The 72089-nt window shown below is 42.1% G+C and overlaps 4 protein-coding genes across 5 annotated transcripts; 2 read left to right on the plus strand and 2 right to left on the minus strand.

Moving 5' to 3' along the window:
• Positions 1 to 12211: 12211 nt before the first annotated feature.
• On the minus strand, positions 12212 to 48852 carry LOC135705433 (DNA-binding protein RFX7). 2 transcript variants are annotated; one of them, XM_065227175.1, is made up of 7 exons: positions 47627 to 48852; positions 28726 to 28835; positions 28524 to 28656; positions 28211 to 28409; positions 27889 to 28107; positions 18324 to 19442; positions 17196 to 17307 (listed from the first exon to the last, which is right to left on the minus strand). In XM_065227175.1, exons 1-7 carry the CDS (start codon positions 48163 to 48165, stop codon positions 17290 to 17292), a joined length of 2337 nt encoding a protein of 778 aa, XP_065083247.1. In that variant the 5' UTR covers positions 48166 to 48852; the 3' UTR covers positions 17196 to 17289. The 2 variants fall into 2 exon arrangements, with proteins under 2 accessions (XP_065083246.1, XP_065083247.1); XM_065227174.1 differs by having other exon boundaries at positions 12212 to 19442.
• Positions 48853 to 55306: 6454 nt separating this feature from the next.
• On the plus strand, positions 55307 to 56995 carry LOC135705462 (uncharacterized). The gene has a single exon (XM_065227210.1). It carries the CDS (start codon positions 55307 to 55309, stop codon positions 56993 to 56995), a length of 1689 nt encoding a protein of 562 aa, XP_065083282.1.
• An 11961-nt stretch (positions 56996 to 68956) lies between these two features.
• On the plus strand, positions 68957 to 70372 carry rho-7 (rhomboid family intramembrane serine protease rho-7). The gene is made up of 4 exons (XM_065227241.1): positions 68957 to 69102; positions 69159 to 69676; positions 69744 to 70066; positions 70123 to 70372. Exons 1-4 carry the CDS (start codon positions 69053 to 69055, stop codon positions 70312 to 70314), a joined length of 1083 nt encoding a protein of 360 aa, XP_065083313.1. The 5' UTR covers positions 68957 to 69052; the 3' UTR covers positions 70315 to 70372.
• Positions 70373 to 70467: 95 nt separating this feature from the next.
• Positions 70468 to 71713, minus strand: LOC135705493 (S-formylglutathione hydrolase). Its single transcript, XM_065227242.1, has 2 exons — positions 71581 to 71713; positions 70468 to 71508 (listed from the first exon to the last, which is right to left on the minus strand). Exon 2 carries the CDS (start codon positions 71498 to 71500, stop codon positions 70649 to 70651), a length of 852 nt encoding a protein of 283 aa, XP_065083314.1. The 5' UTR covers positions 71501 to 71508; positions 71581 to 71713; the 3' UTR covers positions 70468 to 70648.
• Positions 71714 to 72089: the final 376 nt, after the last annotated feature.

The following is a 72089-nucleotide window of genomic DNA, read 5'->3' on the forward strand; positions in this document are numbered from 1 at the left end:
ATGCATCAGTCTAAAGCTGCAGTGCAGCAAACATGGAGTTGCATTTGTAAGCGTGTATACTCTGGAAAATTTGAAGTGATATTGCAAGTCCGTCATCATCTTCTTTTTTCCTTTATTTAACGTCGGTCTCTGTTCCGCAATCTAGTGCCAATCACCGACGGACATCGATTGCCATCCATTGACGGCAATCGAATGTGCAGGAAGGCAGCTTCCACACCTGCGTAGGATATCGCACCCATTCACAACACACATGGGCCGGGACCAACGGCTTTACTTCCCTTCCGAAGGAAGACGAGATCAGAGATTTTTATACCTCAGAAAAATCCCACCGACCTCGGCTGGGATTGAACCCAGACCCATCGGGGTGTTAGAAAGCAGTCACGCTTACCACTATACCACCGGCGCCGGCTCATATAAATTTCATTGGACATATAAGATTGATGTAATTTAGTGATACAATTTCCAATTATGGGATCACATGAAAGTTATGTGAAATTCATATGGATATTTTCCAGTCGTTCTGTGATTTATTTTATAAGTGTACCAGTGGGCAAATTAACCCTCTGCTTTCCATGTTAGCACAGGTGATCCACAACTTTTCGGTTCGTTGCATGTTTGTCAATATACCATTAAATAGTCAGTACTTATTTAAGCATCTCAGAGTGTTCATTATTCTCGTCCACATGTATTCTTGAAGATTGAACTGAGTAAGAATTGAAAAACAATTGGCATACTATTGATATTAAACAAACACTTTCTTATGGATTCGATAATTTTAGGCTGTATGGAACATCTTTTGTTCTAGCACTTTTTTTTTCAAAAATACATTATTGCATCTCAAACAACGAAAAACCTTCTGGGAAGGTAAGGGTTCAACAAATAATCCAAATTACAACTGGAATTCATATCTGGAGAACATTGATGATACATTCTTGAATACTGAGCATGAGCATGATTGACCGCCCGTGGATGCTACTCTGCTGTTGCTAGATCAACTTCAATTTCACAGAGAACCAATAGATGATACTTGGGACTAGTATTCATCCTCAATGTCACCAGTTGGTGATCTCAAACTAGGCAAAACCAGCGCCGGCCGCGCCCGAATGCAGGTCAAGAAAGGAATTGGTAGGAATTCTTTGACGTGATACCCGCTATGTTGGAAGCCAAGAAATCTTCTGCACTTCCGCGAGAAATCACTGGGATGTTGGATAAAAGGGTTGAGATTGATAAATTCTTGAATACTGGAGTCAAAAAAAAAATAAGGGAAATAGCTTTAACCGTCTTTTTGACGTTTCGTATAAGTCTTTAGGAACCACCTTCAAAGTTCCATGTTTCTTGAATTTTGTTGTCCCCAAGTTTTCCTGACGTCCAGCCGTTATTTTATACCTTCTAGAAGAAAATGAAGGCGCAACCTTGAAACTTAAAATCGTTGAGCATCTGTGCAGCGGCTGTCTACGTTCGCTTCCAGCAAAAAGAAGAAAATTATCTGTTAGTATGTTGTTAAGTACATACAAGTGAATGCTGTAAAAATAGTATAATATTATCAATTTCATCTTGTGCAACCATTCAATCGACACATCTGATCCTGATACTGCGCCACCGATCAAGACAACCCCGTCGAAACACCCTCAGTCTCTCCTATCGCGTGCTGTACGTAAGTACCTATCTACTACAAAACAATCTGTAAATCTAAATCAACACGAGCGTGGCGAGTCGTTGAACTGTTGCCCCGATTCAAGGCCACCCATTTCTAATGCGAATGCGCGCACGCCTCTCGCGCCTTTTGATGGGAAATGCACCCTATTCAATTCACACCATGTGCATATGCACCTATATTTTCAAAAGCCGTCGGGCCGGCCGGCATGCATATACAATGCACACACAAGCCGGCTGACTGGCTCTACTTTGTGTCACACTGTGCACATGTTCTAGCACCCCACCACCAATAAATAGTGCCGGCATTTCTCGGAAAACTATATACAGTAATCGTTTAATTTATGCGGTGGGTGGTACCGTCCATCCGCCGCCCTTTCTCGGTAGTCCTTCAACGCATGACGCTGATTTTTAGTATGTGATTAGTTGTCGACCATTAAATAGTTATCTACAGAAAATCTGCCGAATTGGTTGAAGGACAGCCACCGCCTAAATGGAGGGATTACTGTACTGACTGGGAGATAGTGAGTAGGTTCCTTACGTCAACGAACAACCGCAACAGATAGAGGAGGCAAGATCCAGGGTACATCGGGTTCGGTCGCCTAAGCCTATATTGACTGCACGCGCTGGCGATAAAATTGCATTTTAGAAAAGAGCGAAAAAAAAAACTACTCGTAAATAAACCCTGCACAAAACGTAACGGCTGGCAAGCTTACTGCGTCGCTACAGGAGAGACAAGGGGCGATGAATCAATTAAACATGCTGTAAGAATGGCAAATTACCATTTGGAGCCACTTGATTAGATTCTCCTTAAGTATATAGGGGATAGTGGGGTAAGATAGCCATATTGGGAAATGTTATATTCTATTACAGATTTGCATGAAAACTATGCAGAATTTGCAATGTTTAGCGACATGAACAGATTCTGTAATGTGATCGCCGGAAGGTTTTTTAAATATTTTTTAATTTTTAAATGGCTTATTTTTTGAAAAAAGTTTTCCCAAATGCATTATTTTTGACGTCATCTCGTGAAGATTTTATAAAAAAAATATACATCCTGGAAAAACTTGCCTGTACGCTGAAGGGCATTGCAAGAACTGCTATTGCATTTGTTGTATGAAACATATGCAGAGAAATTTCATTTGCGTGTAGGGATCGGTTTACATAGTGAGTGATTTATGGTAGTAGAAGAAAATTCAAATCATCAAAAACGGTTACTTTTACATGGTGTATTTCCAATTTTCAACTCTATGATGCATCTGGTTGTTACGCCTTGCACCAAAGCTACGAATTATATTGATTTAATATGCAAAACGTACTGATTCTGCAGTATCTAGTCACGCCCGATTAATTTGAAATGAATCCGGACGAAGAATCAAGGCGGAACAACGAACAGAAAATTCCGAGGATGAATTTCCACGGCGTATCACCAGTATTGTCAGTTCAAAGGGTGGATGATCTGGGGGGTAACAACCAGCGTTGCCAGATATACCGATTTATCGGCATTTGTACCGATTTTCAAACTTGAAACCGATGTACAGATAAGGTTCCTCAGAAGTCCAATTTATACCGATTTTTTTAAATAATCAAAATGATTATTGCCTGCCCACGCTCAAATTTCAAATTTTTATCTTTTTGAATACCTATATAAAAATTTGTTGGGCCTTCATAATGCTCAAAAAATTATCTATCCAATCCAATAAGCCTGAAAACAATCTGACAACGCTGGTTACACCATGTATGAAATAATCAGGGCGTATGATGATTTCTTCTCAATTTCACGGCAAAAACACTTTTTTGTTTTGTTCTTAGTTACGCATTCAGGGCTGGTAGTGGGTTTCTGATACAATAGTAGTGACTTTAGTGACTAAAATAACGAAAATAGTGACATTTATTGATCGGATAAATAAGGATCAAATCGTTCGTAGATTACGATTGCCACTTCGAGAAATTTTATAAACTAACAAACCCTCCTTGAGCGTTTTTCATGCTTCAGAATAAAATAAATGGTAATTTCCATACATTTGTTCTCCAAAAATATGTGGTAAGGTACATCACGGGGTCCAATTATAACCTCTATTTCCTCACTCTGCACTATTTTATCTAGGATAAGTGGGCCAGTTTTTGGCCCAAGTAGTCCTCTAATTGGCTCTATCTTATATTTCACATATTTTTCATCCTTTACTAAATGTATTTCGATACAAAGTTACGACATATATTTTGTCATATATATACAGAAATAAAACCCTGAGCATATAATTCAAATTTGATTTAAGCCAATAAAGCCCGTTAGTTTGAATTGCTAAAATCGCAATTAAACGACACTTGTGTTGGGGTAATTTTAGCTAATCACGCTAACGTGGTGCTACGGTAGAACATTTTACATGCATCTAGGACATAGCATCTCGATCTTGAAAATAGATTCAAATATTCAGGAATACATTTTAAAGGTTTTGGGCCATTTTTCCATGCTGGGACTTAACAATTCGAAATCTCTAAGACATTTTTTTTTAGATATGGAATATCAACAGTTCTTGAAAATGTAAATGATTTTGGAAATTTGAAAACATTTTATGATCTTGGCATAGAATTGTTTTTTTTTTCAACCCAGGACTTGTATTATTTTTTAATCCAAATTACAAGTGCGGAAAAAATACAATAAAATTCAATGGACTTAGAAAGGAACTCAAGATTCTGCGATGAATATTTTCTTGATGTTTGGACAAATCTTTATGCTACCGAGCTTGAAAAAAGTCGAGAGATTGAACATTTTTCTACACCATTTTTCGACATCGTAAGCCCGGAAAACTTTCAAGATCACGAATTAAAAAAGCCAGGATGTTGCGTGAAGATTTTATAAATTATATATTATATAATTTAGACAAATTAAAAAAATCTAAATATTAGTGATTCTGTCAATTGGACAATTCCCTGTCCAATTTGGACAAATTGGACATCCCCGCCTGTTCGCAACTATTCCTGTCTGAATTTACACGCTAATTTTCAATTAATCTTTGTACCCCTAATTTGTTGATTTACTAACCTGTGATTTTACATGATTTTTTAAAGGCATTCTTTACTCGCAACTTGGTCGTAAAAAAGTGAGCTAAGAAATACATAGTGACGTTAGTGACTTTTTGTCGAAAAAACTGGCTTTTATAGACTAACTTGAAAATAGTGACCTAGCCACTACCTGCTACCAGCCCTGTGATGTTAGATTACACTCGTGGGAAATCGTGAAATAGGATTAATTTTTAGGTCATACAAATTCGGAAGCGGTTTTCTCGATATGGTGATTTTGGAAATCCGCCCTTTTCAAATGTTAGTCTAGTTTTAATAAATTATATTATGAAGATAAAAAAAAAATCTGATATTGAATGGGACAACATGAGCACCATCAATTTATAAGGGAAGCAATGCGTAAAATTCAGTCCGTTCACAAAAAATACAACGAAATTGATTAAGTTGGTTATGATACAAATCACAGTTAAGAGTTATTTATGATAAAAGTTAAATAATATAGGAACAAATTGTAGCCTCCAGTCGAATTTCATGAAACTTATTGAAAGATTGTATAATGTTAATGAACATTGAAAAACATTACAGGGACTTATATAGTGCTCTTTTTGTCCCATAGGACTAAACGTCTCATGCGCTTGAAAATTTTGACATTTTCTTTTAAATTTGTACAGAATTTAAACAAATTTGTATGATTGTTCTAGAAGCATAGGATTATAGGTCAACTATTGAAGCTTCTGTTGGATAAAAGAATTATTTTCTAGACAAAATTGTGGAATTTTATTTGAGTTTCATTAGGGTGACCATTAGACTGATGCAAAATTTGACATTTTCGCTACGCAGTGCACAAACGGCTTCCAATCGGGTCCTGATCAGCTTACCAAAATTTGAGCTCATTTGTTAAAAAAAACTGACTGGGAGCAAACCATTTGAAGTTTACTATGAGAAAACCAATCGTCGTCGTCGTCGCCGTTGGTACCGGGTTTAAATGGTTACAACAACTCGATCATAGATGGTATGATGTGATATGAGGGGCTCGGTGGCCTTAGATCGACCACTTTTGCTTACTGAGTAGAACATCATGAGTTTAATGTCAGGCCCCACCACATTCAAGGCTCGTTAATCGCTATTGCAATATAAGGAGCTCGTTTGCCTAGTGGCAGATGTTTTTGCATACCGAGCGCAGAAGACCGTGGGTTCAATCCCAATCTCTTTCGCGTTATAGGATCGTTAGGATATCAATTCAGTTTATCGTTTACCAAAACGAATCCTGTTGCAAGCCTTTTATCCAAAATCTCAGTGATTTCTCGTGGAAGTACTGAGGATTTCTAGGCTTCCAACATAGCGGATATCACGGCAAAGAATTCCTATCAATTGCTTTCTTGACCTGCGTTCGGGCGCGGCTGGCGCTGGTACTACCTAATTTGAGAACTTCAGTTTTTACACATTGAGGATGAATGCTAGTCCCAAGCATCATCTATTGGTTCTCTGTGTAATTACAGCTCATCTGGCAATAACAGATTAGCATCTGCGGGTGGTCAATCATGCTCATGCTCATGCTGATTACTATAGGAAAACCAAATGTTTTGTTCCGTGTCTTCTACCCTTTTTCCAAAATGCCTTGATAAGAAGTTCAATAGCTATTTTTATATTAAAGTTTCTCAGCTACAACTTGACATAAGGTCGTTTTTCTGTTAAACATCAAATTAAATTGTTATTAAATTATCAATTTTGCTGATTCTTCTGTCCGCGATGTAAAAATGAATATATTATCTAAAATCCAACCAAGGATTTTTCGGATATTCAAACTTTTCGAAAAATCGAACTTTTTTTTCGAACGCCGCCATTTTGGTAATTTTGTGAATTCCGAAAAAATCCTAAAATACTAAAATCAAAACACGATTTTTTTTCTTTTTTCCGATGTTTCAGTGCTGGCAACGCTATATCGCAAGCGACAAAAACATCGCCTGCATCTGTCTGGTTGCAGGGTTGCCAACAGCGGAACAGATTAATATTTTGGACTGAAATTTTTTGATAATAAAGCTGAAATGTTGCTTAATAACATGTAACCCGAAGTGATTGCATTTAGTTCTAAAAAAAATAACAAAAGATAACCTCTTTTTAGATACCAGACGAATCTAGAATCGCACTACCGTTCATATTCAACTCCTACTAGACATAGATATAAGTGAATTTTGTCAAAAACAATAAACAATTAAATATTGGCTCCGTAAAGGTAACGCGATTGAGACTTCCCAAAAAACGATCTAGATACCCTCTTTTTAGAGATCTCAACAGGTGTCCCCCCTTAAGCGATTGTAATCTTATTGCATGATTAAGGAGCTGTTTTGTGGGCAACCTGGACCCTACATATCGACCCATTAACTCATGAACCGGGGACCAACGGCTTGAGAAATGTTATGCCTCAGAACATCCCGGCGGCGCCGATTGAGATTGAACCCAGGTCTGCTGGGGTGAGAGGTATTAACACTTACCACTACACCACCGGTGCCACTAGAAGGACCGATTTGAAACCGTTTGTGTGCTGTGGAGCGAAAATTTCAAATCAACCATCTTGCCCCACTTTCCCCTGATCGGGGAAATCATGTCAAACACGTGAGCAAGTGCACTCGATACCTATCTGCAGATAGGGAACTACGCTTGTACAGACAGGGAAGAATTTCTATTATAAAAGCCCTGTTGTAGTACCCACGCTCAAGTGGATATATTAAATAATAATTGTAAATAGTGAACAAACATTGTTGGGTTGAGTTCACGGTGGAGACGTTCTATAACAAGCAACGCACAATGGACATCTTGTACGGCGACAATGTCAATCGCTCGACTTAACAAGTGTTATTTCAAGTAATTTAATGTATTTGGACCGTATCACTTATACACACTAACATATCAACGTCCAATCAATCATTGAATAGAACATATCAAGCTGAACATTGCATTAGGTCCTAAGTAACATTGACATATTCTCTTCATCGATTTTCTCTTTGTATTCCCACGGTCATGTAAAGCATTCTCAGGCATCTTCAGTACACAGATCGAAAAAAGAAGCTTTTATCTAGCATCGAATACGACAAACACAACCAGAAACGAAAGAGAAAGTCGACGAAGAGAATAGATCAATGTTAATTAGGACCTAGTGCATTGTTCAGCTCTAATCGACGGAAATTATGGGACATTTAGGATTTAGTCAACCGGATGTCGAGTGTGTACACATCTAAATTCTATTGTCGATAGGAAGACAGACATCCTCCACATCGCATTGGTTAGTAAACCCGTTTTCAATGGGCAATTGAAGTGTGCCATAAAAGTGTGGGCATTTTATTTGTTTAGTGTACACTACATTGTAGCGATAGGGCAAAATCTTCGGTGCGGGAAGCTCAAGCCAAACAATGGATTGGGTCCTATGTAACATTGATCGATTATCTTCATCGACTTTCTATTATTTCCTATAGCTATAATTTAAAGCGTGTTCTCAGGATAACTCCAAAGGAATACTGAGGAAGATTGAGAAAGGAACTTCAAGGGGATTTCGAGAAAAACATCAAAGGGATCGTATTCTGAGGATATTGAAAAAAAAAATTGGAGGAGAATCGAAAAGAAATTCGTAAGGGAAGTTTCAAAAACACCCAAACGAGGAATTCAAGTGATTTCTATCGACAATTCAAATAGATTTCTGAGGAGAGATTTGAGATTCTAAAACTTTGTTGAGAAGTGTTTCAAATAAATCGTATTCTCATAAAAGTTGCAGGAATTTGAGAAGGATTCCAAGGAAATGCTTTGGAGAGTTTCATCGGAATTTCAAAGAGAATTCCAAGGTAATTAAGAGGATAATTCCATTCCATTCATTTTCTATAAAACAATTTCCAATTTTAAATGATTCACAATTGGTTAATACTAAACCAAGGGCTTCAGATAGCCTAGTCAGTAAATGGCACGGTTTTACTAAGTCGGAACCGATTCCCGGTCCGGTCGGGTATCATTGTACTTGCCACACAATATACGAATTAATGCATTGGTTGACATAGAAAACCCTCAATTAGCAACTGTGGAAGTGAATTTAGAACACTTAGTTGAGAGCCAGCAAAATGCTTGTTACAGAAGCATTATAACCTAGAAGAAGAATAAGAAGTAATATTAAACCAATTAATCATATCGTCTGGTCATTTTCCACAGAGGTGGCGCTCTTCCGCTGGTAGGAAGCGATATAAATTCCCATATAGAATTTGAGAGAAGTGGGAATAATTCGCTTTCGGTGCATATTCAGGTCAAAAAAAGTGAACGACTACCTAAAGAAATTAGTCAGGGACTTTGTCGTTCAGTTTTTTTTTCACGGAAATTATTGTTAAACAAGCTACAATAAAATAAAAATTAGTTTTCCCCATACAGCTTTACCTGCTTTACTACCAGTCCCCAGAGAGCCAAAAAAATCAAATTTGAGAGAGAAAATTCGCTTTCACGACCTCAATTTCTCAACATGCCATGTATTTTGATAACACTCGATTTGTGATTTCCCTTTCACAGATTACAAAATAGAGTACCTGACACTACAAAACATGTCTGGTACCTCTATATATGCATTTAGATTAACATTCGAAGTCCCTCCTTTTTTACATAAGATTTTTTACAAAAGATACTTTATGCCCCGCCCCATTTTTAAACATCGGCGGGAAATTCTATGAGGGGTGAGCTATTTTGTGTGCAGAATGTGTAAAAAAGGAGGGACTTCGAATATTAATCTAAATGCATGTATAGAGGTACCAGACATGTTTTGCACTGCAGTGTCCTCTGTGAACAATTATAGGAACACAGATTGTGTGTAGCTTCCGATAGATGTCGCCGCAAATAACAGCAGTGACATCTGATGAAACATGAATGCAGAAGCTTGACAATTAATTGAAAAAGTAACACTACATGCAAAGACAAACAGACGTAACTCTTCTTCTCAATCGTCGCATATTCATTTAACGTTCAATTTTGGCCATCGGATCACTTTGAAGTTTCTATAAATCCTATCGAACGTGTATGCAACATTGTTTGAGATTTGGCAAGCAAGCTTTTTTGTCACGAATAGCTCGTGAGATGTCGTTAGTGAGTTCCGTGACGATATTTTTAAAGAACATTATTTAAGGAGTTACGTCGGTTTTTTCTATGCTGCTATCTAATTAAAAAAAAACATTCACAATAAAAACCCAAAATGCAGTCTATAATTTAAGTGATCGTATGTAACGTTTATTGATTTTTCCCTATTCTTTTCCCGGTATTGCCGGATTTCTTTTCAGATTCCTGGTTTGACCGGTTCGCTGGTCACCCTGAAATATGATAAAGATTCTATGCTTGGTGCTAAGAAAAACTATGGGATTTTAGAGGTTCAACAGTCGTTTAAAACCTTCTAAATAAACAAACAAACAGAACTTTGAGACTAAATAGTCCGATTTAGACCTGGGTTTAGGAACGATGGTAAGATCGCAGAAGAAAAACAAATAAGACCTAGCACATTACTAAATAGGCATAGGTGTATTTGAGTAGGAAAAATTATAAAGATCATGTTTTTTGAATCACCAAACCTTTTTCTAAATTGGAACCAGCTGACAATTCTCAATTCATCAAAACATTTCCGAATCCTGGTACATAAGATATATCAGATCTTGGACTTTTGATAAAATATTTAAAAATTCTAGTAGGGGGAATGGCTCTAATATTGGCCTATGGATTTAAGATTGGGCCAGTCGCGAAAAATCTGTCGTACCGTTCCAATGACGCGTTCATCTGGATAAAATTGATAAATATTTTATCCAGATGAACGCGTCATTGGAACGGTACTAATGGATATTTTTGGTCGCTATTGAAAATTTGGTCGATTGCTGAATTTATGTATGGGCCCAAATTAGGGGCATTTAGGCCGACATTACATCCATTTCTCCTATAAGATAAATTTTTAAGATCCTATATAACATAAGATTAAGTGGATTGAACCAATTCTCAAGATTCTGATGATTGAAAAACAAATTAGGATCCTGTACTAAGAAAGCTATTCAAGGTCTCTAATTTAGGTTTAAATTCGAAACACTGGATACAGAAAGAAAATGAAATTCAAGAATAAAGAAAAAAATATTCCCGAGCTTGGGAAGATTTCCAAGATTCTGAGTCTATAATATTCGATATTCATAGAAAAAAAAACAAAATTGTGGTACTCCCTGCAATTTTAGAGATCTCAGACTCAGACACATTTTCAGATTTGAATGCATAATTCATGAATCCGCTTCATTGGATATCTATCATGGAAATATTTGCCATATGCGTCACGTAGAATATTTTGGTCGTGGAACTTTACGAGATCCGGGTCGTTTGCTGCCATTTCGGAACCAAGTGAGTGCAGAGGTGACGCAGTTTGAATTCAAAATGTGTAAAGTCACCCCATTGGACATCGATTATGGCTGGATTTGGTTGGTTTGTTCCAGTTCGGTAGTTGCGATTAGATGCGTATGTTGAGTTTGGAAATTCGGAAAGGGTGTATGCGTGATCCAGTTTGACAAACATTGTTAACTGCTTTCGAGGACGTCACTTCATTTGAATAGCTTTTTGTTAAGTCGGTCGTGGTAAGTGTGGTAATGCAAGGGGCGCGGTGGCTATAGAGCAACCGTTTTTGCTTATTGAGCAGAAGATCATGGGTTAGAACCCAAGCCTCGATACATTACGCAGTTGATCTATCCCAGGCCTCTATGATTGAAAATCGTGAAAAATAGAACTCCGTGGAACGATTCGGAAAAGTAATACATATGTTTAGACAAAAGTGACGTACGCCGGTTCGAAAGACATTGTTAACTGCTTTCGGGGATATAATTTCATTTTAATAGTGGTGTTGAGTAAAGAGCCTGAATTTATAAAGAGACGACATCTTATCCATTTGACAGGTCTTCTGCTCGATTGGAATGACTTTTCGTATGACTTTGACAGATAGTCGATTGTTCCAATTTTGACATGTCGTCTCTTTATAAATTCAGGCTCTTTAGTGTTGAGTACTTGGCACTGATGAAGTCTGCAAGTAATAGACTAAATAAGCGTATATGTCAAAAGATAAGCAATAGTAATGGAATTTAAAGGAAATAAACCAACACACTCAAAGCTTTTCTTGTAACCGCGGGATTGGTAGTGCTGATGCGATATAATAGTAGTGACTTTAGTGACTAAAACTACAGAAATAGTGATCAAATGGTGACCTTTAAATAATAAATAAGTAACCAATAGTGACATTTATATGATGACTCCGAAATTCAAATAAGGTTTAATATTGGAATAAACTGTTTTTGTCATGAAACTTAAAACTACATTTCATCAATTCCTCCAATTATATCTAAACTCTCAACGGAATCTCCTATGAAGAGCACTTGAAGTGATTTGTATAATTTCCTTTTGATTGCGTTATACATGATGGCCAGCAAATGTTTTTATGTTACTGGTTGAGCGTTACATATATTTCTGCTTAGAATAATCTTGGACTTTTCCCCTGAGTTCTATGGGAAATTCAATCCGTATCCTCCTCAGAATTTCCATGGTATTTCCTCAGAATTTTCAAAACAAAAATCCATCCCAGAATACCCTTGAAGCTCTTCGAAGAATTCCTTTGAGATTGAACCCTCAAAAGCCGATTCCATTGGAATTCTTCTCGAAATTTCTTTCGAAATCTTTAGAGTTCTCTTGAAAGTTTCCTCAGAAATCATTCCAGAATTCTTTAATAACCATCCGCACGGATCAACTTTGGAGTTCGCGGGATTTACATGGAATTCTCATCGGAGCGCTCTTAAAAAATGTCAGAACTAGTTTGAATTCTTATTAGAATTGACCCTAGAATCCTCATCCAATCATCATAGAATTCTCTCAATTATATTGGAATTATTTTCAGAATTGTTTCGGAGCTGAATTTTGCACCTTTAATAATTTAAACAATAATCAAAAGCAACGCTCGTATGTGCCAGTTTCAGGGCTTGGTTTTTCACATCCGTTTACCTTAAACCAGGTTTAACTGTATGGGTAAACCTGGTTAAAGATTTGAGCGGACGTGAAGAAATCGACCCTCAGAGCACTCAATTTAACATGAGACTTTCGTAGTCTGTATTTTGCTATTCTTCTCTGAAACGTCTTGATGTCATTGCAAGACTTAATTTAAAATTGTCTTAAAGTGTCCTTTGATTTTTTTAAGTTCTTGATAATTTTTCAAAGACTTCTGAAAATCTAGAACAGACAAATACCCTTGAAAAGATTCCTAGGTTTAGAATTTTTTTTTTGGAGATGGGAGGTATATTTCCCCGATTTTTTATCGAAATTGAAGGCATTTCCCAGTATTTATCCTGGTGTTTCAAAGGTTCTTGAATTTTTGCAGTTCACTGGTCATCCTGGTTAAAATTGTTAATTTTTCAACAGATATGCATGTTTTGTCATAACTACTGTAGACTTCCTGAGTGCCAAGCAGGGCTGGAAAGCACCTCAGAGCGTTAGCAAAGCAAATTCGTGTATGGATCTCACAGCACTCGACAAAGAGTGTGTGGTTCTCCCATCTACTTCGCACACTCTTTTCCAACTAATCTGTGAGAAAGCGATCCACACAATGAGCGGTACACTCCGTGCGGCGCAGGGAGCGAATATAATACAACAAGCGCTAATGTCTTCTTTGAATTCTTTGCAGACTTTGCTTACCACGACTGCATACATAGGAGATGAAGAACGGCATAACGAAGAAGAATTTTGTATGTTTGCTGGGTTTCCCATTTGCAACCATACACTGAGTGGCGCTCTTTGCTCCGGAGCCGCGATGGCTACACATTGAGCTTTTGTTATTTCTGGGTATGTGTGTGTCTGTCTTCTCTTCTCTGCTGCTTTACACTTGCGCAGGGTGGAAGACAAGCAAACTTTGTGTTTGCTTGATTCTCACTCTGTTTATTTCAGAAAATCAGTACATTGCGCACATTGAGTTATCAGATGACAGTCCTGGTGCCAAGTGCTCAATATAAAAATGGTGTTGATATTTTTCCATTTCACTCTATTTTAGTTGGGAAAAAGTGACTTTAGAGACTATTTTTAGGGAAATAGCGAAGACAACAAATCAAGAAGATTGGCAACTCTTCCATTTTCGCATACGAACGCTATGAGATAGGTACAATCGCGTCAGCTGCCGCTCAATGGTAAATGCTTCGGACGAATTTGATAGCAAAGATTACATCCTCAGACGAAGGGTTTGTGTATTTGCTCATTTTTCTATGCGTCGCTTCCACCTTCACTCAAGCGCAGCGCGACTGTATCTGTCGCTTGGATTCTGGCAAAGTTGCCAGTCTTCTTGATTTGTTGTCTTCGGAAATAGTGACTTAAGTGACTTTTTTACTGACTGACTTCAAAATAGTGACAGTCACTAAAAAGTGACCTGCTACCAGCCCTGTAACCGGTAATGAACGATCGTCGGTCGTAGTTTGTTGTGATGTAAGGGGCACGGTGGCCTTAGAGCGACCGTTTTTGCTTACTCAAAACATCGTGGGATAGAACCCAAACATTCCAATGTGAATCCAGATCTAATTCTCCCTTCCCACTAACAAAAACGTCATGTTCGTGTCAACCGTGGAGATGCAGAGGTATACTCGGTCTCTAGTAACAACGGGTGTCGAAATAACAATCCTTTTCTTCCGTAAGGACGTGGCCGGCGCCGTTATTGACCTCAAAAATAAGGATTCACCGGATTTAACACACTGAGAATGGATTGCTAATCCAAAGCTCGATTCATATGGTTCGCTTAATCTGGTCAATCACAGAGTAGCAACTACTGAAATGTATGGACGTCAATGCTCAGACTTAGACACATTTCTAGATAGAGCTGAAATGAGGGCCTAACAGCTTTTGTAAACAATGACTTCTATCGATGGTTTCTAAAAATTCATGGCTCGCATACGCAAACCAATATCCTCATCGGGTAGGGAAAGACTTCCCCTATCCGATGGTTATGTTGGTCTGCGTAGGCGTGCCTTGAGTTCCTAGAAACCATCGATAGAAGTAATTGTTTACAAAAGCTGTTACGCCCTAATACCAGCTCTATCTAGATTTTCAGATGTCTGGACTGGAAAACAAATTAAGATCCTGGGGCTTGAGCAAACATTTCGATTCTGGGACCTAGAACAAACCTGAGATCTCGGACAGGTCCTGGATTTCGAGAACTGTTCACGATCCCATGATTGTACGCCATTTCGTAGAAACCCTTTTCGCGGAATCCCATTATGCAGAATCCTATTTGGCGGAATGAAATATTTCACGGAATGCTCTATTTCGCGGAAGTCCATTTTGCGGAATTCCGTGAAATGAATTTCATTTTGATAATTGATTTACTTTTTATACACGTTTTGCGTTGATGATGACGAGTACAGGAAACTCTAAAGAACTATCTTAACTCATATTTATAAGAAGGAAAATCCTCCTTGTATTATTAAACTCAGATTTCGCGTTGATCATTCGAATCCAAAAATTTAAAAGTTTCGCAAAGTTCTGAATATACCGAATATACAAAAAAGTTCTTTAGAGCTCTCATATTTAAAAACAGGAAAATTGTCCTAGATTTATAAAACTCAGATTTCGCATTAATCAGTTTTTCCCAAAACTCAGAATTACAGAAAAAAATAGAAAGAACTGCTCATGTTTAAAAGAAGGAAAATTGTCCTATATCGTCATTATGATCAAATCCGTGAAACGGTTCTTTCCGCGGAAATAACCGGGGAAGTGTCATCCGGGCCTACGGAATTCGGGATAAGCGTGGAGCGTTTTTTAAGTGATTTTTGTGAAAAATTTATCCCAAGCAATTACGCAAAACGCAGATGAATGGCGTATCTTTGCGGCGAAAAATCGAAATTTTGTGTCAAGGCTCTTTGAATTCATCAACGAAATTGCAACTAATTGAAGGGTGTGCTCAACTGCTTTTATTTAGAGTAATAGCCGATACATATCAAACTAGACTAGATGCACGCTTTAATCAACTAAATTGACGTAGTTAAATGAAATAAATGCACAAATATCCCAATGACGCAAGTTTTCCTACTACGTAAAGTAATAATATGCTTGCAGTAGGAAATGTCGTTCTGAACCCTTTTACCAACATTCCTCAGTAGTCATAAAATTACTTTTTATGTCCATTAATCAAGGTCTGACAGTTTAATTGATTAAGCCAAAAGGGCTCTTCATTTTTGGATTTGAATTGAATTTTAATAATTTAAATATTTCGTTTGACAACTAGTTTAAGTTAATCCCCCTGCGGGTTTGAATTGAAAAAAAATATTAGAACCTACCTAACAACTTACATTCCTCAAAGCAAAAAAACCCTCTACTATTATTTCTCTAATCCTAACACAAATTTCAAAAGAATAAACAATCTTCTATCCGTCAGCTAAAATTAGTTCTGCGAATCCCATTCAGTTAATCAATGTGACACACTATCCCCACCCACTCGTCGGGCCACCTTTGCGTCCATCGCACGAGATTTTATTCCGAAGCAAAACAAACACCGCTTCCGTTCACTGGTTTGCATTCGATAGCCATTCAACAGACGATGTAGATTTCTCGCGTCCCACGGGATGGCAAATAAGGCAAATAGAGCAACCGGCTGACGTCGATCGTAATCTTCATTGCGAGAGGCAACGATTTTTCAAGGTCAATGTCAACGACGACATCGTAGACTATATGCACTATTACTACTGCGACGACGACGACAACGACTACTACTGTTGTACGTCTTAGGTACTTCCAACGACCGGTACCTACATAGCAATCCCCGCACCACTGGCAGAGTCCTGCGGAAATACTCTAAACCTAAACCTAAACATTCAAGTCTGTTTGAAAATCGGTGCGACTGATTCCAAAATTTTTCCTTAAAGCAATATTGTTAAGAAATGCTTTTAAATAAATCACCCTGAGAGGCACCGCTAGATGGGAAACATGCAGACGGCACCACACACTGCAATCAAAACTGCAGCAGCACCCCAACTACTAACCGGTGAGGTGCGGGGGGATGCAACGAAGCGGGAGAGGAACGGTTGTATATAGAGAGTAACGGCACGTGGGGAATAAATTACTAATAAAGTAAGTGTTGTCTGTTTGTTATTGTTACATTGTGGCTACAATGTTGTTCTGCACTGACTGAATATAGCATATGGCCATATCGATACTCCTTTGTACACGCTGAGCGAGCGAGCGAGCGAGCGAGCGAGCGAATGAATGAATGGGTGAAAATGAGAGTGTGAGTGACTGGTCGATCGCCGGTCGATTGGTTGGCCTTTCTACAGATAGCGCAGTGTGTCGGTTCCGATGAGGGCATCGGTAAGGCTTTCGATTCCATCGGCCAAGATGGAGGACATTTCTGTTTCCGAGCCGGACGACGTTGGGACGGCGGATGCTGCAGTTCCGTTGGCAGTTCCCGCAGGGCCACCAGAAGCCACGCTGACATTGCCGCCACCACCACCACTACCACCACCACTACCAATAGCACCGGGGGCGTTGACGGTGGCGCCGGATTGATTGGAATAGAAGGGAGCCATTTTGTTGGTGCGATCGACCGAATTTCCATTGATCAGGTAGTCACGGGACGTTTCGGGGCTGTATTGGAAAAGTGATTCACGGTTATTGTTCAGTGAGATTGGAGTAGATGGAACCGATTTGGGGAGTTCGAACAAGGACTTGGAACTGGCACCGTTGGATGAACCGAACGATGGTCTGATATTTTGATGGTTATGATTGAAGGACATTTGATGTGGGAGTGGAGTTGATGGAACGGAACGTGAAAGGCTGTTGTAGGGAACAGAAGCTTTGGAGAACATATCTTCTTGGTCTAGCATGTCGGACATCATGGGTTCAGATTGCTCCAGTTTGATCGACTGCTGAATGTTGACCGAAGATGAAGGTTCGTTAAGCATATCAAGAATGTTGTTCGGGTCAGAAAAATCGTCACACTCTGAAGGTACTGGAGTTTGCGATACGGAAGTATAATTGGAATGATTGTACGCATCATAGTTAGCAATTAATGGTACGCTGCTAGACCGGGACTCTAGCGAACCGGGCATGTTTTGGTGCGGATGCATTTGGGAGGCAGGTCCGCAGATTGGTTGGAAGGAGGGGATCGAATTTGGACAGTTTAGTGCATTTGGATTCATCCCAAAGCGATAATTTTGCGCCAGCGATGGACTTGGAGGAGCGGAGGCAGATATTTCGTTCTTCACAAAGCTCGGACGCTGATGATACCCGGAAAGTGGCAACGACGGTTGATTTTGCTGCTGTAGGATATTTAAGGTTAGTCCATTGTTGGGAGCTTTGCTTTTGCGATGTATTGGTGTATTCCTAGGACTTACAAAAGGACTAGCATTGGGTGTGCTATTCTGATGGGACGACTTTGTCAACGGAACTCGTGGTGACTGGGGACCTGCCGAGATGGGAACAAAGTCATAGTTTTTACGACGTCCGTTGGGGCTTTGCAGAGGAGCTCCATTGTTTACAATCATATTTGCCGACCCATTCCCTACATTATTCAGACATCCTTCGAGTACCAATTTCATATTAGCATTCAAATTCTTCTTAGAATCAGTACTATTACACGTATTACTATCTAAACTACTTACAGTGCTGCCGTGATGGCGCTGGGAAAGCATTGCCAGCGAAGCAGAAGCCGATCCTGGTTGAAGATTCATCTGTTGTCCGACACCACTGCCATCGAATCCATCCAGCTGTCCACATACCTGGGGTTTATCCATCCCGCTCTGGTTCATATTCTGCTCCAGCATACTGCGCAGCTGTGATAGCTTGAAGTTGGTTTCATTATCTTCCAACATTCCGTAACCACCAGCTACGAGTGATGTTCCGGCACTCATACCAGGTCCCATTCCTCCTCCCGAAGAGCTTCCCCCACCTTCATCTGCACGATTTTCCTCCGGAAAATACTGCAGCAGCTCCTGGTCCTGATCCTGCGAGTTCTCTTCCTCGCAGTTCAGATAATCATCCAACGCGTTCTTATCCATGTTACAAATGCTAATGACCCGTTCCCTGGGAATGATGAAATCCTCCTTGCTGCTGCTAGTGACCAACTCTTGCGACTCAATCAGTATCAGATTGCCCATCTCATCGTAGCGCGGTGCGCTATTGTTCTGTGCCTCGATAGACCGTTGCTGATGCTGTTGGAGGAGTCGCAGTCGCTTCTGGCGGGCTAAATGCGCTATCGAGGCAGCTCGTTTCGCTGCGGCACTGGTTGTCCGCAGCGGGTTGGGAATCATCTGCTGCGATACTGCCGATTGACTTTGGGCGGCAGCCTTCAATTGCTGAGCATGGCGCACCTTTTTGCAGAGGATGTATTCCTCGGCTGGACTTCGCATCTGCCGACTAGCCGCAGCCACGGCCGCTGCTACGAGGGCATCGTTACTAGTATCACAGTTGAGATTTGTACTTGGGTGCTGCTTCATGGTCGAGGACGTGGACGTGGTGCTAGAATTGTTGTCATCCTCGTCCGCATAGTCCGGCCGTTCGTGTTTGATTACCTGCTGGAGGACGGCAGCCGTGGCAGCACCGAGGGCGGCAGCTGTATCGTCGGTTGCCTTTGTACTGAGGGTTTGCTGTGCGTTGGCTTCTCGGGAGGCAAAGGACGCAGAAGCTGGCACCACGGACGAGTTCGTATCGGCAACTTCGGAATCCATACTCGTCGAGAGGGTTTTCCTGCGCTTCCGTCGGCGTTTCTTGAGTGCGGCCGCCTGTGGATAGAGGGTATAGAGAAACGTGAATTAAATGGTGTGTGTGGTTGAATATGTGAGCTGTATTTGCCAGTCTTCTTGATTGGTTATGCTTTAGTGTCAAATACATTCCTGTTAATTATTATTTTAGTCAGGATTTTAAGACAATACACCGATCAAATTCTTTAAGATCTCTCTACTTGAATCTTCAATATCTCAACAACGACTTCGTCAAAAATTCAATATTTTTAGAAAATCAGCCTTAAACAAGGCTGGGAGTAAGTATTTAATATAAAAGTGGTGACTTTAGTGACTTCATAATTTCAAAAAACATCATTTATAGCAAAGTGAACCGAACCAACCTTTCTCGCAGGTATGTCACCCTTAATGGTTTCATTGATTGTTATCAGAAACAAGATGCTGATGCAACGATTGTGACTGCTTCCAAATGCCTGGGACGACAAAGTATCGGACTACATTGCAACACCTTCATAGGAATGTTCATAGGCTCTGCTACTGAACGCCTTCATCCAGCTTCTGTCGTCATAGAGGCGTGGATCCTTCTGGGAGGATTCGAGTTCAACTCCTCGCTCCTGATTCCCGAGCCGCCCAATGAAGAAGATAACGCTACAGCACTTAAAACTGCGCTAGTGGCAGCGAAACTCCATTATCGGATCGTCTAGGCCCTCTAGATTCCCATCACCAGTTCACATTTTTTTTTTGTTTGACTTGTGGTGTGCACTGCCAACACTGGACAACAGCGCGCACCTGGATACACCCCTGCATCAAAAGCGACCATGTTGATTTTAGTTAGTAAGTTTGGGACAAGGGAGAAATAAACACGTTGTAAAGTCACAAACGTTTTCGATTTATTCTATCGCGGAATTCTCCTTCCGGTCCCCACATTGGTGACCCCGACGTGATATCGCGACGCGGAAAACAACGAAAGCAGATCGCTATCGTCGCAGATTCGAAAATGACGGAGGAAAACGCTGCTGTTACCGCTGGAGTTGCAGTCAAACTTCCAGATTTCTGGAAGAATGATCCCGTGATGTGGTTCGCGCAGGCTGAAGCACAGTTTGCTCTGGCTAACGTGGTACGGGATCACACCAAGTTATATCATATCGTCGCGAAAATTGACCAGTCTGTCATATGCCATGTAGCGGACTTGGTCAGGACCCCGCCGGAGGAAAACAAATACGAAACCATCAGGCAGCGTTTGATTTCTCGATTCCAAGTGTCAGCGCAAGGAAGATTGGAGCGACTTTTGGGCGCTTGCGACCTCGGAGACATGCGTCCTACACATCTTCTGGCGAAAATGCAGGAACTTGCTGCGGACCTGAATGTTACGGATGATTTGCTGAAAATGCTGTTCCTCCAGCGGATACCACCGAGTGCCAAAGCCGTTCTCGCTATCAGTGATGGTACCATCGGGAAACTCGCCGAGATGGCAGACAAAATGCTTGAGTCTCCATCGTCACCGGTCGCCGCAGCCTCCACCAGCTCCTCCGGAACAGAAGCCGTCGCCGAACTTCAAAGCCAAATTGCGGCATTGACAGCAGAAATGCGTAACCTCAAATCGTCGAGAGGTACTTCCAGAAGTCGATCCACATCGAGATCAAGCCGAGTGACAGACGACAAAATATGCTGGTTCCACCGAAAGTTTAGGGGGCGTGCTGTGAAATGCCGTGAGCCCCGTAAGTACAATCCAAAAAACTAGAATCTCGTTCGCTCGAAACGGCGGGAGTGAACGCAGCCCCGTAAGGCCACCGTATTCTGTTTTACGATCGTTCATCCAACATTAGAATTCTTATCGATACCGGTTCGGATGTATCGATAATTCCAGCAACGAACAAGGACAGGAGCAAAGGTGCAGCACTGTTCGTTTTACACGCAGGGAATGGATCAAGAATTAAAGTGTACGATAAGCGATACGTCACAACAGATTCAGGACTACGTCGGCGCTTCACTTGGCCTTTCCTCGTGGCAGATGTGGGAGTCGCTATTATCGGTGCTGACTTTCTCGCAACGTTCGGCATATTGGTAGACCTGAAACACCGGCGCCTTATGGATGGTCTAACTAAGCTTTCGTCGACTGGAGGTTTGACTGATGCATCCGTTCACAGCGTTACAGTAGTTGCTGCAGATCATCCGTTCCGAGAACTTTTGTCAGAATCTAAGGAAGTCGCCATACCGACAGTGATAAAAACAGCAGTGCAACACGACGTTACTCATCACATACAGACGAAAGGGGCACCGGTAGCAAACAAGTGTCGTCGAATGGCTCCGGACAAGGTGAGTGCTGCCAAGAGAGAGTTTCAAGTTATAACCGATCTCGGCATTTGTCGTCCCTCCAGCAGTTGTTGGTCGAGCCCACTTCACTGCGTTCCGAAAAAGACCGGTGAATTGAGGTTTGTGGGAGATTATCATAAAAAAGAGCATATCATCAAATTCCTGTGGAGGAGGACGATATACCCAAGACTGCAGTAATAACCCCGTTCGGCCTCTATGAGTTTACTCGAATGCAGTTTGGGCTATGCAATGCTAGCTAAACATTCCAGAGGTTTTCAGGGTTCACAGGGTTTTCAGCTATATGGATTTTGTGGTGGTTTTTGTGGACGACATTTGTATCGCGTCACACACACCCGAAGAGCATTATAATCATGTTATAAACGTGACCAAAAGCTGTTTCACGCAGAGTAGTGTCAACTTTCTAGGATACGTGGTGAACAAGGATGGAATCCTTCCCTTGCCCGATAGAGTCAAGGCAGTTACAGACTTTCCAATCCCTTCCACCGTGAAAGAATTGAGACGATTCCTTACATTACTGAACTGTTACAAGAGGTTTGTCGCGCACCCGTCTGATCTACAAGCTGATCTTCGAAACCTAACTCCTGGAAATAAAACAGAACGATTGTCGGAAAATAGCTTGGACCGATAATGCCAGAAAAGCGTTCGATCATAGCATAGCATAGCATAGCATAAGCGATTGCACAAATCGTGGGGGGCTATATAATGGTCAACCAATACGTTTTGTAGAAAATATCGTGTGTTGCCGTGAAAAAACACTTGGGACTAGTGGTTTTTCCCACGCATTAAAATCTACAAATCAAGCATCGCATTATACACCTGGCCACATCCTTACAATCGCAAGGGATAGGACGGAAAATTAGTCCAACATCTACTTAAGAAGGTGCAGGGAACCCATACAGGGAACATTTGTGTTTGTAGGAAATTGAATATATTTAGGAATCTCTATTCGGCAATATAAAGAAAAGGTTATGTGAAAATGTTAACAAATTTAAATGAATACAAAAAGAAAGATCTCACCAAAATTATCTGCTATAAGCCTGTCTTTCCATGTTTTCGAAGCTGTTTCATGCATTATCCTTGCCAATACTCTCCAGCAACCGTTTTCTTTTCGCACCGAAGCATAGAGACCATTCATCACTCTTTCGCCTGCGCTACTGTATTGGAAGCAAACCGCAGGATTCACAGCAGAATGCGCAGACCTTTCAGTGTTTGGAGTACATCTGATCACCAACACCATCATAGAACGATTAGAAAACCCAACACCTCCGACGCAGGCATCGATCGCTTCACTATGCCACACATTTCTGGTCAGGGAGCACACGCAACAACAAGTATGCAGATAGCGACATCTCTTCTGATTCTTGCAAACACGATGAATCACGTTTCCTTCTCGATTCGAAAACTTCCCAGAAAGCGAGAAAACCACCACAATACACACGCATAACCGTCGGGGAGGCAGAGTGCCAGCGCTTATAAGCCAAATGCAACCGAAAACAATCAGCGAACGCACGCACAAAACAGAGAGCAAACTTAAAACAGAACCGTATCCGACGGGTTTCGAAACTCGAATCATAATGCCAGAAAAGCGTTCGATCAATGCAAAATCTCTCTAGCGAAAACTGCACGTTTGCATTACCCCGATTCCTCGAAACCGTTGAGTTTACTTATCGATGCATCAAATACTGCAGCAGGCGCTGTGCTACAGCAGTTCAACGGCAGCAACTGGGTTCCACTGGGCTTCTATTCGGAAAAGTTCTCGCCGGCTCAGGTGAAATATTCAACGTTTGGTCGAGAGCTGACAGCGATCGGGATCGGTTCGTATGGAAGAACATGAACAAGGACATTAAGTTACTCGTGCAGAACTGCCTACCATGCCAACGTTCCAAGATTCATCACCACACAGTAGCTCTTCACCAGAGTATTCCTCTGCCAAATAGCCGTTTTCGACATGTTCATGTGGATATTGTGAAACCGTTGCCACCATCAAATGGCAACCGCTATCTACTAACAATCATCGACCGTTTTTTTCGATGGCCTGAAGCCGTACCACTTCAAGACATGACTGCTGAGACTGTCGCTCGGGCTATGTGCGTTATCTGGATTTCTCGTTTCGGCGTACCAGAAACAGTCACCACGGATCAAGGAAGGCAATTCGAATCTGAGCTGTTTCGTGACTTGGCTAAAACGATGGGTTCCAAACACATCCGAACAACGGCATACCACCCACAACCAGATGGTTTGGTGGAGCGATTTCATCGAACCTTGAAATCTGCAATAATGGCTGTCGATTCGAAGCACTGGTGTGATCAATTACCGATGAAAATGCTGGGATTGCGTACGTCTTTCCGATCGGATTTTGATTGTTCAGTTGCGGAGTTGGTGTATGGTCAAACGTTGCGGATTCCCGGGGAGTTTCTAGAACGTTCAAGTCAGGATATCGATAGAACGGATTTCGCCAAGTAATTGCGAGACACGTTTAGCAAGTTGAAACCAGGATCGACGCAGTCAAGAGGCCTCTGGTGCAGCCGTATGAAGGATCATTTGCAGTAGTGAAGCGATATGAATGAGTATAAGTGAGAATCCATCACCAGATCAGAATACCAAAATTACACTATCAGGACATAGAGTCAGGGTCCTGGTGTAATTGGGGTTGGGAATATGTGATGTGCACTGGACAACAGCGCGCACCTGGATACACCCCTGCATCAAAAGCGACCATGTTGATTTTAGTTAGTAAGTTTGGGACAAGGGAGAAATAAACACGTAGTAAACTCACAAACGTTTTTGATTTATTCTATCGCGGAGTTCTCCTTCCGATCCCCACAGACTCAACCATGTATTCTGCAGGCAATCGTAGCCTATAACAGCTAGACAGCGTTGCCAGAATGTTTTAAAGCTTATCGGTATCAAAGGTTTTAAAAAATCGGTATTTATCGGTATTTACTATTTTAATTAATTTTATATTTTTGCGTTTCTGAAAGCGAAAGTTTTAATTTTTTGGAAGAAAACTCCGCAGAATGTTTGAATTAGCTTCTGGAGGAAGCTGAAAACAACATCCAGAGAAAGAAGAAAGAACCTCTCCTGGAGGAAATTTGAGGAAAGTTCTGAGAGAAGTCGGAACAACATCCGCGGAACTTCCAAGGCATGAGAAACTTCTGGCGAAAATTTAAAGAAACTTTCCGGAAAAAATCGGATTTCACATTCAAAGGAAGGAAGAAAAGTTTCGCAAATCAGAAGTAAATTCCAGAAATAGCCATTTCCAGGGGAAGCCAGAAGAAGCTCGGAAAAACCTTCCAATAGAAGTCAAAAACCAACTGGACAAAATTCCAGAACTAGACGAAAGCAATTTCTGGGAGAAGTTTAATTGAACTTCCTGGAGAAAACGGAAGAAACTTCCTGGACACGCTGACAGAAACTTGATAAGGTGGATTGGAAAAAAAAATCTGGAGGAAGTCGGAAGCCAGAGCGCTAACCGGATAGTTGAAAGAAACAAGGACATAATTCCGGAAGAAAGAGCTCTTGGGGGATGTTCTAATGATCCAGCAAATTTTCCAAATGGTCATAAAACATCCCTGAAGACCCCGCAATGCCCCTGAAGTTTTTGGAACATTTCTGAAATGTACTTAGGAATATTCCATATTTCCTCGGAATTCCTTAAAAGTTCTTGTAATTTTCCTTAAGTTAATAGGGCAGTTTTGAAGTACTCTGATCATCTTTGAAATACTTGGAACTTCCCTGATTATAATGAACTACCGGAATATCTCTAATCAACTTTGAAGGTCTCTAGAATTTCTTGAAGATTACGAAATGTCTTAGGCGCTCTCACAATTTTCTTGAATTTATGTAACATCAGCATTAAAGTTCTCTGATCTTCCCGATTTTTCTAATTTTTAAAAGACACTGCCATTAATAAGCACGGAACTTCCCATAACATTTTCTCAAAATGTGCTAATGTTCATGTAACTTCCATTATGTTTCTTAAATTTGCATGAGTACCTCGGAACATTGCTGAAGTTTTCGGAAATTGCCTGAGTTTCTCAAAACTCCTTTAAAATTTCAGCGATTCTCTTGTAATTTATTGATCTGTCCTGATGTTCTCGGAGCTTCCTAAACTTCTCTCAATTCTCCTGAAACTAATGGAACTCTCCTGAAAACCATTAAATTTTCCAGAAGTTCTTTGCGTTGCGTTGCGTTGCGTGTTTAACGGAGCAATTCGTAGATTGCATACTGGCAACTGTGATGCATCAACTTTAACGTTCTTATTCTGATTACTTAAGGAAAACTATTTGGGAGTGAATAGTTCTCCAATCAAAGTTCCGAACAGGAAAAGCATGACAATTACCATTGCCAGCCACGTCCATCTTCTCCGTTACGGGGAAAGGAAGGATATTATTGATGTAGCATCTACTTAGATAACGCCAAATCTTCTCTAAATTTTCCAGAAATTCTTTGGACTCAAAAGTCTGAACTTTACTGAAGTTTCAGAACTTCTTAACTGCAGCTAGTGTGGATCCGCGATTAAAATATGGAAACATCCCTGAAGTTCCGGGAAAGTTGAAAAAACTGGCGGGAAAAGATGGAAGAATCATTCGAGCGAAGGCGGAAGAAGCTTCCAAGGGAAGTCGAAATAAGTTTCCGAGAGGAATTGTAAAATAATTTACGATGTAAGGTGGAAGAAAATTCAGGAGGTTCAATAATGTTTAAAAAGTATTTCCCCTCGGAATTACAAGAAAGAACCATCGACTGTTTATCGATTCGTAATTTTAAAGGCTCATTTTTTTTTTAGATATTCAAAAAGATACAAGTCTTTCACAATAATTTTCTCCGAAATTCTGAGCGCGGGCAGGCAATAATCATTTTGATTATTTAAAAAATCTGTATAAATCGGTATAAAACCTCAAAAATCGGAAGTCTAAGGAACCTTATCTGTATATCGGTATTTAGTTCAGAAATCGGTATAAATACCGATAAATTGGTATATCTGGCAACGCTGCAGCTAGAACACATTTCAAGCTGAACAATGCATTAGGTCCTAAGTAACATTGATCGATTCTCTTCATCGACTTTCTCATTAATTAATCACTAAATCTTAAGTACTGAACCGCTTCTTGTCGTGTCTGTTGTATAAAATGCTATATAATAGCTTCTGTTTCATCGAGCTGTGTGCTGAAAATAGCTGGGAATATCTTACAATGATCGTGAGGATGCAAAGAGAAAGTCGACGAAAATAATCTGACCTAATGCATTGTTCAGCTAGATTTGTAGCTAACCGGGTTTTGTAAATCCAAAGTTCGATGCATTATTTAATTAAATCGTCGGCACGGACTATCCAGCAGACCTAATATCACACGCGGCATACAAGTCTACGGTTTGCTGGCCGGCGGATTCTGGAAAAGTGATCCTGTGAATGGCTATCCTATCCAGAAGAGGAATGGCACGTGACCCACGAATTGTAGGGAAACGCTGCTCTAGTTAACAGTAGTGAGGGCTAGGATAATGTAGGACACTCCTCTCAAGTTGACCATCACGTCGGCATGACCCTCCCTGTTAAAATAATCACACTTATAATTGTAATCAATTGCGTATTTCATCATCAGAAAGATTGTAAAATACCCATTTGCATGCTGAAAAGTGCAGCTTACTTCAAGTTACAAAAAACAACAAAGCACAGAACAGTAAGATGCACACGCTGACATCAGCGTCTAGCCAGTGGTTTGCCCCGTAGGGACAGTGTTTGAGAAATGGAAAGTGAAATTATACATATACGTTACACGAAAACACGTCCTGTTATCAGCAAACAACCCGCACACACACCTCCCCTAACAATCGCTCTGGCGATATGTGGCGATGATTGGGCTAGGCGCGCACTAATCACTCTAAGTCCCCTTCCTTTCAAATGGTCTTGAAAATCAGCAAAACAAAAGTACGCGGCGGTTGATTCGCGCTTGCTTCACTTTAAGTGATGATAGCTGCCCAACAGCCAGGTGCTATTTGCCATGCATGCGTTAAGTTTACCATGTCACGTTTTTCATTGCTGCCACTATACAGCTGTTCGCCGGCAAATATATATATATATACGTATAAATAGATCAATCGGATGGATCACATGCAATACACAAATTGAGGGATACAGAATAGTCAATCGCGTGCTTACCGTAAGTTTCTTCCTCTCCTTAATCTCACGTTGTAGGAGTTTCTTCTGCAGCAACTGCCGGCTGGCGATGCTGGCCGGCGAGTTGAGATTGTTCTTGTTGATGAAGCTGGCTAGCTCGTTGATCGTTCCGAACGCCCCCGGGAGCATCGCTTCGGCCCACAGCTTGATCACCTTCCACGATTCCTCATCGGATAGCACTTGATCCTCCGGTTCAGGCTTCTGTGTCGATCGGAGAGGAACAAGACGAAGCTCATCAATCAGTATGTAAATATGCTGTACTCCGCTGATTTGACTTTCAAATCGATAACAAAAAAAAACTTACCTCACTGCCGCTAGCACTGCTGAGATCGGGTAGCTTGGGAGGGGCCAGTTTGGTGGCTTTACGCATAGCCGCGTAGCAGTAGCGCGAGTGGCCACGTGTTCCTAATCGCCGCGGCCGGATCCCGGGGAATACTTGTTTCATCACTTTTCCGAAATCTGCCGTCGACAGCGGTTTGATGTCGATTCGCTCGCAGAAAGCTCTGATTTTTTTTGCATACGAAAATAAAATAAAATTAGCTTCTCTTGCAAAACGAGACGATCAAATTCGCCAACGTAGACAAGGTTGGACTGCCAATTGCATGCTCTCAACTTACGTATAGTCATCGTAAACCTCCTGCTTCGGTATGGATACGTTTGCGTCGTGTTCCAGGTGCGATCGGACCCAGTTGATGGTGTGATTAATCTCGGAACGGGTGCCCAGCGGATTCTGAGACTGGCGCAGGGGATCTGTGGGGAGAAATGGATTTGAGTTGCATACATCCACCGAGCTGAGTATTATGTTAACTAGAGAGTTACCTGTCTCAGGATAGCCGCCGGGCATACGCAGGTACAAAAGTAGTCTTTCGGGTGGCCGCAGGATGGAGATCTTCTCCAGAATCTCAACGATTTGTTTTTTTGAGTTGTCACTGTGGGAAAATGGTTGGCATTAGAAGTTGAATCAGATCAGTTGTGAAGCTTATGAAATATGGGCTGTCTTTAGTGAGATGAGCTTAAGGTGAACGGCAGTGGAAAACTTATTTCTGATTGGATCCTACGAACAGTTCGAAATTTCAAGAGCACAAATATCAACTCCCGCACACGGCCAATCAGAACAACTCAGCGACTGAATTCAATTGACTCAGGGCATTTTCTTTCCATACGAAATTTACTCATATTTGGGAAAACCAACAGGAACTCATAGCTGAGTAACACTGCAGGTTTTCCCAAATATGAGTAAATTTCGTATGGAAAGAAAATGCTCTGAGTCAATAGAATTCAGTCGCTGAGTTGTTCTGATTGGCCGTGCATAACAAACAATATAGCGGCGCCGGTGATGTAATGGTAAGTGTGGTTGTAAGTAAGGGAAGTAACGTTCGTCCCCAGTCCATGAGTTGATGGTCCTTGGCGTTGGTAGCATTGGTACTCAGTACGGAAAAAATAACAAACAACAATGAAATTGGAACTCCATGTTTGCTGCAGTGCAGTGTAATCTCATGAGCGATGTCGCAACAGTGTCCGAGATTTTTGCTCCAGAACTCGAAGTGATAGGGCATATGAGCCATCCTGAAGTTCATTTTTGGACTCTTCAAGAAGTCACCTTAATAACCCGAAAAGCGATGCAATAAATGCACTGAAGAAAATACTACACTTAGTCAAGTTTGAGCTTTTTTCACCAAAGTAGACTCCTACGCTAAAAAATAATCCCTCAGATTGTTGTTCGCACAAGTCAGTAAACATAAAAATTGTTAATTTCGAATATAAAACAGCACTATATTGTACAATAAAATATCGTATCGACGTACTAGCGGGTCATATTCACTGCGGTCTTTTGTGATATGTCCGTGTTCTTTGTTTGATGCATGCCGTAGTAAATCATTACTATGCTAAAGAAATCAGCTATTCGTTTTAGCTCTTCTGACTTCTCACTACTCCTCATTCAATTGTGATGTTTCGCATCATTCGAAGCGTTCTAGGACCTTTCCAAAGACGCGCCCTCTTATAAATCAAAAGCATCTGGGTGTACAGTTTCCGGGCCCGTGACTTTCCCACCGTATTTTGCCGTTCGTCACGATTTGGAGCCTTCTGCACTTTGTAAGTATGAAGTCCCTCCCGGTCCTTGGCTCTCTAAATGAAAGACTTGGACAGATGATCGAAGCATTGGGATTCCGCTGAAACAATACAAAATCTTGGTGGTATTTGGTAACTGCGTACACGATTGCGACGCCTTCACAGTCCGGTCCAGCCAGTGTGAGTGCACGAGAAGCATGTTGCACGACCTTGACCGATCCATCAGGTATCTTGTGACTCAGTGTAGCTCCAACTCCCACTAAAGAAGCATCAGCCGAAACAACGATCGCCAGGTCTTGATTGTAGTGCGTCAAAAGGAGATCAGATGACAGGCATTTTGACGGCCACTCAAACTTCTTCCCGGCCTTCAACAGTTCGTCGGGAGGATATCGTAAAGTTCGCATGCCAAAGATAATAATAATGTATTGCCCCAAGGGACGAGCGAAGGCGAATACATTCCGAATAGATTAGATTTTGGCTGGATCCGCGCGCAATCCTTGCATGGTCGAGAAACTTAACATTCCGAACACGATGCTTCCGATGTGAAAAATCATTGCTCATCAATTTATCGATAGATTTTAAATCCATTGATACCGAATGAATCTTTAAAGTCTGTAGTTTAAAATGGCGTAAATAGAGTTGAAATTCGTCAATAAATGGCTGTGCTTTAATTGTTCAAACATTGTAAGTTTGCCGTTACACATTTTACCGGAGGCATCGTGTTCGGAGCGTTAACCTACCGTTGCCCAAAAGAACACTTCCGGAGCAAATTGTGATTAGGGTGAAACTAGCCAAATGTAAACAAATGGAGAAAAACCGAGCAAGTTTGCTCGTATTAATTTATTTTTTAATTGAATGTTAAGCAATATATTTTTCTATTGGAATTACATTTATGATCGTTAAATTGATCCCTTTTTATTTGTGTTGAGTGTAAAATCACCTTTTTATTCATTTTTTTCTTAAAACCACGTCATTTTTATAATTTGGCCCGTAAATGCGGAACGTTAAGAATACGACCTCATTAAATCGCCCCGAACATGTATGACAGCAACAATTCGCCCAATACTATGCGCCTTCCTTTGATTTCCTTTATAGTGTCACCCTTCACTTTTCGCCGTGTTTACGTTTCAGCTAAAGATGAGCCTTTTACTATTTTCACTTTTGTTGGTAAACAACTTTGATTTCGCACTTTCATTGAAATGTTTTAAAATCGCGCCCTGTACTATAGTAAACAAAGCAGGGGAAACATGTCAGAAGCGTCTAACTTGAAACGTAAACAATGACTTGGATCGTCGATTTCTTACGAATGACAACACACCTACTAAAACTACCTAAATCATCTGACAGAAAAATGTTTGTTCTATGAGCTGGTGTAGTCATATTCCGTGGATGTGTGGTCATTCAAGCGGAATCGACGTTCAAAGTCATTTTTTACGTTTTGAGTTATACCCTTCTGACATGTTTCCCCTGAAAGGAAAGAGCATAATCTATTTTAAAGCTTGTTTTTAAATAAATTTTGTTTCGCCTTTCATTTTGCACGGATTTTTCGATAGTGGAACATTTAAAAACAAATTGGGGGGGAGAGGTAGCTCATCGATTCTTCCGGTTCGCCTCCTAGCATCGTGTACCAGGCGATAACCAGGGTAGTTGATCGATGGCTCGATGACGTCATTTCGTTGACGTCTGCAGTGGGAAATTCTCATAGCAGGCGTTGACGATGAGTTGTTGAATAGCAACTATCGTGGTAACTCACCGATTACCTGTCGATCTGCCAAATTTGGAAAGACGTCTGCATTGAATTGTCTCATATAATAATATTCCGCCCACTATATCACAAGAAATTGCGAGTAGCTGAGTGGAATGGAGATAAGTTAAGTATTGGGTACAAGTCTCCCCTGGGTGGTGCCAAAAGATGAGCGCAATAGAATCATCAAGTTGCCATAAGGCACGGAATGAGATTTATGGTAAAATCGCTTGTGTATCGTGTATTTTGCGAAACTCGTTGTTGTCGTTGGTTCCGGGTTTGAATGGATACACAAATTTGAGCAACGGTATTATGTGATATGAGGGGCTCGGTGGCCTTATAGCAACCGTTTTTGCTTACTGAGCAGAACATCATGAGTCTAATCTCAGGCCCATCCACATTCAAGATTCGTCAATCGTTTTATTTGTTAATATGACTACATGGTAATAACAGCAACTCGGTGATTAAAAAGGTGCTCGTCTGCCTAGTGACAAACGTTTTTGCTTACTGAGCAGAAGACCGTGGGTTTAGTCCCAAGCTCCTTCGCGTTATATGATCGTTAGGACATCAATTCAGCTTATCGTTTACCAAAACGAACCCTGCTGCAAACCCAACCCTCTTATCCAACATCCCAGTGATTCCTCGTGGAAGTGCAGAGGTGTTCTCGGCTTCCATCAAAGCGAGTTTCACGTCAACACATTCCTACCCATTCCTTTCTTGACCTGTGTTCGGGCGCGGCCGGCGCTGGTATTGCCTAATTTAAGATCACCAGTTTTTACACATTGAGGATGATTGCTAGCCCCAAGCATCGTCTATTGGTTCTCTGTGTAATTACAGCTGATCTGGCAGTAACAGAGTAGCAACCGTGGGCGGTCAATCAAGCTCAAGCTCAAGCTCAAGCTCAAGTGGAACATTTAAAAACAAATTGTTTATGATTATTTGTTAGTAGATTTTTGCCTGGTCCATCTGATTACAGTAAAATCTCCGTTTGTTTACATTTAGCTAGTTTCGTTCTAATCACAATTTACTCCGGACTTGTCCGCTTTGATGGTGAAGTCATATTCTTGGATGCGCTGAAGAATTGCTTGCAAATTTTCACGTCATCGATGTAACCTGATGTCCAGGCTGAAACATAAGCCCTCTGGATGATCATTGAGACCTCTAACTGCTCTGAAAAAAATCTTCTGAATGTATCCATTGGAGGTGAGATTTGAGATTTATATTGTTAACCCATCGTGGCATCACCCTAAAACATATCGTTTTCCTAGATTAACACCTAGGGGAAACAGCTCTATTGTTGCGGTACGTTAATACGAGGTCTCCATACACAACAATAGGCTTCTAACGCTGCTAACGTACCGCAACAATAGGGCTTTTTCCGCTATTCATTTATTTTTGGGGTGTCCCCGGCGTAGTGGTTAGTAGCCATACCTCTCACGTCAAAGTTACGAGTTCAAATCTCAACCCCAGATATGTCACGAATGACGCAAGAATGTTAGAGTGACCATAACAAAAAAAAACACGATTCAAAAGCGCACATTTTAAGGAGATGGGTACTTCTCAATACAAAATAAATAGATTGGGTATCTCGTTTTTAGCGTGTAAATCCATGTTGCTGCATGATTACAATTGCAGGGTTGTTACGAGAAATTTGAAATTAAATCCGCGCCAAATCCGCGCGGGCTTTAAATGAAAATCGCGCCAAATCCGCGCGGACTTCATATCAAAATCGCGTAAGTCAACCGAAATATGACTTGCGCCCAGGTTCAGACGAGAACAAGAAATAACCTAAGATATAGGATTGCAGGAGGACAACAAATACAGTAAAGGAGACTTCTGTCAGCGATAAACTTTAATTTTTTGTCAATGATATAACAAGCACTTATTTTATTGAATGTATGCATCAAAAGAGTAATAATCTTCATTAGCATTCATTGTAGCCAATTTTTCCTTTTCTGATTTTTCCTCCTGCTCAATGTTACCTTTTGCTTCAAAAGAATTTTTAGGAACGATGTTTCTGGATTATTGGATGTCATTGTTCTGATTTCTTTTTCCATCAAATTAAAAATATCTTCTTTTGCCTTTCTTTTCTTTTCGATCTCTTCTTCTTGTCTTTTAATGTGGTGTCTGACTAACTTCCTTTCTTTTTCCTTCTTTTTCTGAGCTTCCATTAATTAATTAACCTTCTTTCTTTTGTTCCTGCTTAGTTTCGTAAGATTTCCTCACGAACTTGGCATTCCAAATTAAGTCCTTCGAAGCAACAAATTTGGTTACATCATTATCAAAAAAATGCATGCCACTCAAAATGTTTTTACGTTTATTGAAATGCTGTTCACTAAACCTAGTTCGGTTCTCTAGCATCAAATGCTTGGATATTGAAAACTTCCTTTCTACTTCTGCATTGGAATGCGATACGCATGTTACAATGTTAAACAATGTGCTGAGTTCTGAGGAACTTCCATCTCGAGATAAAGGATCCAGAATTTCCAAATCACAATCTGAATCAAACGTTTGACCTGCCAATTTCACACTTGCAAGTACGAGTTATTCATGTATGTTAGATTTGTCTAATTTGAAAACAAATATTTTTGACTAAACGAAGGATTTCTTTGATGGAGTCCTCATTAATGATCCTGCGAACCTTGAAGTTACTGACAAATTGAACAAATTCATTGGGAACATCTTGGGCAAACAAATACGACACAAAAGATTTCGTGTGTTCTTTGACATTCTTATTGAATTGAGATGATTTGAATTGATGTTCAGCAGCATCAAGTATGGATTTGAAAACAATAACTTCTGAATCCTTAAGAAAATTGTCTTCTTTTCGTTTTTGTTCCTGATAGCTTCTGTTATTTTTCCTGAACTGTAAACTCTTAACATCATAGTGACCAAAAATGAATGAATCCTATCATATATGTCGAAAAGAATAAACTCATTCGTCTCAAGAAACTTCAGCAAATTTTCCGTCTCTTCACAAAAAGAACCTGCTCTTTGATATCCGGTAGCAGTAAGATCAACTTGATGTACTAAGTTACCAACTCCACATCTGTCAGAGCTTAAAAAGCAAGCTGCTTTGTCTCTATTTAACCGCCCTGGCCCTGAGAATAAATTACCCTGACAATGAAAATAAACAGGCTCATGATAGTTTACTCATTCTTTGAATATGTTTTATGTTTAACTAATTGTTGGTATATCAAATGGAGAAATACAAACTTTATTGAACAAATTCGCGCCAGAACAAATCTGATAAGCAAATCCGCGCCAAATCCACGAAAATCGCGAAAACCGCGAAAATCGCGAAAGCCGCGTTGTCATAACAACCCTGCAATTGTTACTCTATAAATGACTAAATGCAGAGGCGTGGCGTGCCTTATTTGTTTACCTGTGCACCAAGCTTTGTTCGTTATAGTTTACCACCACATATTAGTTTTTGTTTTATTTTTCAATGCTTCATGAATTCGAGGGACATATTGTCAATTACTATATCAATCACTACCTAACGTAACATTTTAATGGCCTATCATCTTGTGTAAACAAAACTTGTATGTACACTAAGATTTTTTTACAGTATACTGTAATTTTTTACCGAATATGAAACAGCTGAACATTCGGCAATCGATTCGGTAATTTTTTGGATTTACAATTCATTCGGTAAATTTGTCTTACCTCTTGAGCTGTCAAAAGTTACTGACGTGGACTGTGAATAATACTGAATGATTGGTAAAGTTTACAATAGTTAACCGAAATATCTGTAAATTATTTTCTATTGTGGTTATATAAATTGCAATTTAATCAGCAATAATTAACGAACTGTTTGTTCCATTAACATATTTTCCCTGGTATTTTGAACAACACAGCAAAATTTGCGACTCCAAGAAAAGGATTCTTCAGGTCCAGGTCCAGCAGAGAATCCAAACCAGGTTATCGACGGCAACATGCAGTTGAGGGAAACATCAGGTCACCTTAAGTCCAAGATGACTGGAAGCGATGGCCTAGGATCGAATTTAAAGTAAAATAATTCTCCCCTCCATATATTCAGCACACTAGAGCAAAATACTTACTTTTCCAAACAACACTCCACTTCGATATTTTTGACAGTAAATATGACGTTTACAAACCTGTTCCGTAATATTTACAAGAATCTGGTACTTTACTACCATTTGTTTTTGTAAAAGACTAGTTTTACAGTACGTTCGTCACTTTTTTTAAAGTATGATAGAATTGCAGCCGTTTACAGTTTAGATCAGTAATTTTTATTTACAGTTTTCGGTAATTTTCGGAAAGTACGTAAATTCAGTATTATTTATTGCTGAAAGTTTGTAAAACGATACATTTTGCAAAGCTTTCGGTACAAAATATATTTTACAGAACGAATTCAGCATGAAAAAGTACCGAATAGAATTTAAGAAATTTGGTGTGTGGTTCTTTTCGCGCTAACCGAAGTAGGAGGAATTGCAAAACTTAACAACACTATCATAATGAACCAGGGAAAGCTCATGAGTTTTGACAGGCGCACCGGCGCAACCATCGGTAATTGAGAGATTTACAACTGACAAGAGAGTGAGAACGAGCTTTTGCGCTCTCTTTCTCCATTACTCTCTTTATCTGCAATCAGATATCCAAGTGCACAGCTAGAAATGCACGCTTTAGGCACCCATACATCACAAATGTTCTTCTAATTTAAACTCACACATTCAAACCGATGATACATGTCCAAAGCGTACCAGACTGCTGTTTCCGTGTTGCTCCCGTTTGACGCCTAACTGCTGAAAGTTAAAAGTACAACTATAGTGGTGCAAACCGCCATGTATTGTGGAAAATTTATGGTATGTTTCAATAGGTGATAGAAGTTCTGCTTGGTTTGCATCAGACATTTGAACATTCACAAATTTGCCACCCAAAAAAGTTCGCTTTTAGGTGCACTATTTAACGAGTTTTATCAAGGTAGTGATATCGACATGCTTAGAAATCAATGCATTAGGGATTAGGCAGACCATCCGAACTTAATTTAATCCTTTTTGAAGCAAATCAAGGCAGAAGATTTAATTGAGCCACAGTATAAAATAGTGTATTCATGGTCACTTGCGCATTTTTTAAAATTATTTACACCTGTGTCGTGCGTAGGTAGCAATGCAGTACACGGTAAAAACGAGGCACCCAATTTTGGAATTTCGATTGCCCAAATATGAATAATTGTTACCCATTAGCGTTCCCCCGAGTTACTTGTTTTTGAGTTACTCGAAAATCCTTGTGTTTGTGAGTAAAAGTTGCTCATTTGTGCGTTAAAAATCGTTACTCTGCCATTAGATATGTACACGTAAAAACGCTGATGAATGTGGGTAACAGGTAGATAATTTTGTCCATCCATTGAGTATGTGCACTACATACAACATTCACAAATTGGATGCCTCGTTTTTGAAGTGTGCAAAGTTTAAAAATGGCTTTTAAAATTGGGTACCTTGCTTTTAGCGTGCACACAAAATCTGCTTTTTGTATGAGGAATAACCAATCCCTCCAAAAACTGCACATACTCAATGGGTGGGTAACGAATTTTAACACACCAATGAGAAACTGTTACAAACACAATATGGGCAATGCAGGTATTTATTTTTGGGTAAATAAGTTACCCATAAATTGAGTCTGTGTACTTTTACAAAAATCAGATTTGCATGCGCGGATCGCTAGGATCAGTTTCATGAATTGACCACTGTTCTAGATGTTCCGGATCTCCTAGTGGACCACCCCGTGCTATCCAGTGTCCATGTTGCGAATTCATTCTGATAAGACGTCTGAGAGTGGTTTCGAAAAATCCCCGGAGCTCTAGGATCAGTTTAATGAATTGATCATTTTTACGGATGATCCGGATCATTCGATGGACCATCCCGTGGTCTACAGGGTCCATATTTCAGTCATAACTTCGAATTCATTCTGATGAGATGGCTATGAATGGATTCGAAAAAAAAACACGGAGCTATAGAATCAGTTTGATGAATTGACCACTTTTCTGGATGTTTCGGATCTTCTAGTGGACCACCCCGTGGTTTCCAGTGTCCAAGTGGCGGTCATAACTCCAAAATCATGCGAATAAGACGTAGGATCTTCCACGGTCACAACTCCTAATTCATTCTGATAAGACATCTATGAATGGTATGGAAAAAATCGTGAAGCGCTAGGATCAGTTTCATCCAGGGGCGTTTCCTTAACCTCAATCTACCTGTGCACCAACTTTCAAAACATAAACGATTATCAAAATGTTGCTTGCAATGGATAGATTTCGAGTAAACTAGAAGTTTAAGTAAATTTTTCAACCGGTTCGAGTATGAATATGGCATTAAATCTGGTTTTGAAAGTTGGTGTACAGGTAAAAAGTGAGGTTACGGGACGCCACTGGTTTCATCAATTAACCGCATTTATGGATGTTCCGGATCTTCCGGTGGACCATTACGTGGTACCCTTGGTTCATATTCGGGTCACAACTCCGAATTCATTCTGATACGACGTTTATGATTGGTTCGAAAAATCCGCGCAGCTCTATTATCAGTCTCATGAACTGACCATGTCCCGGATATTCTAAAGGACCATTACGGAGTCCTCAGGGTTCAGATTCCAGTCACAATTCTGAATTAATTTTTATCAGACGTCTATGAGTGGTTTCGAAAAACCGCGCAGGTCTAGGATCAGTTTCATAAATTGACTACTTTTACGGATGTTCCGGGTCTTCCGGAGGACCAGACTTGTGACTTTTCGCAAGCAAAATTTTCCCAAAAGGTGGTCATGTATCTTGTTAATAACTTTTTATGGAATGGACTATTCTGAGGTTTTCAGAACTACTTGAAAGTTCCCAAATTTTTCCTGAAGTTAATGAAACTGCCTTGAAGTTATTTTGTAGTTTGAGAAACTAGCCTGAGCCTCACAATACTTCTCATCAAGTTCTTAAACTTCCCTGAACTTTTTGGGACTCCCTAAAGTTTCCTAAATTTTTCTAATGATCATGGATCTCCTCTAAAGGTTTAAAATTCGCTGAAGTTCTCTAAACTTCTTTAAAATTTATGTGACTCCTCTAATGTTAACGGAACTGCTCTGAGGTTCTCTGTTCCTTTCTGAAATTCTCAAAACTTCTCTAAAGTTTTTGCAGTTCTCATGAAGCTGAATTTAATTGAACCGTCCTAAAAATGTTTAAGTTTCAGTGAACTTCTGAACTTATGTGAAGACCTCAATTAACTTGTTAACGAACTGAAAATCTGCGAACTGCTTTAAATTTCCCACAAATTTTCTGAAACTAATCGAGCTGACCTCTCCCTGAAATTCCTCCAATTTTCGGAGCATACTAAACTTCTTTCGAATGCTCCCGCATTTTGCTAATGTTCATAAAAATTCCTGAAGTTCGCGAATCACCCCTTAACCTCCATAGACTTCTATGAAGTTCTCGAAATGTTTCTGAGGACCACTGTCTTTCTGTGAAGTTCTCGCAGTTTGCATGGAATTAGAACGAAATAATTAATATAGTTCTATGATTTTCACTGAAGTTCTCAAGATTTTTCTGAAGTTCATAAAAACTTCCCTTAAATTATCGACACTAATTTAAAACTTCGTCAATAGTCTAGGCTTTCTCGGTGTTATTAAAACTGCCAAAACAGAGTTTCTGCGAAGTTCTCTAGACTGCCCTGAATTTGTTAGTATTTTTAAGAACCCGCAACTTAACTGAAATTAATTGATTTGCCTTGAAGTTTCGACAATTTTCCTCAAGTAGTATAACCATTATTAACGCTCACTAATTTTCCCGGAACTTATCTATGCTTACCTGAGGATCTCTAAATTTTCTGATATTTATTCATAATTCCCTGACGCTTCTGACGTTTTCGGATCAATCATAGAATTCTTGGGATACCCCATAATTCCTTGTAAGTCACTGCAAATTTGCTTAAGTTAATGGGATCGTCCTCGAAGTAATCGAACCTTTGCTGAATAGGGGAAATGGATGCAATGTCGGACTAAATGCTCCTAATTTGGGCCCATACATAAATTCAGCAATCGACTAAATTTTCAATAGAGACCAAAAATATCCATTAGTACCGTCGTTCATCTAGAGAAAATTGATAAATAACAGATTTTTAGCGATGGGCCCAATCTTAGGCCAACATTAGAGCCATTTCCCCAATCATGAAACTATCTAAAAATATCAAAATTTATTAGAAGTTCCCTGGAATTTCTTGAAGATTTCGCTGCTTTCTAAAATTTCTCGTATTTTTTTTTTTGTTTAATTAATGGAACTTCGTTGATGTTCTATAATCAAAACTACTACTTGAACTGCCCTTTGATTCTCGGATCTGTCTTGATGTTCTCGAAGCTTCCCTAAAGCTCTCAATTCTATTGAAGATCTCGGTCCTCGGTCGGAAATAAATGGAATTCCCGTGAACACGTTTTAATTTGGCTGAATTTCTGTGAAGTTCGTGAAATATTTCTGGAGTTTTCATAAATTCTTTGGAGATCTCTGAACTCCCCTGAAATTCTCGGAACATCTTTCTTCTCGATTTTTTTTCAGCACATTATTTTAAGATTACGATTATAGATCTTTAAACTGCCCTAAAAGTCTGGACTAAAGTGGCGGGAACTGCTCTTAAGATCTGAAATTTCCCAAAGATCTCTAGATCTAGCTTTTCTGAGGTGCTTAGTAGGTACTTCTTAAAAAATTTCACAATACTCCTCAAGTTTTCTATATTTTTCAAGTTCGCTTGACACCTGTGAAGTTCTCTGAAACTCTAGGAACTTCATAAAAGTTGCTGAAAATTTTCGGATGCTAAAAGAACCGCTTTGAGGGTCTTAAAGCTTCCAGTAAGCTCCCCGTATTTTCAGCGTGTTAACTTCCCTTTGTTTGTTTATAAAGCTTCACTGAAATTCTCAGCATTTCCTTTCATTCCTCAGAACTTCTCCAAAGTTCCTACAATTGTTGTGAAGTTAATGGGACTGCAATGAAAATCTCTAATCTTTCATAAAGTTAATTACGAATTTGAAATAAATCATTTATTTTTTGCCTTAATTCTGGCACTTGGAAAATATTAAATATCTTGAACTTGTACATGGAATACGAAACTTCAAGACATTGAACATTTTAAGATCTTGGACTTACTCAAATTAAGTACGTTTTTTATTTTAACTTTGTAATTGTAATTGTAATTGTAATTTATTATCGTAACGTTAGCCTGTCGGTTACACCATTGCTCAGGTCAGTGAAAACACAACATTTGATTTTTAACTAAAGGAGAACAATAAGTCATTAGTGGAAGTAGCTTTCTCAGTAGGTATGTAATTCTTAAACTAGGTTTGAGATCCTGTTGAGAGCGCTGTCTTGAATGCGCTGATCGTTGTCTGTCGTCGTGTTGCTAGAGGGAGCTGGTTCCAGATGATTGCACCTGCGATCATCACACTCTTTTTCTTCGATGTGGTGTGATGGGGAATCGCAAAGCAGCGGGCCCGCTCAAGCTGTCCTCTTCTCAGGTGTTGCTGCAGATAAGGTGGGAAAGTTCCTGCGTACCCTTGGCGAATAAAACAGCTGATTCTATTCCGGTAATTTGTGTCCAGGTCGTGTCCCAAAATAGAGTTCCTTACAGCAGCAGTGGATTCTCTGCGTCTGAGGCCATAGACAAAGCGAACTGCTGCCTTGAAACAACGGTTTAGTTGATCACGGAGCGCTGATGACAGTCCAGGATAGTAAGTGACGTCACAGTAGGTGAAAAACGGCACGACCACTGCTTGCACCAGCTTTATTCGGGTTTGAACTGACAAAACTGGAGCGAATCTTCGGAGTGTTCGCAACGTTCCAAAAACTTTGGCCGTTATGTCGTTCACATGTCCATTCCACTTCAGGTTGCGATCCATCCTTAGACCAAGATTCACTACGTTGTCAGACAAAATAATGTATTCTCCGCAGAAAACGATGTTAGTGGTTGGTGCTACCGCTCCTTCTTTGCAAAAAATAATTGCTTGCGTCTTCTTCGGGTTGGGGAAAAGAGAGTTCTGCCTGGCCCATCGCTCTATGCTTTCCAGATCGTTGTTTATGGCTTCGACGAGTTGGTCTACGTTTTGGATGGCACCAGAAATGTAGATCTGTAGGTCATCAGCGCAGAGCTGGTAACTGCATCTCAGTCCACGGGGAAGGCTATTGATGTAGAGGCTAAATAGCAAAGCGCTCAAGCACGAGCCCTGGGGTGTACCATCTATCACTGATCTCTGGGAGGACATCACATTTCCTATCCGTATCGCCTGGGTGCGATGATCGAGGAAAGAAGAGATAAGGTCGCATGCATTGTCGGTGAAAGAAAATTCCTCTCGAAGTTTTCTCTGTAATTTGCGATGATCAACACAGTTGAAGGCCAACGAAAAGTCATCCAGGACCATAACTGTACACTGCTCGTTGTCGAAATGGTCATAAATATCGTGCGTCACTTTTGCCAAAGCTGTTGTTGTGCTATGGCCCTTTCTGTATCCTGATTGGTTCGATGCAAGCAACCTGCGATCGTCCGCTTCCACGTGCCCAACAATTTGGTCGAGCAGGATCTTCTCGAGAATCTTGGAGATGGCAGGGAGAACACTAATTGGCCGAAAGTGTTTAGGTTCAGTCGGATTTGTTACCTTTGGTATGGGCGTGATGTGACCTTTTTTCCAGACGGCAGGGAACGATCTGGCATCAATCACCGCATCGTACAGGTGAACCAGTACAGGCAGTACAAACGGGACCAACATCTTAACGAATGAGATAGGGATTCCATCTGAACCTGCAGCATTGGTTTGAACTTCCATAATCTTGCGTGACACTTCGTTGGCTGTAGTCCTTCGGAATTCGAACTGCATCCCACCACGGTCCGTAGCGGTACGGTGCGCCGGTTAAACTTCTGCTCTATTGTCAGTCACAAGCAGTCGATGTCCCTCGCAGAAGAAACGGTTCATCTCATCAGGATCAGCATGTTCAGCGGCAACGTTCTTCTTGGCGTTGTTATGCACACCCTCACGCCGGAGGTTGCTCCAAAGCTTTTTTGCAGGGAGGTTGTGTGCAAAATGCGTTTCCCCGTATCGCTTCTTTGCTGCTGAGATCAACGATGCTGCCTTACCGCGTTTTCGTACGAAGTCGTTCCACTGATTGTCGTTCCTTCTCCTGTTGGGATTTCGCGTGTAGAGTGCGTGTGCTAGGTCTCTCACGGCAGTCGCCCTTTCAATTTCTGTTGTAAACCATGGCGTACGTGCATCTTTTACAACAATTTCACGTTCAGGAGCATGTCTGTCCATTAGGTTTTGCAGTTTGGTTGTTATTGTCTGTGCTTTAGTGTTAACGTCGTCGGTGTTGAGTGCCTCTCTGAAGTCCATTGTTTGGAAGTCTGCCTGAAGTGCAACAACCAGTCTTGTAAGCGGTCACGGTAGTCGACACATTTTCTGTGATAATTGACTGCCTTTGCCTCTGACACTTGCAAAACAAGCTATCATAGTACAGTACCAAACTAAAATGTCGTATGACAGGCTCTGTCATACGACACTGCCGCCGAAGACCGTCACGAATGTATTTATTTTAGTTTTTCTCATAATAAGAACTGCTGATGGTGTGCTTGTGTGAATTCTGAAAATGGCAAGCAATGATGTCCTTGTAATAATATTTCTGATCAGATATGATAGCTATTTTGATAATTTTCTTTCAGCTCGAATGTTATTCTACCGCTCGTGTTGTGTGAGAGAGACGACGGTAGAGCATGAGTGTTCGAATACAAACAGACTGTCACGCACGACAACGAAGCGAGTGTAGTAAAAAACGTCAACTGTTTCAACCCCTGGCAACAACATCAACATTACGGAAATTTCTGACCATAATACGCTGAGGTGCTGCTTTTCTAACTTTAACGTCGGAGATCAAGAAGATGATCTCATGATCTGAGAGGCTCGAGGATTTTGTCTTAGCTGTACGTATAGATTCAGGACTGTCTGTGATGAGTAGATCGATTGTCGTTGAACTTCTTTCTGCTATTCTTGTGGGTGGTGTTGGTAGGATGGTAAGGTGGAAGGCATCGTGAATACGGATGAGCGATCTCAGATTTCCTGATGACTGTTGAGCAGTGACGTTGATGTTAAAGTCTCCGGCAACGAAGATTCGGTCGAAGGCGAAATCCTGGACATCGAAAAGGAGCTTCTCGTACTCTCATGCAAAATGCGGGTTCGAAACGAAGGGATTGTAGATGGTGACGATTCCAATGTTGAGATCGTTGATTTTTACCTTAACGACGAGATACTCGAACCTTTGCGCTAGAAACACGTCTGAATCGTATGTAGATTTGAGTACTGGGGTTGCCGTCAGACCTTTCAACACGTAAATCCCGATTCCTCCACAGGATTTGCTTCCACGGCCTCTGTTGGATGGTAATGAATGTTTCACGAAGTTGTAAGCTGGTACACGGACTGGTCCAACAGGTGCAGAGGATTTTAGTTTCGTTTCTGTGACTGCGAAGAAGTGGTATTCCGTCCTGTGAAGCAGTAGTTTGAGCTCGTCGATGTGGCGTTCAAGTCCTCGTACGTTTAGATGTCCAAGTCGTAGATTAGAGATGTTATTGTTCGGCATATTTGTTGGAGATATTCGTATTTTGAGAAAGGTTAGCGTGTGGTGGGTGGTCATTGTTGGGATGATACGTCTGCAGACAAGGCGTCGAAAAACACTGAGGACTCATCTATGCTGGCATCAGTCCCAGTTAGCTTGAGCAATTCGTTGCAGTCCATTATTGGAACATAACGCTTCTGTCCGGCCAGCCGCACAGATATCTTATCGTTCCGGACGAAAATGTACTGCACTATTTTCTTTTGCTTCAGCCTCAGGGCCAGGTTGCGGATGCGGAAAGCTTGAATGGAGAGCATTTCATTTACTGTGAAGCGATATTCTAGTGGGGCTGCGGATTTAAGGTTGCATAACTTGGCGTCTTTGTGCTTTTCGAAGTAGCGTTTGAGAACTAGCGATCTTATCTCTCTGCTATTGAAAGCGACAAGCACCGTGGGGGTGAGGCTTCGGTCAGTCCATTTGGAAGGCTTTACTGGAAGTCGGAAGCAAGCTGTTACGTGCGACATATGTTCTTTAATGCCGAGGAAATCCTCTACAATGGAACGAACGTTCTCGCCAGGGCGAAAAGGAACCTTGTTAATGGCTATCCGACAGCAGTTCACACTTTGTGAACAGGTGTTAGCGAGTTTCGCACCTGTTTGGATTAATTCTAACTTCTCCTCAATGTTCCCAACTAGAGTGCTGCAAGATGTTCTCCTGCTCTCCAACTGGTCGATCGTTTGCAGCTTGTTTTGGACGCAGTCTATCTGTTTTTTCATGTTAGATTGAAGCAGCTGCAGATCGGATTGCAGCTTCCTTAATTCCATGCTGAGTTCGTCGATTCTCTTCTGAGCCTCTTCACACTTTTCAGTGGAACTGGTCTGTTGGGCTTTGGGCAGCAGCGATCCGATAATCGAACACTTCTCGCATAGATAGATATGCTCTGTTACGACGGCTAAGAGGGCCGGATTGATCCGCACACATACAGTATGGAACCACTTATTACAGGAGTCACAGCCGATCCATCCAATTTCATCACTGGTTTTCTTCTTCTTCGCTCCAGTCTTCTTCTTCGGAGGCTCATCTTGCTTACAGATGCCGCAAACTTCTTCCTTCATGATCGCACCACAACGCTAACACACTCAATCAATTTACTGCTGCATAGCAGTATTCACAAACACAAACACAACAGAAGGTTCTGGCTTCTACGCGCTCGACGCGGATAACGAACTTTTCGTCCGAAACAAATACCGGGAATTTCTCACTAGATGTGGATAAAAATTACTAAATTCCACTTTCTCGTTGATCTGGAACCACCAGCCGAGCTTCCGGAACAGGAACAGAGACTTACGGACACGGAAATAACACGGAAATACGCGAAAAGTCGGGAACGAAAAATTCAACCGCGGCGCGTCGGCAGTGTTGCCAGTAACCAGTATTAAAATGAGAAATTAAGTAAGTGCTAAACTTCAACATTCAATGGATTTGTTTATACAATTGTTTCTTTAAAACTGATTGTCATGTCTTAAAAAAGTTTATTTTATCTTATTTCTCTTGAATGACCACACACCCACGGAATCTGACTACACCAGCTCATAGAGCAAATATTTTTTTCTGTCAGATGATTTAGTTAGTTTAAGTAGGTATGTTGTCATTCGTAAGAAACCGACGATCCAAGTCATTGTTTACGTTTGGAGTGAGACCCTTCTGACATGTTTCCCCTGAAATGATTTTTATCAGCACTGCTGAGCAGAGCGTAAAGTTATTGACTGCTTTGGCTCATTAATTGTTTGCACAAATCAGAACCCAGGTGAAGTCATCCGAGATGTAAACAAAAACGACATCAGTGTTGCAAGCTTCACTCTGCGTAACTCTTCTATTATCAACTATGCTTTGGCTGAGTGTGAAAGCAATTCACACTCTCTATTCAATTCAATTCATTGCTCTACACTCAAAAAATTTATCACATATCTAATGGATGAAATCCATGTGATTTTCACATAGTTTTCCTGTGATCACATAGCAGCAAATCCCACCACAAAATCACATGAATATTATGAGGTCCATGCAATTAATGTGATCGCATAAATGTTATGTGAAATTCAGATGAATTCTATTAATTTTGATTATGGATGAAAATCATGTGCGTTTCCAATGGAAGCTACATGAAAACTATTTTCGGTGTATCCTGATTGTGTTGACCAAGTGGTAAAGGACGAGGCAATGAAAGCGCCAACAAAAACATCCAGTCATTCACGAACAGGTGACTCACGCCACTTGCCTTAGGGATCGTCCATTAATTATGTAACACTTTTAGGGGGAGGGGTTTTTTGGAAACTTTGACGAGCCATACAAAAAAATTAAGGTCCATACAAAAAATGTGAAAAAGGGAGGAGGGGGGGTCGAAAGTGGGGTAAATTTGCGTGACATAATTAATGAACCTTCCCTTAGCTCACACAGCAGGTAATTGAGGCATTTTTCCTATAGTCTCAATATTCATAGTCTGGCGGATAGAATTTCGATCTATCAAAAAGCAGAAACAATTCAATATATTTTAGACCAACAATTGAAAAGGTATTATCAAATTTATAAACAAAACGTTGATTATTCTTTCCTCGCCAACAAATTACCGGCATCATCGATGGTGTCAGTTGGCGAGCCTTGAGTCACGAGAAAAGGGTTTCTGTAGTTTTGTTCGCAATAGCTGATGTGCTCTTTTCTGTTGCTGATTTGCTAGATTGGTTCCGTTATTTGACAGCTCAATTGGTTCCCGAGATTCTATCCGCCAGACTATGAATATAGTGACTATAATTTTTCCTATTATTTATAACTATTGACCCATCAACTCATGGACCGGGAACCAACGGGCTTTACTTCCGAGGCGTGATCAGAGATTGTATGCCTCGGAAAATCCCGACGGCGCCGACTGGGATTGAACTCAGGTCCTTTGGAGTGCGAGACAGTCACGCAACATGTCGGCGTTATCTGATTTGTTATCTCATGGCAGCAAAGGACTGCTATTCAAATGTAAATGAAAGCAGTTTGAAATGGAGGAATGGAATTTAACCCGAATCAAGCACCACCCTAGGCATGCATCTTATATCAAACTGATGACATTACAAGTTCGTACAACGGCAAACAAAATCGAACGATAATAGCCGAGGGCAGACGAGATAAGCGCTGTTCCCAAATATGTCCAGACACCTCAGGGCATTAGGATTGGGGTGGCATAGATGACGATAAAGGCACCACCAAATCCCCCATCAATTTACATACCTATCATAGATGAAGAAATATATGCTAGGATAGACTTATATATTAAGGCGCAATCCACTCACCCGATAGCATTCTCGAAGATTTGCTGAATTCGAACCTCTCGTTCTTTATCACTCGCACAATCATCCAGAGGCGATTGTTGAAGCAGCTGTTGCTGCTGCTGTCCGGTATGATCTAGTGGCATCCCAATGGGGAGATTGGCCAACCCGTAGCTGGCACTCAGTTTACTTAGCATCAACTTGCTCACCCCCAGCTGCGAGAGGAAGTCACTCATTCCTCCCTGGGTGCTACTGCCGGTTCCCGAGGAACCCGGCACCGATCCCGTCGAGGATGAAATCGCCGATGTCGAAGAGGACGCAGCCGCCGATTGAATCACCGGCACCGATCCGGTTGCCTGTTGGCTCAACAGAATTGCCTGCTGATGCTGTTGTTGTTGCTGCTGCTGCTGCTGCTGTTGCTGATGTAGGAGATGAAGAGTCTGCGGCGGATTCTGGTGGGCTACAGCCGGCAACTTTCCGTAGCTATTGTTACCCCCCAGGTTTGGTGGAATTCCCAGGGGCCGATTCTGTTTCCATGGTTGGAAGTGATTGGGCTGCGACATTCTCGGAACTTCCACACCACCACCACCTCACAAGCACAAACTTCCTGGCCTTGAGAGCGCGTAACACTCGAATCTTCCGTCTACACTCGACGTGCACACACAAAAGTAATCTCTTCTTATTCGACTCGGCTCTCCAATTTTCGGTTTCTTCTTTTGTACATTCACATTTTGCCCCCCGAAAAAGATTTCATTCCCTACTACCTACTACCGATCTTCCTGGATACGTATTTTCTTCTTCCCAGGCTAATGCTGAGCAAATTATTTATTTTCTGCTTGTCAGCTGGACCAAAATCCGAATCTACATCTCCGCTGATGGTACTGTGACGACGATTCCCGAGATAAATCCACAGGAAAAATATTCCACTGTTATCTTCGCTTCTTTTTGACAACACGACAAACGTCACTGGCCAGATTTTTATACGCAATCCTCCTCCGATTATGCGGAAACACCAAAGGCGAAGATTGTGTGCAGTAGGACCAACTAAAAATATGAAGATCGAAAAAGATCTTCTTCCAATCCAAGAGGGTGTTCTCAGTAGCGGCACTATCACTATCACTAGAATTTGCAGATGTAGAAATCTTCGAATGCACAATAGAATGAAGTAAGAGAATCGAGAAAGAGAGTACAGACCAAAAACTGATGGGAGAGCAGCGAAAATGATTAGCTGCTATTCTACGCTGCGACGAACGACCGATTGGAACGGCGATTGAATGAAAAACTGATGGCCTTTTCTTATGAACGAACGGAACGACGGAGAAGAAAAGAGGTGAGAAACGAAGAATGCAATTTGACAGTTTGCATCAGCTGGTCTGCTGATTTCCTTTTTTTCTTACGAACGGGCAACACCAATTTATTTTTGTTTCTCCTTTTTATTCGAGTTTGTTTGGTTGAGGGATAGGAATAGTGCGACACTGAAAAACATATTGGAGTTCTTTTTGAATAGGTCCTGTGTCTAGTAAAATTTTGTACATTTGAAGGAATTAGTGACGTTTGAGGCACGCACAGTACACCTCGCAGTACACAGCAAAAAAAAGTTGTTGAATATTACATCGAAACTGCTACAACCAGGTCAATCCATCAGTTTGTTGTGTAATATCTCATTTTACGATGTACATCGATTGTTGGCGAACCCACTGGGCAGACTCCGCCGGCTGTCAAGTGAGTCCCGGTTACACCCTTTGCGATTTGTGCGGTCGAGTATAAGTGGCAGTGGATTAACTGTCAAGAATAATGATTGGAACGGAAGGAAAGAGAGGCTGAAGAAGAAAAAACAAAGTAAATTTATTGTGAAAAGAAATAAGATTTTGTTAATTGGAAAATTGTGAAATTTAACGAAAAGTAAGGTTTATTCCTGGTTAAATTTATAAAACTATTGTATCGAAAAGGTAACTGCTGAAATTTAAAACGAAGTGCATCTATTTAATTTAATCATTGTTAGAAACAGATTCGTACGTGGGAAGTAGTGGAAGAAAGCTAACCTATAGGATTCGTGAAAATACCAAAATGTGAGTTTTCTATACCTACCAAGCTAAAGCTAACACAAATAATAAAATTCCAGCTTTGAAGCTGCGCCAACCGGGCTGCTAGCAAAGAGGTGTTTTTGACCACGATACCGAAATACTTCCCCCAACAAATCTTCAAAGATTTTGTGGTAGTCGGGATTTGCGAACAGGATCACCGCATGGAAAGTTCCGGAAAGATGAATCCGGAAAGCCATTGCCTAATGTGCGATCGACTGGACAACGTCGACAACCTGGTCCAGTGCGACAAGTGCGACGGATATGTGCACTTTTCGTGTGGGGGAGTAGGTGATTCGATTGCCGATGCAGATCGGAGTTTTACCTGCAGGAGGTGCGTTGATAGGGAAGAAGTCGTCACGATATCTTCACACCGCACTAGCAGACGCTCCCACACGACGTCCGACAGTAGTTTCAGTGCAACACGATTAAGGTTGCGGCTACAGCAGCTGGATACGGACCGGCAGATTAAGCTGAAAGAGCTGGAAGATGCTGAAAAGTTTCAGCGACTACGACGTCAGGTGGAAGCTGATTTCGAAAAGCAGCGGTTCGAGGCACTCGAAGCCCAACTGCTTGAAGAGGACCAGAATCGAAGCGTGAGGAGCAGAGTCAGCTCCAGGATCATCCGTGAGAACACCACAACTCGAAACCAATCGAGATCCGGAAGAAATACACCTGTAGGCAGCGTTGTAGCCGAAGTCGTAGGTACGATTCAACCGAGTGAAGCAGTTTTCACGTCGACAAGCGAGATAACGCTGCAGAAAGGGGAATTGAACACCGGTACGACTGGATCTCAAGTGTCGGCAAACAACGTCGTTGGTCGGCAGGAAGAAGTGATTCCAGCCATCGCAGCAACAAGTAAGGAGGATCAGATCGGTCCAGGAAAGTCTACGACCATCAACAATAACTTCGGGACGCCAGTGCAGAAACAAAGTGAGTCACAGCCCACTGATGGCCAGTATTCTGAACGAGTGGCTTCTTCAGCGACGAGCATTATTTACAGGGTGTCGTACGGAGGTGGCACTTCAGTACATTATGGTATACCCACCAGTACAGGTCAGTCTGAAATGGACCAGGTGAGGATTAGTCGTAGCAATTCGAATGTAGGATTACAACCAATAGTCGAGGTTGTTCAAACCAGTACTCCAAAACAATCACTCGTAGTTCCAATAGCAAATCAATCCAATCAGTTAGGGACTATGGGTAGGGCTGAAAATCATTCAAAATCAACATGCTTGCAAGTCATTAGTCAGGGTCAGTCTTCCCAACCTCCTCACCCAAAAACAACGCCACATAAAGATGAACCTCCCCCCGGGCCCAACACGCTGGCCCCTGTGCTACTGCCAGGGAACATCCAGCAGATCATTTCGAATTCGTCGGTGCTTTTACCACCGCCGGGGTACGAGCAGTGTGACGTCCGAAATCCGTCCGTTCTTCTGCCACCGCCGGGGCACGAACAGTTTACCGATCTGAATCCGTCGGTGCTTCTGCCACCGCCGGGGTACGAGCAGGGTAACGTTGTGAATCCGTCTATGCTTCTGCCACCGCCGGGGCACGAGAAGGGTACCAAATCGAAATCGTCGGAGCTTCTGCCACCGCCGGAGCATAAGCAGAAAACCATGCCGAAGTTACCGTCTTCTATGCACCAGGTACGCCTTGATGAACGTACCCAGTGGAATCAGTCAGTACTCCAACCACCTGGATACGAGAGTTTTTTGGAGAAACCAACAATGCCTCCGTCAAAGTCAACCAATCTGAATTGCACGATTCCGAACGTGCAGCCGCCTCTAGGGGGACAAGAGCAGCATTTCGTGCCAAATACATGGTCATCGGTCCCACATCATGAGACTATACCGAGTTCCCAACAGCAGCTGGGAACTAAACTGAATCGCCAATCACAACAAACAGAATTTCCGAGGAATTTCGGGCGAGAGCAGTCGTCAGTTTTAAATCAAGGGCAAACCACAGCACCCATGATGTCACACGGTTACCAGTCGGTGCAACAACAATTCGTTGCCGCGAACTCGTCGGTGCTTTTGCCTCCGTCGGGGCATCAGCAGTTCCAGGTACCAACGTCGTCGGTGTTTGTGCCGTCGTCGGGGCATCAACAGTATCAGGTACCAACGTCGTCGGTGCTTGTGCCACCGTCGGGGCATCAGCAGTATGGCATGCCGAATTCGATGGCACTAGAGCCATCGCCAAGGCTTGAGCAGCCGTTTGCGTTGGGGAACCGGAATTTTCAATCATTGCCAGTGCAGCAGAATTTCATTGATCCAGTGCGCCCACGATGCGTAGCAGGCCCTACAGCCGAACAATTAGCCGCTCGTCAAGTGATACCACGAGATCTACCCGTATTCTCTGGAGATCCTCTGGATTGGCCGCTGTTCTTCAGTTCCTTCCGGAATTCTACTCAAGCGTGTGGGTACAATGATGCTGAGAACTTAGCAAGACTTCAACGATGTCTTCGAGGACATGCTCTGGATAGCGTTCGCAGCCGTTTGCTGATTCCAGAGTCAGTCCCTCACGTTATGGCTACGCTGCTACGACTTTATGGCAGACCAGAGGTGGTCATCCATTCACTCCTGAAACGGATGCGTGAAACTCCCTCTCCCAGAGGCGATGATCTTAAAACTTTGATCAAGTTCGGTATGGGAGTGGAGAACTTAGTTGAACACATGATTCTGGCGGACCAACAGCAACATGTTAGTAACCCTATGCTACTACAAGAATTGGTAGATAGGCTTCCACCTAATCTGAAGCTGCAATGGGCTTCCCACAAACGAAACTACTATACTGTCAACTTGGCAACATTCAACGATTTCATGAAGGACCTCGTAACGATGGCAAGTGACGTAACTTTACACGTAGATCCGGTAATGCAGAGTTCGGGAAAGTTTGATAAAAATAAGCGGGAAAAACCTGTGAAGGAGAAGCTGTTCGTCCATCAACAAGCGTCCGCAGCACCGGGAGTGGCAGAAAGCAGCATGGGTCAAACTAGGGGTCAAAAGGATGTCATCAATCCAGTTAGCAAGCCCTGTTTACACTGCGGAAAATCGGATCATCGCATAGCTGAGTGTACAGAGTTCAAGAAGCTGAATATGGACGAACGGTGGAAGGTAATGCGGCAGAAGGGATTGTGTCGGCTATGCTTAGTCCCTCATCGAACATGGCCATGTCGCTCGAAGCAAGACTGTGGGGTCGGAGACTGTCACATGCGTCACCATCCTCTGCTGCACTCGAATAAACCAGAGTCAACTACACCGTCACCATCAACATCTACCAACAGAAGCGTCGCGCACCAGCATCATCATTCCCTAACTTCATCTGCGTTGCTGCGCTATCTTCCCGTCACACTGTACGGAAATGGGAAGAGCGTAGACGTATACGCGTTCCTCGACGACGGATCCTCGTCAACCATGTTGGAAGCGGAAGTGGCGAACCTGCTAGGAGTAAAAGGGCCCTGTGAACCGTTGTGTTTAAGCTGGACGGGTGATGTGAAAAGAATGGAGAATGGATCACAGCGTATTCAGATAACCGTCTCAGGACGGAGCGAGGAGAAGAGTTTCCCGTTGAGAGCAAGGACGGTAGAACAGTTGAAACTACCCAGTCAGACTGTGGATTACGAAGAGCTCTGTGAAGTGCATCCCCATCTGAGGAAATTGCCACTGCACGGGTACGCAGATGTCGCTCCTCGACTGATAATTGGAGTATATAACGCTAAGTTGATTAGTGCACTCAAGAGTCGAGAAAGCGGTACTGGAGAGTTGGTTGCAGCAAAAACTCGACTGGGTTGGTGCATTTACGGACGACACGCTATCCAAAGTAGTCTTGAGGAATACGTGAATGCTCACGTGGAGCAATGCGAAAAAGAGGCAGAACTTCACGATCTGTTCAGGCATTTAATGGCAGTAGAAGAGGCAAACATCAAGCACAGTCCTCAATCGGAGGAAGACAAGCGTGCCTTGAAGATTCTGCAGGAAACCACTCGAAGAGTTGACGGAAGATTGGAGACAGGACTTTTGTGGCGAAATGATGATCCGTGCCTTCCAAATAGCTACCCAATGGCAGTGCGTAGAATGGAAGCGCTCGAAAGGAAGTTGTCCAAAGATTCCTACCTCGATGGGAAGGTAAGGGGACAGATCGCAGAGTATCTCGAAAAAGGGTACGCTCATCGGATAACTGCAGTTGAACTGGAGTCTACGGAACCTGGTCGCGTGTGGTATCTACCACTTGGGGTAGTAAGGAACCCTAATAAACCAGGAAAGATACGATTGATTTGGGATGCTGCAGCCCGAGTGAATGGCGTTTCTTTCAACGATCTAATGCTAAAAGGACCAGACATGCTGACTGCTCTACCTACCGTTCTGCTGCGTTTCCGGCAGAAGCGCGTGGCATTCAGTGGAGACATTAAAGAAATGTTCCACCAATTCCTGATCCGGAAAAGGGATAAACAGGCACAGAGGTTCGTATTCCGAGAGTGTCCAGGGCAGCCACCGCAGATTTTCGTGATGGATGTTGCCACATTTGGCGCAGCGTGCTCACCGTGCATCGCACAGTATCTGAAAAACAGGAATGCAGAGGAGTACGCGGACCGATTCCCAGATGCAGCCAGGGCCATCATCGAAAACCATTACGTTGACGACTATCTGGACAGTGTGGAGACGGTAGAAGAAGCGGTAAAGCTGATAGAGGAAGTGAAACATGTGCATTCCAAGGCTGGGATGCAGATTCGAAACTTTTCGTCGAACTCCTCAGAAGTGCTCGAGCGCATAGGAGAAACCAGCAAAGTTCAGCAGAAGTCCCTCAACCTGGATTCGGATGTAGAGAGAGTACTGGGTATGGTATGGAGACCATCAGAAGATGTTTTCAGTTTCGAGATCAGTCTGAAGGAGGAGGTTCGAAACATTGTGGAGAGTCAGGATGCACCTACAAAACGTCAAGTCCTACGGACGATCATGTCTCTGTTTGATCCATTAGGGCTGGTGGCACACTTCTCGGTTCACGGGAAGATACTCATGCAGCGAATCTGGAGAAGTGGAGCGGATTGGGACGAAACGATTCGTGGTGAGATACTGGAAGACTGGCGCAAGTGGATCGGATTGCTTGCTAAGATAAATGAAGTCCGTGTGCCAAGATGCTTCTTCACCGGATCAAGAGATACACCGAAAGAGACGCAAATTCATGTCTTTGTCGATGCGAGCGAGAACGCGTACGCATGCGTAGCGTATCTTCGGAACACGAGTAATGGGAAACCTCAATGCACACTGATAGCTGCGAAGACAAAAGTAGCACCGTTGAAACCCCTCTCAATTCCGAGGCTTGAGTTGCAAGCAGCTTTGATCGGTTCACGACTGCTGGACAGCGTTTGCAAGGCACTGACATTGCCAGTGGCCGCTCGATTCCTCTGGTCAGACTCGACAACCGTTCTCGCTTGGCTGAAGTCCGAGACTCGACGATATCATCAATTCGTCGGCTTCCGAGTAGGAGAAATTCTGAGTACGACTACCGTTGATGAATGGAGAAAGGTTCAATCGAAGGTAAATGTAGCGGATCAAGCAACGAAGTGGAGAGACGGACCCAGTTTAGACCCGACGACTGGTGGTATGTAGGGCCGGCTTTCCTGATGAAACCGGACGAGAGCTGGCGAAAGGAAAATTCAGAGGAGTATTCGACAGCAGAGGAACTACGGGCAGTCTTTCTACATCATCGAGTCATATCGCCACTGATCATAGATGTTCAGCGATTCTCAAAGTGGTCGAGGCTTCAGCGGACGACCGGATACGTTGTTAGAGCGACGAAGGTGTTCCTAGGCCTGAACGCTGAGGGCCCACTTACGCAAGAAGAGCTGCTGAAGGCCGAAGCCATGATCTTTCAACAGGTGCAAAAACATGCATATGCGGATGAATACGTCACGCTTAGCTACAACAATGAGCACCCAGACGCGGAACCGAAGCAGATCGCAAGATCGAGTGCATTGTACAAGTTGAGTCCAATGCTGGACGACGATGGAGTTCTTCGGATGAATAGCCGTATCGCAGCAGCACCGATGGTAACCAAGGATGCGAGATTTCCGATCTTCCTCCCCAAGGGTCATCGGGTGACGGAATTGCTCGTAGAATGTTATCATGTTCGTTTTCTACATGGAAACCACGAAACGGTAGTCAACGAGATAAGACAGCGGTTTCGGATTCCCCAACTTCGCTCGGTGGTTGCGAAGGTAGTTAAGCAGTGTCAGCATTGTCGTGTTCAGAAGGCAGCCCCAAGGGCACCGATCATGGCACCTCTTCCTGAGATCCGGCTGACTGCCTTTATACGACCATTCACACACACTGGGGTGGACTACTTCGGTCCCGTCTTCGTAAAACAAGGACGAAGCACGGTCAAGCGTTGGGTAGCGCTCTTCACGTGCCTGTCAATCAGAGCAGTGCATCTCGAGATCGTCCACAGCCTGTCCACCCAGTCGTGCGTGATGGCCATTAGAAGGTTCGTGGCACGCAGGGGTTCACCAGCAACGTTCTATTCAGACAATGGAACCAACTTCGTAGGGGCGAGCAACTTGCTTAAGGAGCAGCTCAAGGCAATCACGGAGCATTGCGCTGTAACCTTTACGAACGTGAGCACGAGATGGCTATTCAATCCACCCCTAGCGCCACACATGGGAGGACCGTGGGAGCGCATGGTCAGGTCGGTTAAGGTGGCAATGGCGGCGATCGCAGATCATCCACACCACCCCAGTGATGAGGTTCTGGAGACTGTTGCGCTCGAAGGCGAGTCGATAGTCAACTCAAGACCGCTAACGTACATCCCTTTGGATCATGCGGATCAAGAGGCCCTCACACCGAACCATTTCCTGCTCTACGGGACACAAGGCATCAACCAACCTAGTCGGGACCTACAGCACGAGTATGCAACTCTGAGGGACAGCTGGAAGCTTTCGCAGTACCTGGTTGATATGTTCTGGAGCCGCTGGTTACACGAATACCTACCTACGCTAACACGCCGCACCAAATGGTTCCAGCCAGTAAAACCGTTGACGCCCGGTGACTTAGTGGTTGTGGTCGATGAAGGCAAGCGAAACGGATGGCTGCGAGGGCGAATTCTGGATGTCGTGACGGGAAAGGATGGGCAAGTTCGCAGAGCAGTAGTGCACACTTCCCGGGGAATGGTTAGTCGACCAGCAACCAAGTTGGCGTTGCTGGAAGTTCGTGAAATGCCTGAAAAATCGGAAGAAAAGTGTTCGAGTGAACCGGAACTACACGGGCGTGGGAATGTTGGCGAACCCACTGGGCAGACTCCGCCGGCTGTCAAGTGAGTCCCGGTTACACCCTTTGCGATTTGTGCGGTCGAGTATAAGTGGCAGTGGATTAACTGTCAAGAATAATGATTGGAACGGAAGGAAAGAGAGGCTGAAGAAGAAAAAACAAAGTAAATTTATTGTGAAAAGAAATAAGATTTTGTTAATTGGAAAATTGTGAAATTTAACGAAAAGTAAGGTTTATTCCTGGTTAAATTTATAAAACTATTGTATCGAAAAGGTAACTGCTGAAATTTAAAATGAAGTGCATCTATTTAATTTAATCATTGTTAGAAACAGATTCGTACGTGGGAAGTAGTGGAAGAAAGCTAACCTATAGGATTCGTGAAAATACCAAAATGTGAGTTTTTCTATACCTACCAAGCTAAAGCTAACACAAATAATAAAATTCCAGCTTTGAAGCTGCGCCAACCGGGCTGCTAGCAAAGAGGTGTTTTTGACCACGATACCGAAATACTTCCCCCAACATCGTTTTTGCGAGCAAAATTACATCCATTGATGTAATATTGTATCTGCTTTTTGCTATTACATCATTATTTTATACATCAGCTTGAATTAAGTTGATCGATATTACATTTTTTTTGCTGTGTAGCGGGTGCACCGCCGTGTAAATTTGTTTATTATTTTCCTCAGACTAATAAATAAAAAATAATTAGACTGTCAAGATTAGAGTCGGTGTATAATGAGTCACGCCAAGAGAAAAACAGTTGAACTCGCAACACGGTTTTCGAAAGACTTCTACAACAACTTCAAATGACTTCTAGCGAGAGAAAAAATATTGCAGCTGTAGTAAATCATTATATCGGTGATTTTGTCAAATTATCTTAACAAAAAATAGTAGAAATTCTCATTACAAATCATTACCGAGCGTATCCCATGACAATTTAATTTATGCTCATTTCTTCGATTATATTTTATATTTTATTGCAATACCTTTCGTGGACCTTTCATAGCATCGTAATGTTTATTGACTTTACATGATAGGTAGCCGATTTGACAGTTCAATAGGTAGACTTGGCTTCACTCTTGGCGTGACTTATTTTACACCAACTCTAGTCAAGATGAGTTTGCCAGCAACGATAGCGACAGTCGTACACGAATAGAAGTCTCCTTATACCTTTTGGCAAATTTCTATTGCTGATTATTCATAAAGTGTATAAGTCAACTAATAAGCAGACGCCTTGCAAAAAGTTAATGAAGATCATGTGTCGAATGAAATGTATAAGCGGTTACACATACCTTTTATGCATTCTTATAGGACCTATGTAGCTTGTCTTATGGAATGTATAAGGCTGATGTTTTGGCAAAAATGTATAAGTGAAACACATGAAGAAAACTAATTGATTTTCGTTTCGTGTACGAAGCCAGTGGGTTGAAAAAAAGAAGTAGGGAATTGTTCGCAACAGCGAATAGATTGGTACCACTGCCGTGTATCGATTACACCGCCACCGCTAACCACTCCACGTTTCCGATGTTGGCCGCAGAAATCAGCACAGCAGAAATATTTCCTTATCCTTTTTTCCCTTCCTTGCATTTTGTTTTACTAACCCCGAGAACGCCGCGGGCAAACGGCTTCCCTTACTAACACTAGCAATAAGAACAGAAATAAGTGTAAACATCCAATAAGAATCTAGCTTTTATGACATTGTACACGTTCATTCCGTTTTGCGTAGTAGATTGTTAGACCAATCATCATCGTCATTTAATTTCTCTTTGATTCAAAAAAGTATAAAACCAAGCGAATCACGCATTCACATTGTCAGTCGTTTCCGAATTGCCAAGCAATATAGAGATAAAGTGAAGAAGCTGAAGTTATCCTATCCAAGAAAGAAAATTCCAGTTTTCCCGTCGATTCGATATCGATGCAAGGGGCCCCTGTTACCGTCCTAGTTTTGTCGGTGGTCCTGCTCAGTGGAGTTCCTGTTCCCTCTACTTCCGAAATGGAGAGTTGCTGTTCCCACCGTTGCTTGTTGCCGTCGCTGCTCTAAAAAGAGTTTTACTTTCGCGGTGTTCTTTTAAGAACTACCGATTCCGAGTAAGCGATGTCGGCTCGCAGCTGGTGCAGCTGGAATTTGTCGTCATCTGTTGGCAAGGCCCAACGAGCAGCCGTTTTAGATTCAAGTCAAACATCACGTTGGCAGTCGAGCCAACATAGTGGTCCGTTCCGAACCGGATAAAAGTGCGAAACATACAGTCCACGAGTGAATTGTTTTCCCGTGTCACGGTGGTCAATACGGAAGAAGAAGAACAGTGTACCGAAGAAAAAGTGAATTGTTATAGCTTCCATTGACCTAACCGTGAACATGAACAAACACGTATGAACATGAACAAAGTGAATTGCTAGAACGCAAAAAGAACAAGTTGTGAAGTTTGCTGGATTCCCAGTATCCAAAAAGTGATGTTCCTGTGAAGCAGTAAAGTACGAAGTGTTCCTAACTGGTATCATTTTCCTCGAGAGTTACTCTTCCGAAGTAACAACATCCTTCCTTCGTGATGCCAGTGGATTATACCCCAACCAAACCTGTGAAGTTGACCATGGAGGACATCAAGCCACTCATCCACCAACGTGGTCAGGTAAAGGCCAAGGTCACTGCGATTGCAAGTGCCTTGGAAAGAGCCGAAGACGATCCAACTCAGGTGAGTCTACCCATTCTCAAAGTTTATGCGAAGAAGCTCGAAGCTCATTACAATGAGTACAATAACTTGCACAAGGAAGTTCTTTGTTCCATCCCTCCTAACAAAACTAATGATCAGGATGAAAAGTTGAATGAGTTTGACAAGCTTCACACCGAATCTTTGATTCGGTTGGAGCTTCTGATAGAAATGTTGTCAGTTTCCAAGATTTCCCCTGTTACATCCAATACACCAACTAGTGCTACACATGTAATCGTGCAGCAACAACCGCTCAGAGCTCCAATCCCTACCTTTGACGGGCGCTATGAGAATTGGCCCCGTTTTAAGTCCATGTTCGAAGATATAATTGGTCGAAGCTCTGATTCCGATGCAATCAAACTGCATCATCTAGAAAAAGCACTAGTTGGTGGAGCCTCTGGTATACTTGATTCAAAAACTCTTGCTGACAACAATTACAAGCATGCTTGGGAAATTCTTACTGATCGTTATGAAAATCCCAGAATTATCATTGATACTCACATTGATGAGCTTTTAACAATGAAGAAGATGTCAAAAGAATCCCATAAGGATCTTCGAGCTCTGGTAGATACGTGCACGCGTCACGTTGAGGGTTTAAGGTTCATGAAACAACCAGTTGAGGGTACAACGGGATTAATAATCAACAAAATTTTGACATCCTGTCTCGATGGTGCCACTCGTAAACAGTGGGAACGATCCCTTTCTCATGATGAGTTGCCGAATCTCAATAAGACACTGACCTTTCTGAAGGAACAGTGCCGTATCCTTGAACGCTGTGAAGCCGATACTCATACAACCGTGAAAGCGCACCCAATGAAACCATCCCAACAATATGTTAAGCCTACCAGCGTTAAGGTTCATGCGTCAACATCCAGTACTAACAACGAACCATGTCAGTTGTGTGGCAAGGGCCATTTCAACTATCAATGTCCCGACTTCTCAAAGTTATCAGTGGCTGATCGAGCTGCCAAGGTAAGAGAAGCCCACCTATGTTTCAATTGTCTGCGTCGTGGACATCGGTCCATGAACTGTTTGTCGAAGAAAAGTTGTAGTAAGTGCAACAAGCGTCACCATTCCCTTTTGCATGATGATGCAAGCAAAACCGACGGTAGTGTTCCTTCAGGTAATTCGTCCAATCAGAGTAAGGGTGATAATGGGCCTGCTTCTCTTCCAGTTGTTACACAATCCCAAAGCGAGCGTTCTGCTGAATCCACAACACTCGTCTCGTCTTCTTGTTCTCTGACTGCTACGGTACCAAATGTTTTGCTTCTCACTGCTGTGGTGAATTTGGTGAATAAAAATAACCAACCAGTGCCATGTCGTGCTTTTCTCGACTGCGGGGCCCAGACGAATCTGATGTCTGCTTCAATGTACCAAAGGTTGGGTATCGAGGGCACTCCAGTGAATGTTGACATTGTTGGAGTCAGTAATGTTCGAAGTAAGTCTAACCGTCTCGTAACCGTGAACCTTCAGTCCCTCTACAGTGACTTCAAAGTTTCTCTCAAGTGTCTGGTAGCTCCAAAGATAACCAATGCTCTTCCGTGCAGGAAAGTTGATATCTCACAGTGGAATATTCCTTCCGGATTTCAACTGGCCGACCCCCAGTTCTATGTACCTTCCGATGTTGATTTGTTAATTGGAATGAATCACTTCTTCAGTCTTCTGCGAACCGGTCATCTAGTACTTGGTGACGGTCTTCCAGAATTGCGAGAAACCGAACTGGGTTGGGTGGTCTCAGGTGAGATTCGGGATGAATCAGTTGCGTTTGTGAGTCCACAACAAGTTAACGCAGTTTCTATTGAGTCCCTTAATGAAATGGTCAAACGGTTTTGGGAAATCGAGGAGGTAAATAACACTTCTCAGCGCACTGTAGAAGAAGAAGAATGTGAAAAAATCTTTCTTCAAACTCATCGTCGTGATTCATCCGGTAGATATGTCGTAAAGCTACCATTCCGAGATAATTTATCTCAACTGAACGACAACCGATCTTTGGCTCTGCGTCGTTTCTTCTTCCTTGAAAGACGTCTTCTCAGAGATCAGGAGCTACATGCACAGTATTCTGACTTTATTAAAGAATATGAGTCACTAGGACATTGCAGAGAGGTTCGAGAGTCCAATGATCCCCCTGGTATGATTAAATATTACATTCCACACCATGCTGTTATCAGACCGTCGAGTTCTAGTACCAAACTCAGAGTTGTTTTCGACGCGTCAGCAAAACCTCCTTCTGGAACCTCCCTAAATGATGTTTTGCAGGTCGGAGCAGTTGTCCAAAGCAGCCTTGAGACTGTGATTTTAAGATTCCGTAAGCACACGTACGTGTTCACTGCTGACATTGCCAAAATGTTCAGACAGGTTTTTGTTGACCCCCTCCAGGCGGCTTTCCTTCGAATTTTCTGGCGTTCGAAGCCTTCGGACGCTCTCAGAGTTTTGGAGTTACTTACTGTAACATACGGCACTTCCTGTGCTCCATTCCTTGCTACCAGAACTTTGCTTCAGCTTTGTGTTTATGAAGGAGATGAGTTCCCTTTGGCAGCACATGCTATCCGGGAAGACTGCTATGTTGATGACATTCTTTCCGGTACAGACAGTATTCAAAGGGCAGTCGAATGTCGGCAGCAAATTCAGGAAATGCTGAAAAGGGCTGGATTTCCAGTGCACAAATGGTGTGCCAACCATCCGGATATTTTGGAAGGAGTTCCCGAGTCCGAACGTGAAACTTTAGTCCAGCTGAATGAAATGTCAGCCAACGAAGTAATCAAAACCCTTGGTCTTCTCTGGAATCCGCACGATGATGAATTTCTTTTCTCAATCCATCCGAATCTGTCAGATGCAACACCTGTCACCAAACGAAAGATGTTCTCAGAAATCGCAAAGCTATTTGATCCAATCGGCCTCGTTTCACCCGTTATCGTACTTGCAAAGCATCTGATGCAGACAACTTGGAGTCTGAAGATTGGGTGGGACACACCTCTTGACGGAGACATTTTGCAATCCTGGGTAAAATTTCGTTCCTCATTGATACAAGTCAAGGATATTCATATTCCGAGACATGTGATGGTACCTCAATACGAGTACGTCGAACTGCATGGGTTTGCAGATGCTTCTGGTATGGCTTACGGTGCCTGTCTTTACGTTCGTTGTATCCAAGCTAATGGTTCAGTCTCAGTAAGGCTGTTATGCAGCAAATCTAGAATAGCTCCGCTTCAGGAATTGACAATTCCACGCAAAGAACTCTGTGCTGCCTTACTCCTTTCCAAGTTAGTCAAAAGGACTGTTCCCGCGATGCAAGTTGAATTTTCGTCAATATTTCTCTGGTCAGATAGTCAAATCGTCATCGCATGGCTTCGAAAGCCTCCCTCAATGCTGCAACCATTTGTCCGCAATCGGGTTGCAGAAATCACCAATGACAATAATCACAAGCAGTGGAACTATGTTCGATCGAGGGAAAACCCCGCAGATGTTGTCTCTCGTGGTCAATTGCCTGATTCGTTGAAGTCAAACTCATTATGGTGGAATGGCCCAGAGTTTCTTAGATCCGTTTCATTCGATCAACCCGATATTGAGGAAGTTCCAGAAAATCAACTTCCGGACGTAAAACCCACTCCACTCGTTGTAATGATCGTGTTGAATTCAGATGACCTTCCCGTTTTCAAGAGATTTAGCTTCTTTCGCAAATTGCAACGGGTGCTTGCCTATGTACAACGATTCATTACCAATTGTCGAACAAAAGAAGTTGAAGCTCGTGTTAAGGAACCTCTACCTACCATCCAAGAACTAAGATCTGCACTTCACACAATCGTAAAGGTTATCCAGCATGAAACACTTCTTGATGAAATTCAGAGAGTTGAGGATCAGGAACCCTGTCGAAGGATTGGTATGCTAGGACCCTTTCTGAAGGATGGTGTTCTACGCGTAGGAGGTCGGATCCAACATTCTCGTGTCCCTTTCTATACGAAACATCAGTATATTTTGCCTAATCATCCTTTGACCGATCTCATTATTCAAGCATATCATGTAGAACACCTTCATGTGGGACCATCTGGTCTTTTGTCCACGCTACGCCAACGCTTCTGGTTACTCGGTGCCCGATCTGCAGTACGAAAGATAACACGACGATGTGTTCGATGCTTCCGTGTGAAGCCTAGAGGAACTGCCCAGTATATGGGTAGTTTGCCAGAAAGCCGCGTAACGCCTGCCGCTCCTTTTGAAGTTTCCGGGGTAGATTATGCAGGACCGTTTCTGATCAAACAAGGATCCCGAAAACCGACTCTCGTTAAGGCATATATAGCGGTGTTTGTTTGTTTGGTGACGAAATCTATCCATCTCGAACTCGTGTCTGATATGACGTCTGTTGCCTTTATTGCTGCTCTGCAGCGGTTTGTAAGTCGAAGAGGTTTGATTCGAGAGCTACACTCGGATAATGGTAGCAATTTCCGGGGTGCCCAGGCAGAACTACATGACCTTTTCCTCTTATTCCGTGACCACATTGCTGTCCACGATATTGAAGCCTTCTGCCGAACTAAAGAGATTGTTTGGCATTTTATTCCCCCAGAAGCTCCGGAATTTGGTGGTTTGTGGGAAGCTGCAGTCAAAAGTACGAAATACCACCTTAAGCGTATTCTGAAGCAAACACCTTTGACTTTTGAGGAGTTTTACACATTGCTCACACAAATTGAGGCCATTCTTAATTCCCGACCGCTGTTTTCGCATTCTGATGACCCAACTGAGGGTGAAGTTATAACTCCTGCACATTTCCTCATTGGAAGGCCATTGACCGCTGTCCCTGAGCCTTCTTATGAAGGTTTGAACGAAAATCGTTTGTCAAGGTGGCAACACCTACAACAGATGAGGGAACATTTTTGGAAGTCATGGGCTCATGACTATCTCGTAAACTTACAGCCTAGAGGGAAAAATCGGATTCGTCTAGAGAATGTCGCCCCCGGCACCGTCGTTTTGGTTGAAGAGAAAAATCTGCCACCACAGCAGTGGAAGTTGGGAAAAATAGTCCACACATATCCTGGGGAAGACGGTTTGGTGCGTGTTGTTGACGTTAAGGTAGGAGATTCGAGTTTTCGGCGCTCAATAACAAAAATATCTGTTTTACCGTTAGATAAACAACACATCGCTGATCAATCTACGACTTCTGGCAACCCATCTCTTTGCGCCGGGGAGGATGTTCGCAACAGCGAATAGATTGGTACCACTGCCGTGTATCGATTACACCGCCACCGCTAACCACTCCACGTTTCCGATGTTGGCCGCAGAAATCAGCACAGCAGAAATATTTCCTTATCCTTTTTTCCCTTCCTTGCATTTTGTTTTACTAACCCCGAGAACGCCGCGGGCAAACGGCTTCCCTTACTAACACTAGCAATAAGAACAGAAATAAGTGTAAACATCCAATAAGAATCTAGCTTTTATGACATTGTACACGTTCATTCCGTTTTGCGTAGTAGATTGTTAGACCAATCATCATCGTCATTTAATTTCTCTTTGATTCAAAAAAGTATAAAACCAAGCGAATCACGCATTCACATTGTCAGTCGTTTCCGAATTGCCAAGCAATATAGAGATAAAGTGAAGAAGCTGAAGTTATCCTATCCAAGAAAGAAAATTCCAGTTTTCCCGTCGATTCGATATCGATGCAAGGGGCCCCTGTTACCGTCCTAGTTTTGTCGGTGGTCCTGCTCAGTGGAGTTCCTGTTCCCTCTACTTCCGAAATGGAGAGTTGCTGTTCCCACCGTTGCTTGTTGCCGTCGCTGCTCTAAAAAGAGTTTTACTTTCGCGGTGTTCTTTTAAGAACTACCGATTCCGAGTAAGCGATGTCGGCTCGCAGCTGGTGCAGCTGGAATTTGTCGTCATCTGTTGGCAAGGCCCAACGAGCAGCCGTTTTAGATTCAAGTCAAACATCACGTTGGCAGTCGAGCCAACAGGAATCAAGCATAATTATCGAAGATTCCTTCAGCCACGACGAGCACGGATACGAATTTTGTTCATTTAAAACAAAAATATAAATGTTTATTCTCTAAACATATGAATTATTCAAAGTGAATTGAAAGCATGTTTAAAACTAAAATATTTATGTTTGAATTAAATTCAAAAGCATGTTTATTTCTACAATATAGGATTTGGGTAAACGGTTTTTAGCGTGTCATGCCTTTTTATTTCCTTCTTGTTACATTCGGAAAAAGTTGCCCCAGCTTTGCTCAACCTACCAGAAAACGGCCATCCATTCCGAATCCATTCCGGATCCTCCTCCGATATCGAACATGGAAAGAAACTGGTATGAGGACCAGTGGCAGAAACCGAGGCAGAAACGGCAAAACAGTGCTAATAACACAAATTTTCACCGGTTCCACTGAACTGGAACCCCCGGACACCCACCCCGACGGGTCCTCGCATCCCGGACCAGGACCCCAATACCCACACGTCACCCTTAATCGCACCCGAAAAAGAGCAGGAATTAAGATGCCCTGCCCGAAGATCTTTTTTTTCATTTCTTTGCAAACCGTTTCATTTTGCTTTACCCTGCACTCAACTACTAAAATAATTCCAAAATATGTATGTGTATTTTAAACATGAGAAGCATGTTTAAAATAAACATATTTATGATTGTTCGCATAGCTGTCAAACCAAACAAAAACAAATACGCGAGGGGTGCGACACATCTAAATCTCGATTTTAAATGGTCGAAAAATCTCACACTAGCGAATCAATCTACGAAAAATCTTTTTTCATCTCTTGCATCTAAACCCATCTACTCGCATCGCTCTCCACCTTTTTGCAGGAAATCTTCAAAATCATAATCAATCGTGTTTCTATCTATTAAGCGCGAGTGAATCTCACAACAGCCAAGCAAAAAATTTCCTGCATTTTAGATAGAGTAGAGCCCCCCCCCCCGGCAATTACGTTTTTTTTCAGCACGAATATTTTTAAAATAAACGTAACATTATTTTTATTTTAAACATTGATTTCACATGACTTCAAACATGGAATACGTTTGAAATCAACCTAATTTATTTTTGTGGCCAGAACTGAGTTTACGTTTAAATTTACCTCAAATATTTTTGTTTTGACGATAGTTTTTTCTGCGTGAGCTGATGTTCCAGCCACAGTTGACATTCGTAAGCTGAAATCCACCAAACGCCGACAGAACACCTCATCCGGTGGCTCGTACAGCAGTGATGGCAGATCCACTTCGGACTCATAAAGTAAGTCCATCGTGCATTAGTTGCAATTCTAGCGCTAGTTGCAGTTCCGGAAATGATGGCGACAATAACTTCATCTCGAATGGCTTCCAGAAAGCACAAAATTCACTATGCGAATGATAAAACTTAAATCTAACGAACAACAACAAAAGGTTCCAATGTCTTTTAGAACTAGTTCCTTCTGGTACGTTACACATGATTACACTGGAAATAATTCGAAACACCTAGTTGTGCACGCTCTTAATAAAATAAACCAAATAAATGTTAGTTTCTTAACAAACTGACCAATATTCACAAAAACACCTGACATTTTATAAACAAGCAAATGTAAATTGGTATAGCAACCAAGAAAATAAACTAACACTAGATATTTCTTAAGTATTTTTAGGTGCCTTAGATATCACTAAGATCTTTATGCTCGATACAATCAACAATCAATACGAAACTAACGATTTTAAACTGGCTCACTACTTGACTAGCCTATTGGTCCCATGCAAATCGATTCACGTACCCCATTCTAGTATAGTCAGGACCTACTAGTCTTAGAGTTACCTCTATGCTAATACCATAGAGGTAACTCTAAGACTAGAAGCACAAACGAAGTGACAGACGACTAACTGGCGAAGAAATCCATCCAAATTCAAATTCGGCAATTATCCGCCGGCAGGATGCATGACGATCACCCCTCGGATCACCCCGTGGCTACTCTTCTTGCTTCAACTGGTACAGTTTAGCCTGGAGCTCCTCGGGAAAAACGGGAACGGCAACGTCAGAAAAGTCAATACACTGAACGAATTTTACACTGTTATTCGGAGTTGGTATAATTTTAAAGAGAAATTTTAATCGGAGCTACACTGTGACTGGCAAGTACCCATTAATGGGTGAAAAAGTACCCATTTCGAAGTAAACTAGGTAAACTCATAAAATGGGTAAAACGTCTTTACCCAATAATGGGTAAAGAGCTTGTACGTCAATTCATCGGGTACTTTTTACCCATTTTCAGAAATGAAAAGATTTAGAAAATGGGTAAAAAGTAAACATTTTCGATAATTGAGCTATTTAGAAATTAATTTTAATTTGATTTTTCGCATATTTCATTGAAATGGCGGAAACATTAGCATTAATAACTTGTTTTTTATTTATTTCGATAATAATAACTTGGCATCCACTGTCCCTGCTGTGCAATGTGTTGCTTTTGTCGGACGTTTCTTCATGTCATCCCTTCCTGGAACACTTTGTTCACGGCCACTTCCTTGTGGATCTGAAATTAACAATAAAAATCATTAAATTTTATCTGAATTTCATAATGTACACCACCTAGATATATTTCAAATAAATACTTACATTTCAATACTCATTTTACTAGGCATAGATGGCATAGAAAATCAATTTTTAAGCCCTCGTAATATGCTTTGTGTTAGACAATATTCACTATTGATTAAGATAATTTTCACCCAATAATGGGTAAAATAATACTCATTTTTCTTCCCCGAAGAGGTCAAAAAGATGGGTACAAAAGACCCCATTTTCAAAAATATTCAATTACCCATTATTTGACAGCTTCATATACTTACTTATAATGGGTACTTTTATACCCATTAATGGGTACTTGCATGTTACAGTGTATATATAAATGTAGCATAACCATAAAATGGATAAATTATAATCTATCAATGTTTAGTTATATTTTTGAGTGTAGAGTGTTTCCTCAAGTTTGTTATCGGTTTCTTATCCCCTGACTTCATAGTATTTTTATTCCGCACAGCAGCTGATCGACACCTCGCTTCGTTCGCACTCACTCGCAGTGATGCCAGATATACATAATTTACTGTAACGTTTAGACTTTTAGACAATTTTCGATAAGGAAATCTGTAAACAGATTACAGATTTTGTAAAAAAATAAACAGATTTAATTAGATTTTTGGAAATATCTACAGATTTTTAAGCTGAAAAATAAATAAAGATAGCCGCAGCTCAAAATATAGATGGGAAATGTGGCAACACTGCTCGCACGAGCATTTTGACAGCTCGACGAAGCCGCTTCATTGTACGAAACCTAGCACGTAAACATTAGTAATTCTTGTGTAATAACATGAATAGGAACTTCTATTTTCACTTAATTTAACTAGAAATGCTACGTTAAAGTGCATTATAAAATAACTTGTGGTTTAGACAATAATCAAGTCGAACAATGGCTCTTCGCCTGCTTCTAAATTGTCGGGAAATTCCTGCCCTAGTGAGGTAAGTTTCCGGAACATGTTTGCTGATCAAAATCAAAATTCGTAATTTTGTTTTAGCTCTGCACCAGTTAGCTTCTGTCAGCGGCAGTTGCTGAGCTCGGCCCGCTTAACCCACCGCACCAATATCCTCCGGTACAGTCGACAGACGCGAAACGCTCGTGGAGAATCGTTTGCCCCCAAGCAGACCATTGTTCCAACGGAAATCCAAGGCATTGCGATCGATTCTGGATACATTGATCCGTCGAAGCTGTGGAAGTCGTTTGTATTCACGGTGGCCTTCAGTGCCGGAAGTTTCATCGGTGTAACAATATGGGAGTACGAAACGGTCCGATCCCGTGCGATGGATGCGCTGCGGGCGAAGCTAAACTTGAATTGGTTTCGGGACCGGATGAAAAATAACCGCCGGGAGGTGGAACAGTGGCGAAAGGAAGTTACTGGATGGTGGGATCGGTTGTCCCCGGGCGAGCGGATATTTGCACCGATTTGCGCTTTGAATGTGCTTGTGTATGGGCTGTGGAGGGTGCCCCAGTTGCAACCGCTGATGGTGAGGTTTTTCGCGTCGAATCCGGCTGCAAGTGAGTTGAATGAGGTTTTTGAAGACAGATTCATAAAGATTGTTCATTTTGCGGTTTCGATTTGTAGAGGCAGTCTGCTGGCCAATGTTCCTGTCTACATTCAGTCACTATTCGCTGTTCCACATTGCGGCCAATATGTATGTGTTGCATAGTTTCAGTCATGCCGCGGTGGCCACGCTGGGAAAGGAACAGTTTCTGGGAATGTACCTGAGCGCGGGGGTCATTGCTTCGTTTGCCAGCCATCTGTTCAAAACGGTGGTGCGTCAGCCGGGACTTTCGCTAGGAGCGTCCGGTGCAATCATGGGCGTTCTAGGGTACGTCTGCTGTCAGTATCCGGACACCCAGCTGAGCATCGTATTTTTGCCGATGTTCACCTTTTCGGCGGGAGCGGTTGGTAGCTTTGTAGTAAACATTTTTGTTCATTTATTGTATTTTGGAAATTCCAGGCATTCAAAGTGATCATGGGATTCGATCTGGCAGGAGTGCTGTTGGGCTGGAGAGTTTTTGACCACGCAGCTCATTTAGGAGGAGCACTGTTTGGGATGTTCTGGGCGTACTATGGTAGTCAACGCATGTGGCCCTTGAGGGAACACTTCATCGGCTTTTGGCACGAGTGGAGGGGGCCGCCGAAGAAATGATCCGAGTATGATTAAAATTATTGTTTGTTGAGCCGAGCTAGAGTTTGATGTTAAACGAAGCTAATAAATTATTATTCTGGGATGCAAACTAAAAATCTTTCCATTTCAAAAGAACCTATTTCATTTCGGATTCTATAAAAAAGTGACACTAGATTACATACAAAATAAAATGATCCACTTTATAATCTGCCAGAAGGTATGTCCTTATCGGATGCTTCATTAAACGAAAATATTCAAAAATGCATTCAACGGATCAAGGCTTTTCAGTGGGACCATTTAATTATTCCATACTGGTTTTCCCCCAAAACCTCTTGATCCATTCATCATCCTAAACTTACTTCAAGTGTCTGCCATGATAAGCTAGGTGCTCCCCGATGAAGCTCGCAATATAGAAATAGCTGTGATCGTATCCCTCTCTCATGTGCAGCACGCAAGGGAACTGAGCTGCCTTGCAGGCGTCAACCAAATTGTTGGGCAACAGCTGACCATCCTTCAGAAAGCTGTCTTCCGATCCCTGATCAACGAACAACTCCAACGGAGGCCCGTTGTATCCGGTCACCAGTTCCGAGGCGTCCCAATTTTTCCATTCATCCTTATTGTCTTCGCCAAAGTATCCGCCAAAGGCCTTCTGTCCCCAGGGGCACTTGGTCGGATTGCTAATCGGTGCAAAGGCAGAAACAGATTTGTATAGCCCAGGATTCTTCAAGGCACAAACCAAAGCTCCATGGCCACCCATACTGTGACCCATGATGCTCTGTTTGTCCGGAATGGTCGGAAAGTTATTGTTGATCACATCGATCAGTTCCTGGGTCACGTAGCTAAACATCTTATAGTGCTTGCTCCACGGATCTTTGGTGGCGTCCACGTAGAAGCCGGCACCGCTGCCGAAATCCCACGAATCATCCTCACCGGGTAGGTTGACTCCCCGCGGGGACGTATCCGGACAGACCACAATCAATTCGTGGTCCGAGGCGTATCGTTGGGCACCGGCTTTTTGGATAAAGTTGGTCTCGTTGCAAGTGAGTCCGCTGAGCCAGTACACCACCGGAAGCTTGCCTTCGTCGGCTGCTGCCGGCAGGAAGATGGCAAACTTCATCTCGCAGTCCAACTCCTTGGACTTGTGCGAGTAGATTTTCTGCTGTCCGCCAAAGCATTTGTTGGACGAGATAAGCGTTATCACCGTCATTGCTGTTGCTAAAAATAAGTACCAAAAAAATTTTAGCGATCCAAAATTCCAATGCGAACTTGAGGATCCCTCTCGTTTACCTTTAGTATAGCTGGTCAGCAGTCGTAGTAAATGCGTTTTAACAGGGAAAATTTATTTCTGAAATTAGTTCGATGAATTTTATACACAAGTAATTTGTTCACAACAGTGGAAATCTACGCCGGCATCCGTAGAAGCCGAAAAACGGGAAAAACCTAAGAGTAAGAGGAGACAATAGGGGGACTTTTTTGAACCAATTTTCTGTCAAACGCGAACCAGCGCCTGATTGGTCAGGCGAAAGTATAGAAACGCGAGAATTTTTACCACAGGGAATCTACTTTTTTGTATTTTGACAGTCGACTGCGTCGCCCGTAAGATTGCCGTAAAAGCTCAACGCAGATGTCGCCACTGCATGATGATGATAATGTTGACAGACTGCATATAAAATTCGTGAAAATTAGCGTTAAATCATAATTTTCATCACGCCTGTGTAAAATTCTTCCAATATAACATTCGAATTGCAGAAGAAAACGTTTTTACGATCAGACTGATGTGCAACTTTGACTTTTCC

The sequence above is a fragment of the Ochlerotatus camptorhynchus genome, unplaced genomic scaffold, assembly GCF_037179485.1.
Source record: "Ochlerotatus camptorhynchus isolate MF236.1 unplaced genomic scaffold, CSIRO-AGI_Acam_v1.1 ptg000267l, whole genome shotgun sequence".
Classification (NCBI taxonomy): domain Eukaryota; kingdom Metazoa; phylum Arthropoda; class Insecta; order Diptera; family Culicidae; genus Ochlerotatus; species Ochlerotatus camptorhynchus.

Coding starts and splice junctions, on each gene's coding strand:
- LOC135705493 (XM_065227242.1), bottom strand. CDS start 71,500: ATGACGGTGATAACGCTTATCTCGTCCAACAAATGCTTTGGCGGACAG.
- LOC135705462 (XM_065227210.1), top strand. CDS start 55,307: ATGAAACCGGACGAGAGCTGGCGAAAGGAAAATTCAGAGGAGTATTCG.
- rho-7 (XM_065227241.1), top strand. CDS start 69,053: ATGGCTCTTCGCCTGCTTCTAAATTGTCGGGAAATTCCTGCCCTAGTG. Junction 69,677..69,743: donor CGCGTCGAATCCGGCTGCAA/GTGAGTTGAATG, acceptor TTCGATTTGTAG/AGGCAGTCTGCTGGCCAATG. Junction 70,067..70,122: donor TCACCTTTTCGGCGGGAGCG/GTTGGTAGCTTT, acceptor TGGAAATTCCAG/GCATTCAAAGTGATCATGGG.
- LOC135705433 (XM_065227174.1), bottom strand. CDS start 48,165: ATGTCGCAGCCCAATCACTTCCAACCATGGAAACAGAATCGGCCCCTG. Junction 28,657..28,725: donor CGGCGGCTATCCTGAGACAG/GTAACTCTCTAG, acceptor TTCTCCCCACAG/ATCCCCTGCGCCAGTCTCAG. Junction 28,108..28,210: donor GCAGTGCTAGCGGCAGTGAG/GTAAGTTTTTTT, acceptor CGATCGACACAG/AAGCCTGAACCGGAGGATCA.